This window comes from Triticum aestivum, chromosome 4D (assembly GCF_018294505.1).
Source record: "Triticum aestivum cultivar Chinese Spring chromosome 4D, IWGSC CS RefSeq v2.1, whole genome shotgun sequence".
Classification (NCBI taxonomy): Eukaryota; Viridiplantae; Streptophyta; class Magnoliopsida; order Poales; family Poaceae; genus Triticum; species Triticum aestivum.
The window spans coordinates 232,192,410-232,264,498 of record NC_057805.1 but is presented as its reverse complement, the minus strand read 5'-3'; positions in this window follow the sequence as shown (position 1 = coordinate 232,264,498).

The following is a 72,089-nucleotide window of genomic DNA, read 5'->3' as shown; positions in this document are numbered from 1 at the left end:
CTGTGCGGCCGTTTATAAAATTTGAGAGTTGGCGAGTCGTCGGCTTCTGCCCCCATGTAACTAGTACTGAGGTGTTCGGGATAAACCTGATCACTCTTTATCCCAGTTTTGGGTCCTTCGAAGGAGGTGTTCAGCACAACGAACCAGGCAATCGGACTATAAAGCTTTATCACTCTCACTTAGCCATAGAAGTCTACAATTTTAAATTTTGGTGAAGCCCCTAGTATTCGGAAGGCCAAGCTTGGGGCGCTATGTACGCCTAAATCGGACAAGGCCGACTCCTCGCCCGAAGCGGAAAAAATCTCTAAGGATTTGAGACCTCTCGAACAGCGACTAGCTCTCGCCTCATCATGACAGTCAGTTTTTGGCTTTCTCTACTGAGGTGTTCGTCCGGAAGAACCGGGACACAATCGCAGTAGTTCTCCCAGCACTACCTTAGCTGATATAGCGGAACATAAGGTACCAAAACATGGGAGCCGGGCAAACCCAACTATTGACCCAAGACATGATTCGGAGCTGATGCATATAATGCTATAAGTTCTTGGTGCCGCACTGTCGAAAGTGTTCGGACTTTTCTTGCCGTGTTATGGGGTACACTGAAGCCCTTGGAGCACTGGACGTATTAGAATGTACGGGTGCAATTTCTCGTAAATAAGCAGACAGGGAAAAAAGACAAAGGAGTGCAATAATGAGCTAATGTTGTACGTTTATTAAATGATATGTCAAAGCGTATGCATACATATATTGCAATAAGTAAAAAATAGGACTATTTGACATGTCCTATCCAAGGGCAAGCTGCGTGTGGGTATGCAAAACAGGTATATCGATCGTTATCAGAGACCACCTGTGGATTCCCTTGTACGTCAAAGCTTCTTGCTTCCTTGGTGTTTCCTTCACGTGACGGGTCCGATAATCAGACGATCGGAGAGGGCCTTCAGATAATAGGGGCCTGAAAGGAAGAAAAAGTTAAAGGTATACGGGCCCTGAGGCGGTTGAGCCGCATTGTGGGCCGTGCCATGGACGTGCCTCCGCTTATGCCCATGGTATCTTGAGTGTGTAAGTATGTACGCGCGGCGCAAATTTTGCCACTTGACTGGGACTAGGACGGAGGCCGGATTGCTAGGCGAGCTCCAAACGTGCCTGGCGATCCTCTTGCAGGGTACTCCGGACTCGCTTGAAGGTTTTCGGGGTCTTTTTCTCCGAATTGGCGGTTTGCCTAATAAGGCTGCTTTGCGCTTCTGCTGCGAGGGCCGCAGTGTGCCCCTCCGGGCGGAGCGAGCGCTCTGTGCTTCCATTAACTGTTATAACCCCGCGAGGTCCTAGCATTTTGAGCTTGAGGTATGCATAATGCGGTACCGCATTGAATCTGGCGAATGCGGTTCGCCCGAGCAGTCCGTGGTAGCCACTGCGTAAGGGGACGATATCGAAGATTAACTCCTCGCTTTGGAAGTTATCCGGAGATCCGAAGACCACTTCCAGTGTGATTGAGCCCGTGCAACAGGCCTCTACACCTGGGATGACACCTTTAAAGGTGGTTTTGGTGGTTTGACCCTCTAGGGGTCTATACCCATTTTGCGCACTGTATCCTGATAGAGCAGGTTCAGGCTGCTGCCACCGTCCATAAGGACTCAAGTGAGGTGAAATCCGTCAATAATGGGGTCAAGGACCAATGCGGCGGAACCGCCATGACGGATACTGGTAGGGTGGTCCCTACGATCGAAGGTGATCGGACAAGAAGACCATGGGTTGAACTTTGGGGGGACTAGCTCCATCACATAGACGTCCCTCAGTGCACGCTTCCGTTCCCGCTTGGGAATATGGGTTGCGTATATCATGTTTACCATTTTCACTTGGGGAGGAAATTTCTTCTGTCTTCCTGTGTTCGGCGGCCGGGGCTCCTCCTCATCATCGCTATGCAACCCCTTTTCCTCCAAATTCTCCCAACTGCATATGGCGAGTTTGCCGGCAGGCTATTGAGCCAATGCCGAGCAGGTCCCTTGAGTTTTAATGGGAGGTACTTGATGGCATGTAGATCATCACCGCGGGCCATGTGGATGTGGAGGAGGAAATCTTCAATCCATACCGCGGGGTCTGTTGTACCATCATATGATTCAATGTTCACGGTTTTAAAACCTTCTGGGAATTCGTGATCCATTACTTCATCAGTGAAGCATAGGGGGTGTGCGGCGCCTCTGTGTCGGGCTATATCACGACGCAGTTCATACGCGTCTTGTCTGCTGTGTTCGGCCCGGCCGGATTTTCTTTTAGTATATCCGGCGTGACGGTCGCCGTCACGCGGTGGGGCACGCCCGCGTGATCCGTAGGTCGACCTTGCATGTCCTGCTTTGTTTTCCAATACGTCTCGCAGGTCCTGCGTGTTACCCCGGGCCTTGGTATTTTTGTTTGACTGGCGACGGGGTGCGGGCTGAACTTCGGCCTGATATGCCGCTTTTTCTCGGCCACGAGGTGGCTGGTCAGCCGCATCATACGTTGGAGGCTTAGGACTTAATGCTTCCTCCTCGAGTTGGGGTAGCGACCTGCGCTTTGGGTAACTTTTGGTTGGGCGCTCGAGTTCGTATTCCTCGGCCGCTAGGACCTCAGTCCATCTATCCGCTAGCAGATCTTGGTCAGCTTGAAGCTGTTGTTGCTTTTTCTTCAGGCTTTTTGCTGCGGCTGTAAGCCGACGCTTGAAGTGCTCCTATTCGACGGGATCCTCAGGCACGATAAATTCTTCGTCGCTGAGGCTCACCTCGTCTTCGGAGAGAGGCATGTAGTTGTCGTCCTCTGATTCTCTGCCTGCTGCCTGTTCCTTAGGGCTAGCTTGCCCATCCTCCCGCTCGAGGCTTGGCTGGAGGGGATTGTCTTCGTCTTCGGCACTATCCGGAGCGTTATTGTCTCTTGTGCCGGTATCGCTGCTTTTGCTATGGCGGGGCTTAGAGCGGCGCCGATGACGCCGGTGCTTAGATTGCTTCACGAGGGGATTATCCTCCGTTGCCTTATTGCCATTGCTTTCTTTGGGGGTGTCTACCATGTATATATCGTATGATGAGGTGGCAGTCTAGCGCCCTGTGGGCGGTGGTTCTTGTTCTGCTCCTACATCGTCGTCCATACCGTTGATGTCTTCGGAGCCGAAATCAAGCACGTCGGTTAAGTCGTCGACAGTGGCTATTAAGTGGGTGGTGGGTGGGGAACGAATTTCTTCGTCGTCTGCTTCCCACACAAGCCGGACATAGTTCGGCCAAGGGCCTCCTGACAAGGAGAGAGACCTTAATCAATTTAGCACATCGCCCAGGGGCGAGTGCTGAAAGATATCCGCGGAGGAAAACTCCATGATCGGTGCCCAATCAGATTCGATAGGCACTGACGCAGGAGGTTCAGAGCCCGTGGCCGGGGACGAATCCAAGAGTCCAGCGACATAGGTCTCATAGGAGGTGAAGTCAGTATTTGGCTCTATCGCCACTGAGTGTGCGGCCTCCGAGGCGGGGTCCATCCACCCGTCCTCCGACAGCGCAATCGGCTCTGGATCGAGGGCCGGAGTAGCCACAGGTGTGATCTCCCGAACACCGTCCGATGGCAGAGCTAAGTCATGCTCGTCGTGACTGTGCGGCGCACCTGACATGGGCTCGAATCCATCAAAGATCAAGTCTCCGCGGATGTCGGCAGTATAATTTAAGCTTCCAAACCTGACCTAGCGGCCAGGGGCGTAGTTTTCGATCTGCTCCAGATGGCCAAGCGAGTTGGCCCGCAGTGCGAAGCCGCCGAATACGAACATCTGTCCGGGGGGGAAAAACCTCACCCTAGATCGCATCGTTGCCGATGATCGAAGGAGCCATCAAGCCTTGCGGTGACGGCATAGTGGAACTCTCAATGAAAGCACCAATGTCGGTGTCAAAACTGGCGGATCTCGGGTAGGGGGTCCCGAACTGTGCGTCTAAGGCGGATGGTAACAGGAGGCGGGGGACACAATGTTTACCCAGGTTCGGGCCCTCTCGATGGAGGTAATACCCTACTTCCTGCTTGATTGATCTTGATGATATGAGTATTACAAGAGTTGATCTACCACGAGATCGTAGAGGCTGAACCCTAGAAGCTAGCCTATGATTATGATTGTTCTTGTCCTACGGACTAAACCCTCCGGTTTATATAGACACCGGATGGGGCTAGGGTTACACAGAGTCGGCTACAAGGGAGGAGATCTACATATCCGAATTGCCAAGCTTGCCTTCCACGCAAAGGAGAGTCCCATCCGGACACGGGACGAAGTCTTCAATCTTGTATCCTCAAAGTCCAATAGTCCGGCCAAAGTATATAGTCCGGCAGTCCGAGGACCCCCTAATCCAGGACTCCCTCAGGGAGAGATTAGAATAGTGTGAGGTCTAGTGAGAAAGCACTACCCATATGCACATGAGACAAACACAATCATATCACACCAAAATCAATTCAAGCAAGGGCATACAATCGGTCTAGAACTATCGTTACAAAAGTGCTCAGACTACTACTATATACATGGGGAATACTACTAATCATATGGTGGTCTACTAGAAATTTTGATCGGTGGAAGTCTCCATGATATCCACTCCAGCTTCGTCTTCATAATCATCATCACTATTGTTGGGGTCAGAGTCGGTGTCATCGATGATGATGTAGTCCTCTGGACGATCGTCATCTCCTCCTGGCGCGGGGTCTCCCATGAATACTCCTAGCTACCTTGTCAGGTCGTCATTCTTCTCCACAAGTATTGCGATTTCCTCCTCATATCCGTCGCCTGTAGACCTGAGTTCCTCTTCTAGCTCCATGTTCCTGGTCATCGCCCTCTTCAAATATATCATGCTTGCGCACATCTGGTTCTCCTAGCGATGAATGTGCTGGTTTAACTCCTGGATGAAAGCTGCAATGGACCTGTCCCTCCTGGTGCTCATCATCTCCCATTGCTTGTCTCGGCGCCCACATATCTGGTAGATAGTGTCCTTAAGATCCTTGTGGTAAACTTCGCCAATGCGTCCCATGGCGATGTGGGCTGCCATGCTCTTACCTAGACTCCAGGTTGGTGCATCAAAGGAAAACTCTATGGGCTCAGTGACTGGCATGAACGTCCTTCCTGGAACTTGAACTCGAATCATCCAACGCTCCTCTTCTGGTAAAGTGGCGGTGTAGGTCCCGGTGAAGCTTGGTATTCCGATGTTCAGGTACCTAGTGACTTCCTTGAAGTGTCGTCCAAAGGGTGTGTCTTCATCCGGTTGTGCAAACTTGTTCCTTGAGTCTGCCATCCTAAAGAGTAGAAAATGGAGAGGAGTCAGAAATGAATAGAGAAGAGTGACCTATACCATCCGGTAGCGACCCGACCTCAGACGGTCAAGTCTCTGTGCTTCAGTGTCCCTGGATCGATAATGCTGACACACAAGTACTCGAATGGATTTATAACAGAGTAGCAATCACACACTTATTACATCGATAGTCTCAAGAGAGAACTTAATACAATAAATATGGCTTAAGGCCATCTAATTAAAATAACAGCGGAAGGCTTGGAAGATAAAGTGAGTCCATCAACTCCAACGGCATAGCTGAGTGCACGAAAACGACCTAGCACACCTTACTCTTCGTCTGAAAAGTCTGCAACATGATATGTTGCAGCCCGGAACAGGTCAGCACATGGAATATGCTGGCAATATAACACAGCAGAGCAACGAACAGAATAAATGCTATCACTACATGCATATATGGCTGGTGGAGGCTCTATGGTTATATTGTTTTGCAAAAAGCCAATTTTTCCCTACAAAAAAGGAATAAATTTTATTTAACTATCATGGTGGTTGAAACATTGAGAAGGTTCCTCCAACTCAATCCCAATTAACAGTAGTTAGCAATCCCAACAAATTAATTTAGAGTGATGAGATCAAATCAATAATCAGGTACCAGATACTCAAGATGTCCATAACCGGGGACACGGCTAATCATGATTAGTTTGTACACTCTGCAGAGGTTTGCGCACTTTTCCCCACAAGACTCGATCTCCTCCGTTGGATTTCTCGCACTACATGGTGTTTCAGAAATGGATGACCGAGACACAGTCTTTCAGAAACATTAACTCTTTACTATGGGTGGACAGTTACACCTACTTTCCCCTACATCTGCTAGCCCACCACTGAAAGAGGTCATGCAACATACTCCTATGCTAGAGCCCGTAATAGCTTGTGGCTGCACACGGAAGTTTCTAGCATGAATAATCTTATTACCCCTTTGAGCCTGGGTGGCGAACCATAGGATGATCACACGGGTACTCCGGGATATGCTAGGACAACACTGGATTCTCCAGGTGCCCTGACAACCAATCCACCCAGATGTGTATTTAAGTAGCCACCTTAAGTTAACCATTAATTATTCATCTCACATCTGTCATGGTGTACACTCAAACCCAATCCACGTCGACGAGCATAGCAAGGCAATATAAGCATAACGTATAAGTAACTCCCAAGGGTTTGATAATAAAAGGCAATAGGTGCTACCTCATCAACTACTTCCCAAACCCACATGTTAAGAGATCCTACTCATGCAATGTTTGAGGGGTGTAACTAATGCATGAAAACTGGGTATGAAAAGAGTATGATCAATGTGTTACTTCCCTTGCTGACGATCCGCAAATCCTAGAGACTCGTAGTAGCACGCTTCACACTCCGGGAATTCTATCGCAAACAAACAATAGCATACATAAGCACTCAAGCAATGATGCATGGGTAAAACTCAAATAAGAAGATCAAATCTGAAAGTTCAACTGAAGAGATTCAATCTGCAAAAAGAATCAATCGAATCGGAGCTACGGAACTGAAACTACGGTCAAAAGAACTTCGAAAAAAATCTGCTTGAAACCAAATTTTAAATTGTCAAAACCTTGTTCAAGTTAATTAAACAGAAAGAGGGGCTCGAGACGAATATATTGGTGTTGCTTTCAGTGGATTTGGACAAACAGTTTAGAAACGGCGAGGGTTTGAAGATCAGGGACTAATCTGCGAAAAAAATAATCGCGGATAGGTCCCTGGCCGAAAATAAAATAAAATAAAAGACTAACGCATGAAGGTTCGCTGTCTGAACCTAACCGACAAACAACATTCGTTAAAACGAATGATCGAACCAATGTCCGCTAAATAAATAAAACGACAAAAAACCGATCTAAGAAAATAAACCGGCAAACTAAAAAAACCGGGGTTAACCGAGAAAACCGACCGGTCAACGGGGTCAACGTCGACGGCTCCGGCGAGATCCGGCGCGGCGGCGGCAGGCTCGGTCGCGTCGGGCGGCGGCTGGTGTGCTGGGGGCGGCCTCGGGCCTCGCCTTATAAAGGCCTGGCCGGACGGAGTCTGGCTCGGGCACGGCCCTTAAGTCGGTTCGTTTTTTTCAACGGACGGAGTAAAATAAATAAAAGAAATACCAAACAAAGTCCAAAAATCCTGAAATAAATTTTCACGGTCCTCTAATAATATTTCGGAAAAAGTGAACATTTATTTGGGCTAAGAATGCAATTTCGAAAAATGCATATTTTTCCTAATTCAAATAAAATAGCAATAAAATCCAAATAAAAATATTTATTTGATTTTAACATTTTCCCCCAATATTTCATTTATTTTGGAGAAGTCATATTATCTCCTCTCATATATTTTAATTTGAAATATTTTTGGAGAGAAAAATAATTAAAATCAAAATGATCCCTGTTTCAATATTTGAGAAAATTCAAATATGAAAATAATAAAATCCCCAACTCTCTCCGTGGGTCCTTGAGTTGCTTAGGATTTTTTTAGGATCACACCCAAAATGCAAATAAAATATGATATGCATATGATTACCTATGTATAACATTCCAAATTGAAAATTTGGGATGTTACATAGCCACCTGTGTGCGAAGCACGGCGGTAGAACCAGTCTCATGAATACGGTCATGTAATGTCGGTCTGGGCCGCTTCATCCAACAATACCGCCGAATCAAAGTATGACATGCTGGTAAGCAGTATGACTATTATCTCCCACAACACTTTGTGTTCTACTCGTGCATATAACATCTACGCATAGACCTGGCTCGGATGCCACTGTTGGGGAACGTAGTATTTCAAAAAAATTTGCCTACGATCACGCAAGATCTATCTAGGAGAAGCATAGAAACAAGCGGGGAGAGTGTGTCCATGTACCCTCATAGACCGAAAGCGGAAGCGTTCAATCACCTGATTGATGTAGTCGAACGTCTTCGCTGTCCAACCGGTCAAGTACCGAACGCACGGCACCTCCGCGATCTGCACACGTTAAGCTCGGTGACATCCCTCGAACTCTATATCCAGCTGAGGCCGAGGGAGAGTTTCATCAGCATGACGGCGTGGTGACGGTGATGATTAAGTTACCGACGCAGGGCTTCACCTAAGCACTACGACAATATGACCGAGGTGGAAAACTATGAAGGGGGCACGGCACACGGCTAAGAGATTAACTTGTGTGTCTATGGGGTGCCCCCCTCCCCCCGTCTACAAAGCAGGGGAGGAGGGGGCCGGCCGGCCTCAAGGGGCGCACCCAAGGGGGGAATCCTACTCCTACTAGGAGTAGGTTCCCTCCTTTCCTAGTCCAACAAGGAGGGGAAGGAAGGAGGATGGGGAGAGAAAGAAGGAGGGGTGCGCCGCCCCCAAGCCTTGTCCAATTCGGACTAGGGGGCGCCACCTCCTAGCCGGCCCTCTCTCCTCTAAGGCCCATGGTGGCCCATTAGCTTCCCCGGGGGGTGGGGTTCTGGTAACCCTCCGGCAGTCCGCTTTTATCTAAAACTCTCCGGAACACTTCCGGTGTCCGAATGACATGGTCCAATATATCAATCTTTATGTCTCGACCATTTCGAGACTCCTCGTCATGTCCGTGATCTCATCCGGGACTCCGAACAACCTTCGGTACATCAAATCACATAAACTCGTAATACCAATCGTCATCGAACGTTAAGCATGCGGACCCTACGGGTTCGAGAACTATGTCGAGACACTTCTCCGGTCAATAACCAACAACGGAACCTGGATGCTCATATTGGTTCCTACATATTCTATGAAGATCTTTATCGGTCAAACCGCACAACAACATACGTTGTTCCCTTCGTCATCGGTATGTTACTTGCCTGAGATTCGATCCTAAGTATCATCATACCTAGTTCAATCTCGTTACCGGCAAGTCTCTTTACTCGTTCCGTAATGCATCATCCCGCAACTAACTCTTTAGTCACATTGCTTGCAAGGCTTATAGTGATGTGCATTACCGAGACGGCCCAGAGATACCTCTCCGTCAATCGGAGTGAAAAATCCTAATCTCGATCTATGCCAACTCAACGAACACCTTCGGGGACACCTATAAAGCATCTTTATAATCACCCAGTTATGTTGTGACGTTTGATAGCACACTAAGTGTTCCTCCGGTATTCGGGAGTTGCATAATCTCATAGTCATAGGAACATGTATAAGTCATGAAGAAAGCAATAGCAATAAATTAAACGATCATAGTGCTAAGCTAACGGATGGGTCATGTCAATCACATCATTCTCTAATGATGTGATCCCGTTCAACAAATGACAACTCACACTACAGGAAACAGCTACTTTGCCGTCTGCCACGGCGGACGGCAAAGGCTCGAAAGGCGGACGGCAAAGACCTTTGCCGTCAGCCGCGGACGGCAAAAGGCTCCGACAAAGAAGGCTACGGTAAACAGCTGCTTTGCCGTCTGCTTCCTAGAGGCGGACGGCAAAGGCTCTTTGCCATCTGCGGCGGACGGCAAAGAGGGCGGACGGCAATAATTGCGCTGTCAGTCCGTTAAGTGGCTAACGGCAGACCTTTGCCGTCCGCCGCAGACGGCAAAATTTCTCTGGTCTTTGCCGTCCGCCTTATGATGTCATCTACACGTCACTAGATGGCAGGTTCTTTGCCGTCCGCCTTATGATGTCATCTACACGTCACTAGATGGCAGGTTCTTTGCCGTCTGCCACTGGTCGGGGTGTCGTGTCGGGGTCAGGGGTTAGGGGGTCGGGTGTCGGGGTGGAAGTCGGGGTCGGGTGTCGGGGTGTGGTGTCGGGGTTGGGGGGTCAGGGGGTCAGGGGGTCTTCTCATTCTTCTACTACTTCTACTTCTTCTCATTCTTCTACTTCTTCTCATCCCCCGTCTTCTTCTTCTTCTTTCTCCTCCTCCTCCTCCTCCTCCTCCTCTTCTTCTTCTTCTTCTTCTTCTTCTTCTTCTTCTTCTTTCTCCTCCTCCTCCTCCTCCTCCTCTTCTTCTTCTTCTTCTTCTTCTTCTTCTTTCTCCTCCTCCTCCTCCTCCTCCTCCTCCTCTTCTTCTTCTTCTTCTTCTTCTTCTTCTTCTTCTTCTTCTTCTTCTTCTTCTTCTTCTTCTTCTTCTTCTTCTTCTTCTTCTTCTTCTTCTTCTTCTTTCTCCTCCTCCTCCTCCTCCTCCTCCTCCTCCTCCTCCTCTTCTTCTTCTTCTTCTTCTTCTTCTTCTTCTTCTTCTTCTTCTTCTTCTTCTTCTTCTTCTTCTTCTTCTTCTTCTTCCTCCTCCTCCTCCTCCTCCTCCTCCTCCTCTTCCTCTTCTTCTTCTTCTTCTTCTTCTTCTTCTTCTTCTTCTTCTTCTTCTTCTTCTTCTTCTTCTTCTTCTTCTTCTTCTTCTTCTTCTTCTTCTTTCCCCTTCTACTTAACCTAAACCTAAACTAAAAACCTAAACTAATTAAAACTAAACTATTTAAACTAATTAAACTAAATAACCTAAACTAATTAATTCTAAACTGAAAAAACATAAACTAAAAACCTTATCTAAACAGAAAAAAAACAAAAAAACAGAAAAAAAAAAATGGGAGGGGCTCACTGTGGGGGGCGCCGACGGGTCGGGGAGGGGCCGGCGACGGGGGGCCGGGGCGGGGCGGTGGAGGAGGCGGGGCGGCGGGGGCCCGGCCGGCGGGGGGGCCGAGGCGGCGGGGGGCCGGGGCGGGGCGGTGGAGGAGGCGGGGCGGCGGGGGGCCGGGGCGGGGCGGTGGAGGAGGCGGGGGGGGCGCGGGGTGGCGGGGGGCCGGGACGGCGGTGGGCCGGGGCGGCGGTGGGGCGCGGGGCGGCGGGGGGCCGGGGCGGGGGGGCGACGGGGCGGTGGGGCGGCGGGCCGACGGGGCGGCGGGGGCGACGGGGCGGCGGGCGGCGGCGGCGGCGGCGGGGTCGGAGGAGAAGGGCGCGCGAGGACGAAGTGAGTAACGGGCGGGGGGCACTTGCCGTTAGTCAAGTGCCCTCTTTGCCGTCCGCCAGCCTTTTCCGTCCGCCTTTTTGCCTCTTTGCCGTCTGCTAGCGGACGGCAAAGAGGTGGGCCGTTAACATTTTTTCAAATGAGCGGGGGGTGGGGGCCACCACACTCTTTGCCGTCAGCTGGCAGACGGCAAAGAGCTGGCAGATGGCAAAGAGCTTCTTTGCCGTCAGCCTTTTCTTTGCCGTCTGCTTATGCGTAGCTGATGGCAAAGAGCTGCTTTGCCGTCAGCTAGCAGACGGCAAAGAGCTGGCAGATGGCAAATTAGCTGATTCCAGTAGTGTCATGTCTATGGCTAGGAAACTTAACCATCTTTGATTAACGAGCTAGTCAAGTAGAGGCATACTAGTGGCACTCTGTTTGTCTATGTATCCACACATGTACTTAGTTTCCGGTTAATACAATTCTAGCATGAATAATAAACATTTATCATGATATAAGGAAATATAAATAACAACTTTATTATTGCCTCTAGGGCATATTTCGTTCAGTCTCCCACTTGCACTAGAGTCAATAATCTAGGTTACATTGTAATGATTCTAACACCCATGGAGTCTTGGTGTTGATCATGTTTTGCTCGTGAGAGAGGCTTAGTCAACGGGTCTGCAACATTCAGATCCGTATGTATCTTGCCAATCTCTATGTCTCCCTCCTTGACTTGATTGCGTATGGAATTGAAGTGTCTCTTGATGTGCTTGGTTCTCTTGTGAAATCTGGATTCCTTTGCCAAGGCAATTGCACCAGTATTGTTACAAAAGATTTTCATTAGACTCGATGCACTAGGTATGACACCTAGATCGGATATGAACTCCTCCATCCAGACTCCTTCATTTGCTGCTTCCGAAGCAGCTATGTACTCCGCACGTAGATCTCGCCACGAGGCTCTGCTTGGAACTGCACCAACTGACAGCTCCACCATTCAATACAAACACGAATCCGGTTTGTGACTTAGAGTCATCCGGATCAGTGTCAAAGCTTGCACCGACTTAACCATTTACGACGAGCTCTTTGTCACCTCCATAAATGAGAAACATATCCTTAGTCCTTTTCAGGTATTTCAGGATGTTCTTGACCGCTGTCCAGTGATCCACTCCTGGATTACTTTGGTATCTCCCTGCTAAACTAATAGCAAGGCACGCATCAGGTCCGGTACACAGCATTGCAGACATCATAGAACCTATGGCTGAAGCATAGGGAATGACTTTCATTTTCTCTCTAGCTTCTGAAGTGGTCGGGCATTGAGTCTGACTCAACTTCACACCTTGTAACACACACAAGAACCCTTTCTTTGCTTGATCCATTTTGAACTTCTTCAAAACTTTATCAAGGTATGTGCTTTTTGAAAGTCCAATTAAGCATCTTGATCTATCTCTATAGATCTTGATGCCCAATATATAAGCAGCTTCACCGAGGTCTTTCATTGAATTTTTTTTATTCAAGTATCCTTTTATGCTATCCAGAAATTCAGTATCATTTCCGATCAACAATATATCATCCACATATAATATCAGAAATGCTACAGAGCTCCCACTCACTTTCTTGTAAATACAGGCTTCTCCAAAAGTCTGTATAAAACCATATGCTTTGATCACATTATCAAAGCGTATATTCCAACTCCGAGATGCTTGCACCAGTCCATAAATGGATCGCTAGATCTTGCACACTTTGTTAGCACCTTTTGGATCGACAAAACCTTCTGGTTGCATCATATACAACTCTTCTTTAAGATATCCATTAAGGAATGCAGTTTTGACATCCATTTGCCAAATTTCATAATCATAAAATGCGGTAATTGCTAACATGATTTGGACGGACTTAAGCATCGCTATGGGTGAGAAGGTCTCATCGTAGTCAACTCCTTGAACTTGTCGAAAACCTTTCACAACAAGTCGAGCTATGTAGACAGTAACATTACCGTCAACATCGGTCTTATTCTTGAAGATCCATTTATTCTCTATGGCCTGCCGATCATCGGCAGGTCAACCAAAGTCCACACATTGTTCTCATACACTTTGTTCACTCAAGCGAGCAATCATATCAGAATTGTATTTCAATTGTTTCATAACATTTGCATTGAAGTGATCTTGTTTCCTAATGTAGTTTTCAAACTCATAAAGGCATTGACTAGGATGCATATTGTGAGGATTATCATTGAACTTCATAAGAGAATTTACCTCTACCACCTTAGGCAGTGGTGGTGTATTAAGCCCATTTATTTCTTCAATAGGAGGTAAATTTTTAACATCCTCAGCTTTAATACCTTTTTCCTTCATAGATTTCTTTGCCTCTTGCATATCTTCAGGACTGAGATATAATATACCGCTCTTCTTCGGAGTGGGTTTAGCCGGTGGTTCAGGAATAGTCCAATCATCATAATTTTTCAATATGTTATTCAATAATTCTTCAGCTTTTCCAACAGTTCGTTCCCTGAAAACACAACCAGCACAACTATCTAGGAAGTCCCTAGAAGCATCGGTTAGTCCATTATAGAAGATATCAAGTTTTAATTTTTCTTAAGAGGGTGATCAGGCAAAGCATTAAGTAATTGGCAAAGCCTCCCCCAAGCTTGTCAGAGATTCTCTTCTTTAGTTTGCACAAATTTAAATAATTCCTGTAAGGCAGCTTGTTTCTTATGTGCAGGAATTTTTTTCCAAAGAAGTAATAAATCATATCCTGGGGACTATTCACACAACCAGGAGCAAGAGTATTGTACCAAGCTTTAGCATCACCCTTTAATGAGAAAGAAAATAATGAGAATAAAGTAATAGCGAGTTTTCTCATCATGAGTAAAAAGGGTGGCTATATCATTCAACTTAGTAAGATGTGCCACAACAGTTTCAGTTTCATAACCATGGAAAGGATCAGATTCAACCAAATAAATTAACTCTGACAGAGAATTCATAATCCTTATCATCAATAAAGATAGGTGAAGTAGCAAACTTAGGATGACATTTCATTCTAGCATTCAGAGATTTTTCTTTATACTTGTGTAATAATTTCTCTAGATCATCTCTATAATTGCAAGCAAGAATATCTCTAGTTGTTTCTTCATTCATAACATAAACTTCAGGTGCCTTAGGCAATTCATATCTAGGAAGGCTAGTTCTACCAGGTTTTTCAGGAGTTTCAGTTTCAAGCTCATCATCGGATTCAACAACATCATGTTATATTACTCTAGCAATTTGTTTATCAAGAAATTCACCAAGTGGCACATCATCATTATCAAGCAAGGTACTAGCATCATCATAAGCATTATCCATAGCAGAAGTAGCATCATCAATAACTTGCGACATATCAAAATTAATAGCATGTGGTGGTGTTGCAAGTTTACTCATGACAGAAGGTGAATCTAAAGCAGAACTGGATGGCAGTTCCTTACCTCCCCTCGTCCTTGAGGGAAATATCTTAGTCTTAGGATCCTTCAGATTCTTCATAGAGATAATATGATAATAATCCCAAATGACTCAACAAATATAGCTATGCTCCCCGGCAATGGCACCAGAAAAAGGTCTTGATAACCCACTAGTATAGGGGATCACAACCGTTTTCGAGGGTAGAGTATTCAACCCAAATTTATAGATTCGACACAAGGGGAGCCAAAGAATATTTGAAGGTATTAGCAGCTGAGTTGTCAATTCAACCACACCTGGAGATTAATTATCTGCAGCAAAGTGATCAGTACCACAGTAATATGGTAGTTTTGATAGTAGTGACAGTAGTAACGGTAACGGTAACAGTGATAGCAGTAATTTTGATGATAGCAGTAGTAACTTAGCAAAGCAATATAGGATAAATTCGTAGGCATTGGATCGGTGACTTGTTGGATGATATTCATCATGTGACAGTTATAACCTAGGGCGATACGGCACTAGCACCAGTTCATCGATATAATGTAGGCATGTATTCCGTAAATAGTCATACGTGCTTTATTAAAAGAACTTGCATGACATATTTTGTCCTACCCTCTCGTGGCAGCGGGGTCCATATTGGAAACTAAGGGATATTAAGGCCTCCTTTTAATAGAGAACCGGATCAAAGCATTAACACATAGTGAATACATGAACTCCTCAAACTATGGTCATCAACGGGAGTGGGCCCGGTTGTTGTCACTCCGGGGTTGCAGGATCATAACACAAAGTAGGTGACTATAACTTGCAAGATCGGATCTAAAACATGGATATAATGATGATAACATAAACGGTTCAGATCTGAGTTCATGGCACCCGGGCCCAAAGTGACAAGCATTAAGCATGGCAAAGTCATAGCAACATCAATCTAAGAACATGGTGGATACTAGGGATCAGGCCCTAACAAAACTAACTCGATTACATGATGAATCTCATCCAACTCCTCACCGACCAGCGAGCCTACGCAGGAATTTCTCACTCCCGGTGGGGAGCATCATGGAATTGGAGATGGAGAAGGGTTGGTGATGACGAAGAACGTAGATCCCCCTCTCCGGAGCCCCAAACAGACTCCAGATCTGCCCTCCCGAGGAAGAACAGGGCTTGGTGGTGGCTCCATCTCGTGGATCGCGATAATTCTTTCTCTCTGTTTTTTTCTCCAAAAATAGGACTTTATAGTGTCGGTTTCAAGGTCAGCGGGGCCACCAGGTGGGGACAACCCACCCGGGAGCACCAGGAGAGGGGGGCGCGCCCTGGTGGGTTGTGCCCACCCAGGTGCCCCTCTCCGGCAGGTCCTGGCTCTAGAAATTCTTATTATTGATATAAAAATCCTCACAAAGTTTTGTTCCATTCCGAGAACCTTTATTTCTACACAAAAAGAACGCCATGGTAGTTCTGCTGAAAACAACGTTAGTCCGGGATTAGTTTCATTCAAATCATGCAAATTAGAGTCCAAAACAAGAGGAAAAGCGTTAGGAAAAGTAGATACGTTGGAGACTTATCAACTACCACCAGTGTTTTTCACATGCATTTTTAATTATTTTTCTCTTTCTCCCACTTACAGTGCAAAGAGGTTGCAACTTTCTATAGTCCACAAGTAAATCGTTCATTGATTATATGCTATCTTTGGTTTTAGAAAAAATAAAGCATAATGATATAAATACTTCTCAATATTCAGGATATAGAAATTTCAATATTAGAATTGATAGTGTGGCAATTACCTATCTATGCATAAAAAATTAACTTGCATTTTTACTTCAATGATTATGTGGAACAAATGGATGTATTTGGGACACCTCTTTGGTTACTCCATACTTATCCAGATGACTACAACAAGTATTTGTTTCACATTGCCTTTGGTTACTACATGCTTTATCCGGAGAACTATAGCAAGTGTTTTTTGGCGGGACTATAGCAAGCCCTTGTTTCAGGATGTTGCTTTGGTTACTACATGTTTATCCGGAGGACAATAGCGAGTCTTTCTTTTGTCGGACTATAGGAAGTCTTTATTTCATAGCATCCCGTTATTGCTTTCCTTCACTCTACAACAAGAAAGAAACGTTATTTCGCAAAAAAAGAGCAAGAAAAAAAGGTTTTTATGACGTCTTTGGCTCTTCCTACATGAAAACTTTTATGTAACTATCTGGGGGGAGCATCCAACAAAAACATAGTGTTGCAAACTACATGTGGAGTTCGTCCAACTAATCAGGTAAGTGTGCTTCAGTACCCATGGCTGTCAATATCTTTTCTTTTTTTGTTCTAATTGTTAATCTCCTGATTTTGTTTCTTTGTTGTGATAGATTGCCATACATGTGTTGTCTCTAGAGCTCTAGAAAACTGTCACGAGACATGTTGGTTGAACGGTCAACTCCATTGTTATTTCAATCTATTTTATCATTTCCATGACCACCGTTGTAATTTCAGTCTATTTTATCATTTCCATGAGTTATCTTGTCTTCATGTATTTACAAAAAATTATATATCTCTCTATCAAGAAAACTTCAAAAGAGATGGGCGCAACAACGCGCCCAACAATGATCTAGTATGGAGATATGATCGACAAAAGTTTGCCCACCGGTCAAAATTCTCGTCACTGGTGATGTCCACATTAATGGCTGAGAACTAGGCTTGGATCTTGAATCACTCACTATCAATTATGAGAGATATTGATTTGAGTGGGAGCACAATTATGTATTAATTAAGTTTAATAACTAGCACAAATTAATTATGAACAATGTCTATATGTAGTTTGCATTATAGTTGTAGAATTATGGCTCGCAGTTCCACCTTTGTTGTTGAAATTGATTGAATGCTATTTATTTGGTTGAAACTTTATGTTTCAGAGGATCGTCCTCCAAAAGTACCAAGAAGGATTTTTTTCCTACTGCGTGTTTACAATACTCTCTTGCTGATGCAATGGATGATGAGACTCACATCCTTCGATCCAAAAGCTAGAATTGCATTACGGTCTGCTTGCTTCCAAGAAACCCAAACTTCAAAATGTTTGGGGTAGTTATATGATATTGTTGGAACTAAAAATTGTTTTCACAAACAAACAAAGGTTAAAATAAATGCGATATTTAAAGAAGTGTTTTGTTTGCAAATTCTAGTGAAGTGTTCAACTATGTTTAAGACTGAAATGCGTAAGATCTAGAAGAAAGCCAGTCATGTGTTGATGGTGAAAACTTGTAGAAAAAGAACAAAACCAAAGGATGTAATGAGACTTATATGCCTAGGGAAGTTTAGGGCTCACGCCACTCTTAAAGTTGTTGTTTCTTCTGAGAGTAAGAGAAATATTGAAGTAAAACTATAAGAAGTAAAAGGCAGAAAGAAAAAAACACTGGAATGTCCAGCTCGGGTATGAATGTCATACAAGCTATGAGATGCAGGGGTGGTTGGTCAAGTAAAGTGCAGTTCTTGGGAAAATGATCAATTTGTTGATCACTGATTCTTCGGTATTGTGGTTAAAAGGTTAATCACAAGGATATCGACTCGATTGCATATTATTGCAAATCATTGCAAGAAACATCGAATGGCCTAAATGACCAACAAATAATGAGGTTAAAATATTTTGATGGATTATAAAAGGTTACAATACTTCTACCAGTATATTTCCTCTGTATTTATTATCATAATTCATTTTTTGTACACTCTAGCCCATTGCATAGAAGTTGCAAGGAGATTCTTCATGACATAACAATAGTTGTTCGATGTTGTGAAGGAGGTTGTCCATGACAGAATAATAGTTGTTCCATGTTATGAACAAAAGGGCATACTCTTATTGTGAATAAGATGTATGTTATGAATATTGATAATAAAATTGAACATCCATAACACTGACACAAAACGTTGCAAGACTAAAACAATACCACATATGTGTGGCACTGCATTTAGTCACATTGGAGAAACTAGCATGGATGAATTTCATAGTGATGAATTTTGAAGTCATCTGGTTGAGAATCATCTGACACTTGCAAATTCCATCCAATGAGTGAAGTAAACTAAAATACCGTTCACGGGCCATAGAGAACGAGCAACAAAATAATTGGCAATATGCATATCGATGTGTGTGGTCCAATAAGTGTTGTTCCAAGCAGTGGATTTATCCAACTTCAAGGATGACTCAAGTAGATATTCATATTTACTAACTAAGGCATAAATTCAGGATCTTTTGAGGTGTTTCAAAAGGTTTTTAGAATGAAGTAGAAATTATTGTAACAAGAAAATTATGTTTCTACAATTGGGTTACAGAAAAGAATATTTGAGTTACAAATTTAGCGAATGTCTGATGAGCTATAAAAGAATTTTATAGCTTGCACCTCCTAGAAACACTACTGAGAGTAGATTGTTTTAAGTACACGCAATCAAACTATGTATGGCATGGTGAGGTCAAAGATGACATTAATTATTTCGCCAATATACTTTCAAAGTGATGCTTTAGAGACTGTGGTTTTCACACTAAAAAAGGGAGCGCCATCAAATTTATTGAAATAAATGCTACTTTTTAGGTTATCCCAAATAATTGGGTATTCCTCTATCACTACGCCGAGGCAAAGTGTTGCCATAGAGTGTGGAAATTTTGAAGAAATTTTTTTCTACAAAAGAGTGAGTGGGAGGACAGTGCAACCCGATAAGATTGCGGAATCTTTGTAATCAGCTCAAAGGAAAGAAACACTGGTAGTAATTCTAGAATTTTTTACCACGACTGATACAAAAGCCTCTACATGAGATGTAGAGACTACGGTCGAACTTCCAGCTAAACTATATATAGGTTGGGAAAATTTGTGCAGACCTTTGTGGTATGCAGATGAAATATCATTGGGCAAACAATGAACCTATAAATTACAGAGAAGCGTTTATGGGCCCTGACTCCGGAAATTGGCTATATGCCAACATAATCCGAAATAGTATCCATTCACATAATTCAAGCTTAGACAATTATGAACCCTTCTAAGGACATAGAGTCTAAAGAATAGTGATGGATCTATAAACTGCCAAAGATAAAAAAATGTTCTGTAATGCTTGACTTGTTAAAAATAGTTTATGACAAGATCAAAGAATTGACTATGACGAGATTGTCTCATCATAGCAAATACTTAAAGTCAGTTCGGGTTAAACTAGCAATTATTTAATTTCAATTATGAGATAAAATAGATGGATGTCAAAATGATTCCATGAGATGGAAATAGAACCAAGGTTGTATGTTTGATACGATCCAAGGTAATTTTGTCTATCCAGAGGATGCTAGTAAGTATGCAAACTTCAAGAGATCCTATAATGATCTGAAGCAAGCATAGTGGAGTTGGAATCTTCGTACTGATAAAATGGTCAAATAAATTGATTTCATCGAGTAAAGCGAAGATGCTTGTATTTACAAGAAAGTAAGTGGGAGCATGATAATATTTCTAAACAATATATGTGCATGACATATTGTTGATTGGAAATTATGTAAATTTCTTGACACAGATTAAGACTGTATGGAAACTAGTTTTTCAGTAAAATACTTGGGCAATGAATATTCTTGGTATTAGACATAGTGAACTATGGAGATAATATTGTCTTATCGGACTTAGCCAAAATACTAAAGTAGTTTAGTGTGTAAAATGTAAAGAAGAGGTTCTTGTCAATGTCACATGGAAGAAGTCGGTGTCCTGGAATACTGATGAGCGAAATATGATTTCAATCACACTTGGACACTGATTCGAAATATGATTTCAACCACACTTGTATTCCATGGTATGTAAACGACCAAATATTTCCAATACTCCAAGTTTGTTGTAAGTAAATATTACTAGTATGGTCAAATTATTGAGCATAGGACAACAATGAAAAATGTCATTAAGAATTAACGACATGTTTATCACACACGGACAAAATGAAGAGATTGTTGTAAGGAGTTACATCAATGAAGGCTCATTGTAAGTAGTACATCGATAAAATCTTCATCTATGCTCCAAGTGATTTTTCGATTTCAAACTAAAAGTGATTTATGGTAGCATAGTAAGTTGGAATTGGTCCAAAAAGTTAATGTGGTGAATTCTATAACAGAAGGCTAAGTATACTATTGCTTTAGAAGCAAACATGAAGGGTGATGAACTGATAGTTCATTCATGAGCTTGGTATGGTTTCTAGATGATTGTATCATTGGAACACTATTCTTAATAGTGGTTCCATAACTCAGTCTAACGAATCAAAGGTTCTACCAGTGATTCAATATATATACAAAGACGGTTTCACACAAATTATGAATTCTTGTGAAATCATTAAGATGCATATATGTAACACCCACGATGCGGCTATATCTCCCACGTGTCGAGGCACGACTTAGAGGCATAACCGCATTGTGGTTTTGTCGCAAGAAGGGTCATCTTCACACAATCCCATGTAATGAACAAGAATGGGATAAAGAGTTGGCTTACAATCGCCACATCACACAATACATAAATAAATCATACATCAATCAGAGTACACACATAGGTCCGACTACGGAACCAAAATAAAAGAAGACAACCCCAAATGCTAGATCCCCGATCGTCCCAACTGGGCTCCACTACTGATCATCAGGAAACGAAACATAGTAACGACCAAGTTCTTCATCGAGCTCTCACTTGAGCTGGGTAGCATCGCCTGCACTGGTATCATCGGCACCTGCAACTGTTTGGAAGTATCTGGTGAGTCATGAGGACTCAGCAATCTCACACCCGCGAGATCAAGACTATTTAAGCTAATAGGAAGGATGGGGTAATGAGGTGGAGCTGCAGCAAGCACTAAGCATATATGGTGGCTAACATACGCAAATGAGAGCGAGAAGAGAAGCAACGGAACGGTCGTGAAGCTAGCAATGATCAAGAAGTGATTCTGAACTCCTACTTACGTCAAACATAACCCAAAAACCGTGTTCACTTCCCGGACTCCGCCGAAAAGAGACCATCATGGCTACACACGCGGTTGATGCATTTTAATTAAGTCAAGTGTCAAGTTCTCTACAACCGGATATTAACAAATTCCCATCTGCCACATAACCGCGGGCACGGCTTTCGAAAGATAATACCCTGCAGGGGTGTCCCAACTTAGCCCATTATAAGCTCTCACGGTCAACGAAGGATATTCCTTCTCCCGGGAAGACCTGATCAGTCTCGGAATCTCGGAAAAGAAGACATTTCGACAATGGTAAAACAAGACCAGCAAAGCCGCCCGATGTGTCGACAATCCCGATAGGAGTCGCACGTACCTCGTTCTCAGGACAAACCGGATGAACACTACGTACAACTAAAACCAGCCCTCAAGTTTCCCCGAGGTGGCGCTGCAAGTGGCTCTAGTTTGGACCAACACTCCGAGGAGCACTGGCCCGGGGGGGGTAAAATTAGATGACCCTTGAGTCTGCAGAACCCAAGGGAAAAAGGCTTAGGTAGGCAAATGGTAAAACCAAGGTTGGGCCTTGCTGGAGGAGTTTTATTCAAAGCGAACTGTCAAGGGGGTCCCATAAATCACCCAACCGCGTAAGGAATGCAAAATCAAGGAACATAACACCGGTATGACGGAAACTAGGGCGGCAAGAGTGGAACAAAACACCAGGCATAAGGCCGAGCCTTCCACCCTTTACCAAGTATATAGATGCATTAATTAAATAAGAGATATTGTGATATCCCAACATATCCATGTTCCAACATGGAACAAACTTCATCTTCACCTGCAACTAGCAATGTTATAAGAGGGGCTGAGCAAAAGCGATAACATAGCCAAACAACGGTTTGCTGGGAAAGGTGGGTTAGAGGCTTGACATGGCAATATGGGAGGCATGATATAGCAAGTGGTAGGTAGCGCGGCATAGCAATAGAGCGAACAACTAGCAAGCAAAGATAGAAGTGATTTCGAGGGTATGGTCATCTTGCGTGAAATCCCGCTAGGAAGAAGAACGAGTCCATGAAGAAGACAAGTGGACGTAGTCGAACGAATCCTCACAACTCCGGAACGAAACCGAAGCTAACAAGAGAAGCAACCCGGAAAGAAACAAACAACATAGTAAACAACCACCACATAAACATGGCATGATGCACAAACAAGTATGATGCATGTCCGGTTTAAAGAGGCATGGCGTGGCAAAGTGCACAAACAAAACTACAAGTTAAGTGGAGCTCAATATGCAACGAGTTGCATATTGACGAAAACACCACATTCAAGTTATTTAGTTCGCTCTTGTTTATGTACCCAACAATATTAAATGTTATTCAACATGGCAAGGGGTGAAGCATAAATAAACTATCTATTTAGGCAAGTTTAAATGAGGCCGGAACAACAAATAACAATTCCGGAAAATCCTCATATGCATATTTTGGAATTGGTACTGTTCTGCCCTAAACACAATTTTAATGTTTTTAAACAGCAAAATAAAGTGCACCATGTTAATCTATGCATTTTTCTACCCCATTTACATATAAAGTTTATTAAATTCCGAGTTACGGTTAATTAGTTATGAAATAAATCATTTTAACATGGCATTTAAGCAAGTTTAAACAAACAGTATTTTAAACATTTTAAACATGGATGAAAGTGGCATAATGTGAAACTAGATAAAATTCTAAGCATTTTACATGTTTAAAACATTTTAATCCGATGCACGGTTGTTGAGTTATTAAATGCATGAAGAACAGGGGTTTTTCTCTAAAACAGAAGTTCACTGGATAATTGCAAAATACGCGGCGTGTGAAAAAAATACATGGGCCGAAACAGCAGGCTGGCCAACAGGTCGAAAAACAAGAGGAGGGGCGCTGGGGTGTGGCCTCACCCAGTGGGCCTTGGCCCGGTCGATGGATGCGGCTGAGGCGCGCTGGGCCTGGTGCAAATCTGGCCCAAGCGGGCGAGGGCCATGGTCAACGGGGCGACCGGTTGCGCTTGCGGTCGAAGCAGAGGGCAGGGTCGTCCTTGCTCGAGCAAGTGCGAGGCAGGGGAGGTAGCCGGCGGCGGGGACGGCGCAAGACGGCTGGAATCGGGCGAGGCGGCTTGGACTTGGCGGATCCAGGTGGTGGAGGTCGTTCCCGGCGGCGGACTTGACGGATCGTCGCAGGAGAAGGCCCTTGGCAGCCATAGCGGAGCTTCCGTTGCTCCTGCACCTGACGAGAGAGAGAGAGACCGGGGCATGAGAGAGAGGTTAGGGAAGGGGGACGGGATGGAGAGTACAAGGAAGCAGGGGACGCAAAGCAGCGGTGACCTGGAACTCCGGCGGCTGGCCACGGGTGATGTTGGCGACGGGAGGTTCGGAACGGCGTGGATCCGGGCAGCGAGGCGGCTGCAAGTTCCAACCATGGCATGGTGCTGCTGTACAGAGAACAAAACAGAGTTGAGAGGCACGGGAGGAAGAGAGCCGAGAGGAAAAAAGGGAAGGGGAGGGGAAAGGAGCGGGGCAGTGGGGAGCTGCTGGTATTGCTCCGGCGAGGGGCAACGGGTGGTGATGGAGCTCCAACATGGAGCTGCTGCTACGCGGGTGGCCGGCAAGAGTTGTTGCAGGGCCGAAGGAAGGAGGAGAAGGGGCGACGCTCATCTGGTTGGCCGCTGGTGCTGCTCCGGCAGGGAGGTGGAGGCGCACGGGAGGCTCGGGGCTGCGGCCGGAGCTGTAGCTGCTACCGGTGGACGACGGGGACGGCACGAGGTGGGAGGCGGCAGGGAGCTCCTCTCCCTGGCTCGCGACGAGGGGAACGGGGAGGTCTGCGTTGGCTGTGGTGGTTGGATGGATCGGGAAGGAGGAGGCTTCGGCTTGTTGTGGTTGGGCGGTGGCGCAAAACGAGGCATGGGATGGATTTTTGGATCGGCTCTGGGGGGGTCCCGAGAGAGAGTGGCGGCGGCGCTAGGGTAGGATCCCTAGAAATTAGGTGGTTTGTCTAGATATATATAGTAGGTGGATTTAATTTAGGGGTATATCGTCCATCCGATCGTAATCGGACGGTCGAGAATAAATAGTTTAGGAGAGTCCAGCGAGAAATCATTGATGATTTAGGGATGTTAGGGGATGATCCGGACCCATCGGTAACAACAACCCGGGTCGGGTTCGGGACAATTTCGGACGCGCACACAAGGGGGTTTGTGCACTGTACAGAGAGACTCCGGTTTAGGAAAGTGGGCAAACGAATAACAAGGTTGGTCTCGGAACGGTCAACAAAAGCAAGGGGGACGCGGCCACAACGAGCAGATGCGAGTTTTAAAAACAATGACGACAACGAGTGCCGATGCAATGCGGATGATGCCATGATGAAATGCAAAAAACAAAATAAAACACACGACGGCAACAAAGAACATTGAAGGCTTTTGAAGCGTCGGTCTCGGGGCGTTACAATATAAATGCAAATGATACATGCGGATCTGAAGTTGTCAGATTCGATAGGACAAAGTCTATACAACAAGCAAATCATGGACTGGCACCAGATTGCCATTGGTGTAAAAGTTAAAAGTGCTAACCAGATTATTGACTCTAGTGCAAGTGGGAGACTATTGGAAATATGCCCGACAGGCAATAATATTGTATTATTATATTTCCATTATTCATCGTTAAGAGTTTATATTCCATGATATATCTTCTATGATCCTGGAATATGCGATTAAGTGGAAAACTCATCTACACATGTGGAGTGATAAACGGTAAACAATAGGTTCCTGGTATCACCTCTAAGACCGGCTCAAGTGTTGTTGGTGATCACGTTTTCTGGATCTTAGGATATCGTTAAGTGTAAGGATAGTCCCAAAACAACATTGAGGGTATGACATTAGAAGAACAATCATATTGAATCGACCCAATACTTATCTATTATACTATCTAATCATATCGTCTGAAATCATCTGTTATAACACGGACTATTAGCATGTGTTTTTGTTCCTCAGACCATGAGAGTGTCTTGGTCACTTCCTACCAGACTGTGGGCTTTGGGGTTGCTCAAACGTCATCTGTAGCAAGGTGATCATAATGACAACTTTCAGGCTCACCGGAAATTTTGACAAGTGACCGGACAACTCAAGAGTGGGATTTGCTCCTCCCATGATGGAGGGATATTCTTAGACCCCTCTCGGTGTGACGGCATCCATCAGCGTCTAGCCAGACACAGGTGACTATGTCATGGGGATGCCGGAACACTTCAACGAGAAAAAAGAACAAAACCGGTAATGCGAGCAATGGTATAGTGAGCATGGTGATGACTCTGGAGGATACTGATGCACATCATGTTTTGTAAAGTATCGTGAAGCAAAGGGAACATCACACGATAACCAAAGGTTCACTCAAATATCATTCGTGTAATCATAGAGACCGACATGGATGTCCACGGCTCCGCTATCGGTCATTGAACGAAGGGGTTTCATTCATGTCTAGGGTTATTGAACCTACGGGGTCACAAGCTTATGGTAATTGATATGTCTCCAACGTATCTATAATTTATGAAGTATTCATGCTGTTATATTATCATTTTTTGCAGACTAAGGCATAGCCTAGTGGTGGGAAGGGGCTGATGCCTTCCCACCCACCCAGGTTGAAGGCATGGTACTTGTAATTTGGGTTTGTTGCACCAATTATACTGTAGGGGGTTCCCTTACAGTCTTTCTATCAAAAAAAACTTTATATCATTTTTGGGGACTAACCTATTGACCCACTGCCCAGTTCCAGCTGCTGCTTTTTGCTTGTTTTTTACATCGTAGGAAATCAATATAAAATGGAGTCCAAACACTGCGAAACTTTTTGTGGATTTTTTATGGACCAGAAGACATCCAGTGGGCCAGAGAAGCACCTGGGGGGTGCCCCGAGGGGGCATAACCCACCAAGGCGTGCCTGGGGGCCCAGACGCGCCCATGTGGGTTCTGCCCACCTCGGTGGCCTCCCGCACCCCCTCTTCGCCCTATAAATTCTGAAATATTCCAAAAACCCTCGGGGTAACCCTAGATCGGAAGTTCCGACGCCGCAAGGCTTTGTAGCCATGAGAAACCAATCTAGACCCCGTTCCGGCACCCTGCCGGAGGGGGAATCTTCACCGGTGGCCATCTTCATCATCCCGGCGGCCACCACGATGAGGAGGGAGTAGTCCACCCTTGGGGCTGAGGGTTTGTACCAGTAGCTATGTGTTTAATATCTCTCTCTCTCTCTCTCGTGTTCTTGAGGTGTCACGATCTTGATGTATCGCGTGCTTTGTTAATAAATTCGGATCATATTGTGATGAATTGAGTTTTCCCTTTGAGATTTCGTTTTATCGGATTGAATACTTTTATGGATTTGAGAGCACCTGATATATGTCTTGCATATGAATACTCGTGGTGACAATGGGGTATCGTATTGATTCACTTGATATATGTTTTGGCACTCAACTCACGGATTCCCGAGGTGACATTGGGGTAATCTACGCATAGGGGTTGATGCACGTTCTTGTCTTTATTTCTCCGATAGAAATATTGGGGCACTCTTTGAGGTTCTTTGTGTTGGATTCAGTATTATGAATCCGAAATTATTTGGTATTATTTTAGTATGAACTCTTGGATAGATCGATCGGAAAGAGTAGCTTCGAGGTGGTTTCGTACCCTACAAATGATTTCTTCTTATGTTCTCCGCTATATAAGAACTTTCGAGTGATTCTTCGTTGCACATTGAGGGATGGTTATGTGATCCAATTATATTAGCATTGTTGAGAGATTGCACTAGCGAAAGTACGGAACGTAGGCCTCATTTTCAAGCATTGTAATACCGTTTGTGCTCGGTTTTATCAATTGCTACCTTGCTGTTTTCATTTATTCAGATTATAAAAATATATTTCTACCATCCATATTACACTTTTATTACCATCTCTTTGCCGAACTAGTGCACCTATACAATTTTCCATTGTATTGGGTGTGTTGGGGACACAAGAGATTTCTTGTATTTGGTTGCAGGGTTGTTTGAGAGAGACCATCTTCATCCTACACCTCTCACGGATTGATAAACCTTAGGTCATCCACTTGAGGGAAAATTGCTACTGTCCTACAAAACTCTGCGCTTGGAGGCCCAACACGTGTCTACAAGAATAATGTTGCGTAGTAGACATCAAGCTCTTTTCTGGCGCCGTTGCCGGGGAGGTGAGTGCTTGAAGGTATATCTTTAGATCTTGCAATCTAATCTTTTAGTTTCTTGTTTTATCACTAGTTTTATTTTATAAAAGAAAACTACAAAAAAATGGAATGGAGGTTGCATCATATTATTCATCTTTATAATGTCTTTCGTGAAAATGATGGAAAGGAAAATTGTGCCCAATTGATAGAAGAAGAATTTTATAAACTGTCTGATAAAAAATCTTTGAATGATGAGCATGATTGCAATGTTGTTAGTATGAATTCTTTGAATATTCATGATGCTAATGATATGCAAAACCATAAGCTTGGGGAAGCTATGTTTGATGAAGATGATACTTTTAGTCTGCCAAGATTTGATGTGCAAATTTGTTATAATGATTGCATGCCTCCTATTTATGATGATTATAATGATGAAAGTGGATTTGGAGAGGTCATAACTTTATTTAATGATGAATCCACTACTTTGGAAGAGGTTTCAATTGACTATGACAACAAAGTTGCTATCTATGATGATTATGGTGATGACATGTATGCTATGAGGAATAATAATAACCCTGAAACTTATCCTCATGATTTTAATTTTCAATCCCATGATAGTTATATTGTTGAGTTTGCTCCCACTACTATTCATGAGAATACATTTGCTTATGTGGAGAGTAATAAAATTTCTATGCTTATGGATCATGAAAAGAATGCTTTATGTGATAGTTATATTGTTGAATTCATTCATGATGCTACTAAAAATTATTATGAGAGAGGAACATATGCTTTTACATATTCCAATAATATCAAGTTTCCTCTCTATATGTTGAAAATCTTGAAGTTATGCTTGTTTTGCCTTCCTATGCTAGTTGATTATTGTTCCCATAAGTTGTTTTCTCACAAAATACTTAAATGTGCTAGTCACATACTTCATGATGCTCTCTTTGTGTTTCAATTCTTATCTTTTACGTGAGCATCATTGAAATCATCATGCCTAGCTAAAAGGCATTAAAGAAAAGCGCTTATTGGCAGACAACCCAACATTTATCCTACTGTTTTTTGTGTGTTCACATGATTAAGCTACTGTAGTGATCATGTTTTATAGCCTTTGTTTCAATAAAGTGCCAAGTAAATCCTTTGCGATAGTGTGGATGATAGGTGACTTGATTCTGTGCAAAAATAGAAACTTTTGCTTCTAGAAATAGAATTGTTTAAATTCACTGGAACGTGATAAAATTCTGAAATTTTTATAGATGATTTATATACAAATTGTCTACGTTGTCCTAATTTTTCAGAATTTTTGGAGCAGTAGAAGTATGGTAGTTGTCCAGATCATTACCGATTGTTCTGTTTTTGACAGATTCTATTTTCAATGCATAGTTTGCTTGTTTCCTAGTTTCTATGGCTTATATTGCTCAATATAAATTGTGGAAATGATATGCTACAGTAGGCATTGTGTGGAAACAACTATGAATCTTGTCTTTGACAGTACCAAAGTGAATGGTTTATCTTTATCATACTAACCTATCTCACGAAGTTCCGTTTAGTTTTGTGTGATTGAAGTTTTCAAGTTTTGGGTGAGATGTCGATATGAGGAGAATAAGGAGTGACAAGCCCCTAAGCTTGGGGATGCCCAAGGCACCCCAAGTTAATATTCAAGAAAGATCCAAGCAACTAAGCTTGGGGATGCCCCGGAAGGCATCCCCTCTTTCGTCTCCAACATTATCGGTAACCTCACTTGGAGCTATATTTTCATTCATCACATGATATGTGTTTTGCTTGGAGCGTAATTTTCTTTTGTTAGGATTTTCTTTCTGTTATTTAGAATAATGTTTTGCATATTTCTTTTCAATAAAAATGTCAAGGATAGCCCTTTACCATGCTTATTTTGCAAGTCTACATGTTGTTGTTTCAAAACAGAAAGTTTATCGATGTTGCAAAAATTCTCGAGAAAAGTAAGAATGTGATAAAATGTTGAAACTTTTTGCACAGTAAGCTCTGATAAATTTTCTGTAGTGTGGTAAATTTTCATAATTTCTGGAGTTAAAGAAGTATTGATACTCTTGCATTCTTTACAGACTGCGCTGTTTTGGCAGATTGCTGTTATGCTTGCATATGTTTGCTTGTTTAATGATTCTATTTGAGGATATGAGTATTAAATATGCAGCGGCATTTAGTATGCAATGTTGAATAATAATTTTAGTGATTTGCTACAGTAGATAATGATAAGGTTTTTGCATTGGTTTATACTAACTTATCTCACGAGTTCTTGTTGAGTTTTGTGTGGATGAAATTTTTAAGATTTAGGGAAACCGTAATATAAAAGGAATTAAGGAGACACAAAAGCTCAAGCTTGGGGATGCCCAAGGCATGCCAAGATAATATTTCAAGAAGTCTCAAGCATCTAAGCTTGGAGATGCCCCGGTAGGCATCCCACCTTTCTTCATCAACAATTACCGGTTAGTATCGGTTGATCCTAAGTTTTTGCTTCTTCACATGAGTTGTGCTATCCTTGAAATGTCATTTTATTTTCATTTTGCTTACTGTTTTAATAAAACACTTAGATCTGAAAGTTTTAAATAAGAGAGAGTCCTCACATAGATGTCTATTTACATAACTACTGGATTGATCTTCACTTTTATCTTTTTGGAGTAGCTTGTCATTTACTCTTGTGCTTCACTTATATCCTATGAGTAAATTGTTGAAAGAATTAAACATCATGAAGTTGAAATTACATCAGGCCAGTGGTAGCTTCACATTGGCTTTAGAAAGTGAAATCTTTTGAAGCTTTACAATCACAATTTTGGTCATACAAGCAATTCATGAATGATTACTATAAGGAAGAGAACTTTCACATGCAAATACACTATCTTGGAAATCTTTTGTGATTGTGAGCCCCCATCAAAATATTATATGCCAAAATTGTTGATGTTGGACAAGGAAGACAACGTAATGATTTATGTTTGTTCCCCATCTTTGCTAGCCAAAAATTTCACACCAAGTAGAGATACTACTTGTGCATCCAAAAACCCTTAAACCCAAATCTTATTTTCATGAGTCCACCATACCTACCTAAGGATTGAATAAGATCCTTCAAGTAAGTTTTCATCGCTACAATAAGGCAATAAAAATTGCTTCTAAAAGTGTTAGATCATTTAGTGTAAGAGAAAATTGAGCGTTGTACGAACTTGTGATGGAAAAGAATAAAAGCGACAGACTGCATAATAAAGGTTGATATCATAAGGGGCAATATAACGTGATGTTCTCTTGCACTAAGGGATTGAGCATACAAACAAAAAGCGCATGGCAACCTCTGCTTCTCTCTGCAAAGGGCCTACCTTTACTTTCATGTATTTACTTTGATGCAAGAGTCAATGTATTTCTCTCTATTCCTTTTTAATTTTCTCTTTCGGCAAGTATCATGTGGTGAGGAAAGATCTAGGTACATATATCCAGTTGGATATGGGTAGCATGATTTATTATTGTTGACATCACCCTTGAGGTGAATACGTTGGGAGGCGAAATTATAAGTCCCTATCTTTCCATGTGTCCGGTTCAAGTTGAATTATTTTGAGGTGAACACTCAGTGCATACATTGGGGGGCCAGGCATGCCCAGGTGGGTTGTGCCCACCTCGGTGGCCTCCCACACCCCCTCTTCGCCCTATAAATTCCCAAATATTCCAAAAACCCTCGGGGTAACCCTAGATCAGAAGTTCCGCCACCGCAAGGCTCTGTAGCCATGAGAAACCAATCTAGACCCCGATCTGGCACCCTGCCGGAGGGGGGAATCATCACCGGTGGCCATCTTCATCATCCCGGCGGCCACCACGATGAGGAGGGAGTAGTCCACCCTTAGGGCTGAGGATTTGTACCAGTAGCTATGTGTTTAATCTCTCTCTCTCTCGTGTTCTTGAGATGTCATGATCTTGATGTATCGTGGGCTTTGTAAATATAGTCGAATCATATGGTGTTTTCCCCTGTCTATCTTGTTGTGATTAATTGAGTTTTCCCTTTGAGATTTCGTTTTATCGGATTGAATACTTTTATGGATTTGAGAGCACTTGATATATGTCTTGCATATGAATACTCGTGGTGACAATGGGGTATCATATTGATTCACTTGATATATGTTTTGGCCACTCAACTCGCGGATTCCCGAGGTGACATTGGGGTAATCTACGCATAGGGGTTGATGCACGTTCTTGTCTTTGTTTCTCCGGTAGATATCTTGGGGCACTCTTTGAGGTTCTTTGTATTGGATTGAGTATTATGAATCTGAATTATTTTGTGTTATTTTAGTACAAACTATTTGATAGATCGATCAAAAAGAATAGCTTCGAGGTGGTTTCGTACCCTACAAATGATTTCTTCTTATGTTCTCTGCTAGATAAGAACTTTGGAGTGATTATTCATTGCACGTTGAGGGATGGTTATGTGATCCAATTATATTAGCATTGTTAAGAGATTGCACTAGAGAAAGTATGGACCCTAGGCCTCATTTTCAAGCACTGCAATACCGTTTGTGCTCGGTTTTATCAATTTCTACCTTGCTGTTTTTAGTTATTCAGATTATAAAAATATATTTCTACCATCCATATTGCACTTTTATTACCATCTTTTCGCCGAACTAGTGCACCTATACAATTTGCCATTGTATTGGGTGTGTTGGGGACACAAAAGATTTCTTATATTTGGTTGCAGGGTTGTTTGAGAGAGACGATCTTCATCCTATGCCTCTCACGGATTGATAAACCTTAGGTCATCCACTTGAGGAAAAATTGCTATTGTCCTATAAAACTCTGCGCTTGGAGGCCCAACACGTGTCTACAAGAATAAAGTTGCGTAGTAGACATCAGTACTCACGATCTGCTGAGTGTTAGTAGGAAAGGAGTGATGAGAATATATTTTTGGAATTGTTTCATTAATATACGGAATAGTTCCAACAAGTTCTGGGAGCGTTTCGTGCCGGAAGGGTTTCAGTGGATATTGGGTAATACCGGGTATTACCGATTAATATATATATATAGGTGGAAAATGTTTTTGGGGATGTTAATTAATATATATAATGCTCTGAAAATGTTTAGAACAAATATATATATATTTAATTTAATGTTAATGGGCCTAATAAGGCCAAGTGGTGGAAGACCACTTGGGCCATAAAGGCCCAATAGGGGTGGAGCCCCCTTCTCCCCATGGAAAGGGGAGAGGGAGGCCGAATTGGAGGGGGATTCCCACCCCTTGGCGGACCACAAGGGGGGGGGGACGGTCCCCCTTTGTGTGGCGCCCCCTCCTCCCCTCCCAACCTATATATACTAGAGGATTTCCACCCTTTTGCAACACAAGTTTTGGAGCCTCCTCTAGTTGATCTAGTGCACGTTCAAGTTGGTCCTAGTTGAATAATTGGAGCGAGCCCTAGCCACCTCTAATCCTCATAATTAGAAGCCCTGTGTGGTTCTAATCTCCTCCCTCTAATTCTTCGGCGATGATTAGCTCTGGATGGCAAAGCGCTGCCAGATCGTGAAGACCGTACGCTTGCAACCAAGTAGAGAGGTCGTGCTTTCGGTCTTCCGTTCGAGGGATTGTTCGTGGGCGGTTCGCGGGATCGTCATCAACGTTCGAGGGACTTCAAGTATGATCTAGACCGACTCATCTACTTCCGCTGCACTCCTGGAGTCGGTAACTATGTTGATCACAACCTGTTGTGCATCTTCATATTGTTCATGGGTGTTCGTAGGGTGATTTTTGTTTTGTTTTCTACTATGTTTCCCAACAATTGTCACCCACCGCGCCAGGGTAGCGCGTGCACATAACCTTCCCTACTTGGAGGCAATGGCTAGAGGCATGACAATAGGCCAAATTAGGGCCTACCCATCTAGGAAAATGTGGTTGCACTGATGAACTCAATTCGGTGGTGCTATGACTGGGCCAATAGATTTGTTCAAGTTCGATTAATGTCAGGTTAAACTTGAATGGTGATGAGTTGAGTCATAATCAAATAGCATGATGAAATGACAATGCATATGAGCATGAGATCAACATGAGCATGGATGGGAAGCATAACCATTTAAATATGAATCTTACATCAATAAGTGATTATTCTACTCATCTAATTGAGCATGGCAAAGTGATGATCAGCAATATCACAAGTTTTTTCATAACCAACGATAGCATTTCATCCAAGCATATCATTGTCACTAGCATACGAAAGTGACTACAGTAATGAAACATGAAAAATAATAACATTAACATCTAATCATTTAACTAAATAGATGCAAATGATCATGGCAAAAGAATGAGCACGGATGCACAAGCATAGTCAAGGCATTCAAAGTAATTAAATGAGCAAACAATTATTTAAATATTCAAGAGAAAACCATGGCTACTAAAAGGCCATCATGCAAGTGGCTATTGTGGCTTTCCTAGAGATGAAGGATTCATCATGAAGGAGTACAATGAACTCGCAGGAAGACTTGCCAGAAAAGTTTCTCTCCCAGCGAAGCTGATTAAAGGGCACGGGCGAAATGGTCATTTTTAGAGCGTGTCAACCTCATGAAAATGGTACCAACAGAACGGGCTCGATGAATACAGAACGTGGGCTTTTGAGTCACCTGATTCGGAGTTACCATTCCGGAGATACGACTGTTTGTTCATTAGGTAGAAAACAATTAAAAATGTATCCATTTCTGCGCTTAACTGACAAACGCTCGCAATCTAACCGGTTCGGCCGGCGGCTGAAAAGAGAAAGCACCTTTTAGAGAATATGTCTCTGGAGCAGTGAAAACGTATTTTCGTCTGAAGAAGCAAGAAAGTATGGTTTCAAATTTGGAAAATGTATTTCACAGAATACGTTTCCACTTATGCTGACTGGCGGGTCCCACGCCATCTCTCTCTCCTGCTGGCCTCTTTCTGGTGGTCGTCTTCTCGCGGCAAGGCAGAGGCAAGGCTGGGCATGGCTGGCGCTCATCCCGGCGCCACCGGCCACCTCCGGCGACGCCCCGGGCACTAGCGAGATTAAGCACCGCATCCGTCCCGGCTCGACGCGGACACTGAGGAGGGCCGATGCGGTGGTGGCTTGAAGAGCTGGCCGATGTGGCCCTTGGCCAAACTCAGAGCCAAGACCACGGGCGTCTAGGCGAAGAATAGAGGGGAAAGGGAGATTTGCCAGGCTCTGGGAGGTCCTCTGGTGGAGAAAGGAGGCGGGGAGGAGCCGGGCATTGCACGAATTTTTGTGGGTAGAGGGGGCGGCCATGGTAGCCATTGGAGGGAAGGGGAGGCTCTCGAGCTTAGGGGAGTGGTTGGGGCGGTAGCTAGGACGGTGGAGAGGAGGCTGTCTGATCAGAGAGGCTCGGGGAGGGTTGAAATAGTCGGTGCGAAGCCGTGGCCGTGGCTATGCATGTGTCGCACGCCGGAGCTTGTAGACACACGTAGGAGAGAGGGGAGGGGCATCAGAGAGCTTAGGCAACATGTAGGAGCTTAGGGACACGCGGAGGCCACTCGAGGTCGGCGTGGACGTCAAGCCATGGAAGTGGGGGCGGCGGCAGAGCACGGACATGGCTGCCGGGGAGTAGGGAGGAAGAAAGAGGAGGGGGCAAGGGCTGGGGAGTGAGCGTGTGTCCACGACGAAGCTCCTGGACATGCTCCGGTGGCGAGAGCGCGGCGAATGCACTATGGACGAGGGCCCCAACTCCAGAGCGTGAGTATAGGCATGCCGGCCGCGTGGTCAGGGTGGGAACATGGCCTTGCCACGCGTTCTGGGCGGCCCAAGTGTTTCTGGTAGGGTGGCAACTCCTCCAATAGAAGCTAGGAGCAAAGAAACAAGAACAGGGGACCAAGGAGTGGCTAGACTAGGCTCATACACTAATCCATAGGAAGGTGTTTGATCAGTGGTGTGGGCAATGCACAAGTCCAATGGACCTGATATTTGGGTGAGGATAATCATCCACTAAGGTGACTACCTTGTTAAAGTTTCAGCTCAATTGCATTAAGATGGCTAGCACTTGCTTCACAATGTGCCCTACTGGGCAGAGATAGAAAAGTTGAAGTTGTGATCAAATGGGTGAATGGATTGAGCTGAAATTTGGTAGGGCATGATAATTTGGGCATACGAAGGCATTGTAAAAAAATCATACCATTTGGACACATCAAAATGGTACTTCCTTCACAGTGATCCTCTCTGGACAAAAACTTAGGAAAATTCTAGAGAATTATTGAAAAGGTGAAATAAGCCCAAATATGGTGGAGGGAGGTTATATAGGTAGGAGAAGGTCCTGGTAAATTTTCAGCAATTATGGCACAACATAAAATATACTTGCTTCACAAACTGAAAATATTACTAGAAGCAAAGATTGGATGGTGTGCCCACCATGAGCATGGAATCTTGAATATTTTTACATATCCAAGGTCCATATGGTCCAAAGGAATTTTGAGAATTTTATGGGAATTTTGGTAATGACAAAAATATAGGTTGCTTCACAACCTAGTGCAAGCTGGGTTATTCCTTTAATAGAAAAAGGAATATTCCCAAGAAATAAATATTGGGGTTGGGCTAAGATGCAATTACATGATCTTGGGATAGATTTGAGAGTGAGAAGCCACTTGGGAGAGGAAGAAGGGATAATCTTCCCATATGTCGGGACCACAGAGCCACCAAAAAGCAATTTTAAATAAAAATTCAAATAAATCCAAAAGAAAAGGAAAGGGTGTCACAAACCTTCCCCCCTTACAAAAATCTCATCCTGGAGATTTGATTTCTCAAGGAACTAGTACGAACATTCTGACTTAAGGGAGCGGTTTACAACTCGGGTACCCTTTTTCCTTATTATGATGTTCCCACTGAATTCCATATGACTGACTGCCTTGCTCTGGGGTGGTTTACTTCATTGTATCCAACATTCTGACAAATCTTTCTTCAAATGTTCATCCTTAGGTTAGCTCCAGTTCTTTTATGTCTGCTGGCTTGGCTGATATATTATCATGACTAGCATATGTCATCTTTCCATAAGTCTAGGAGGGATATTCTTCTATCCAACACTGATAGTATTCCATGGAGCTGTGAACAAATTTCCTCGATCAACACGGAACCTTTTAATCCTTTCATCGGGTCACCCAAATAGATGCATGTCCTCTGGGTTCAAAACAATGCTGGGAATCATAACCATTCTCTTGGCGGAATCTGACTACTTGTAGGGAGTTCTGATTCATCTGACTGGCTCCACTATTTTGAGTAAAATTCGTTCCAAAGATTCGACTGTCGCCCATCGTGACCAATATAAAGGAGTATGACCTTATAGCATCTCGAGCCTTCGCGGACGGTGGTTCTAGCGGACAAATCTCGTTCATGATAGGTTATCCTTTTACTGGTTTCCATATGTGAGGACACATGACCTGAGCTTGTTGTTCAACACTCTGATTACTCATTCAGTTGGTATATCCATAGGTCATGTGATGCTTTAACACGGTCGCTGAAGTCAAGCTGCTGAGCTGGCTAAGGAACCCTGGGATCTGACATGACAGACTTGGATATTCGATACTATTAATTCTGGGCATGTGCATTTGGACTAGCGGGTTAGCTTGATATGAGATCCTTTCAAAACAGGGTAGGCCTCTTGGGTGTATATTCTTGAGGAGAGATACAGACTCAGACTATCTTGGTTATCCATACTATGTTGTTCATGCAACAATTATTACACCCACATTGTTGGTCCTGCTTCTTCATCATGGTTCTCTTTTTCCGAATCTTTTGCAGAAAGAACTTGGCCATACAAATTCTTCGTGTGACCATAGGTACTGTCACGTGCAACTTTTCGGTAATCATACCTTATCCTTGTTCATGTCTCGTGTCATAACAAATATGCCAGGTTCACATGTACTTGTATAGAGCTCATTGTTGTCGGCAATCATAGCAGCTCGTGAAAAGGGTTAATGATATCGACTTTTCAGGCGTCAGGAAGCCGGCCTTGATAACTACTGCCAAGATTGTTATCCCATTGTTGTCTTACTTCAGCTTGTCGGTCCTTGCATCTCACTACGGTGTATAACTGACTTCCTTCCTCTTGCATAACTCATATATTTGTTGGATTTTCACCTTACTTGGTAGATCCACGTGAGCATACTTGCATCCTCACACAAGTGACTTGCATGACCTGATCGGCATACTCACAATATACCTGAGCGGCATACTCACAATATATATGAAAGTATGTGTCGGGGATATACCAAGTGGTATAACCCGTCCTGATGTATGACCCAACCAGACTGGGCGACTTACTGGTAACCCGACCAAACTGGGTGACTCACTGGTGACCCGGCTGGACTGGGCGACTCACTGGTGACCTGACCAGACTTGGCGACTCACTGGTGACCCGACAGGCGGGTCAGATGAACAACAAGACCCAACAGCCCAGAAGGTGGCTCATGTGAAGGCCGACTCATGTTATGGTGGGTATGCTTAGAGGAAAAGGCATAAGGAATATTTCCTTTACAAGGGAAGCAATACTAGGATTCCACTTGTAATAGAATAGTCCTAATCCTACTAGGACTCGCATGTAACCCGCCCCTTCAACTTATATAAGGAGGGGCAGGGCACCCCAAGAGGGACAGGTTGAGACAGACAGACAAGTCTTAGACAAGATCAAAGTAGATGCTCTCGAGATAGAGGTAGCGAGACACCACCCTTGTAACCGAGATCATCATCATCATCAATATCAATCAAGCAGGATGTAGGATTTTACCTCCACCGCGAGGGGCCGAACTTGGTAAAGCCTCGCGTCTCTCTATTTCGACCAACCCTGTTCAAGCCACTACCTAGTTTCGATGGCCTCACACTTAAGTCCTTTCACGAGGACATCTGCCGTGACAAAACCACGACACTTGGTACCCACCATGGGGCCCGCGCACGGTGGTGTTGTGTTCTTGGAGGGAGATCTTCAGGGATCGAGAAACTCGCGATTGACCGGATGAAGAAGAGTTAGCTCTGAAAGATTTACATCGACTTCGAGTTCATCAGATGAGATTAAAAACAATAAGTTGCAGCATGTTAGCAACCCAACGATAATCCTCTTGATCTACTATTCTTCTCACGAATTCGTGGAGCAACTTAGGGATTACAATCACGGGATATAAGAATTGGGGAAGGAGGAGGAAGGGGAAGAAGATAGCCGCCGCCTGGTACGTTGATCCACTGGATTCCCTCTTCTTCTGTGCGCCTGGTATAAGTAGCTAGAGCGCTGGGTCTCAGACCGGTGAGGCCCCCTAGCTTGCCCAAGGGGGCGACCCATGTGCGTGATGGGAGGATGGCTCCTAACATCTCCCTCCTTGAAAATCGGCTTGACCCCAAGCCGATGCCACCAAGAACCTACTGGATCCCATTGCACTTGATGGTCCTTGACTAGCTCAGAGTCGTGGTGGTAGCCGAGGTTGGGGTTGACTTGAACATCGTGGTAGTAGTATTCATGGAAGATGGCGACCGAGTCAAAGGAGATGTTGAGGAAGTAGTAGCTATTGGAGCCGTCGAACGAAGCCCTGCATGAAGGAGCCAGCTATAGTGATACCACACCTCACTCCTTGAACAATTTTGCAAGATGAAATCCAATAGTCTACCATGCCGAGGTCACCAGAGTCCCACAGAGCTTGCAGCTCGCAGGCTTCGCCGCATTCAACAAGTTGAATATATGTGTTGATTGGATCATCTTCAGAAGTGATTGCCACGAGGTTTCTCCTGATATAAGTGCCAAAAATCGAGCAGCACCGAGCTTCATGTGCATAAACATCTCTGGATAGTAACTTCACTGGCCCAAATTGGAAACCTGATTGTTGTTCACCGAGCACAGACCCGTGCGTTTGTGGATGTAGTCACCATAGTTGAAGCAACACATAATACAATTGACGGAAGTGCTCTTCCCTGGAGACCCGCTCACAATCCGGTATCTCTACATTCTCTGAAACAAGAACTGCACACCACGTCTGATACACTGAAGGTTGGCCCCATACAACCATCAGGGGAGTGCCTCCGCATCTCAACAATCAAGGCAGGTTGTCCACTGAGCATGCTAACAATGCCAAGGAGAGTGGCAATAGCAGTACGATGATAGGTCGGCATATGAACCATGTCAAGACCAAGCCATGGTTGCCTCACACAGGAAGACCATGCATCAATTCCACCTTTATTACCACAATTTCCTGCATCTCTTCAGACTTAAAGATCCCATCACTGACATTTTGCACAAAAGATTTGAACATTACATCTACAGGTTAGTACTACACCAGCTCGCCTGATTGTGCTTTGTACTTGAATAACTTGTAGCCCATACTATATTCTCCATTGACACTTTAGCTGATTGCTAACATCTAGAAGTTGTCCATGCAAAATATAGGTGTAGAACGACACAAAAACAATTGCATCAGTGAGTCTATGACCCAGACTTGCAAAGCATTCTTCTATGATACTTTGCTCAGCCAAAAAAGAAGACTGAATCATCAGAGATTTTGTTGTGTTGCATATAGTGAGAATAACATCATGAAACCAATCGTTCGGCTGCAACTCCGAGAGTTCAAGCTGAATACCATTACTTGTTGGACTGTAACTGGAACTACACATACTAGAGCATCTTGTTACTATGGCTGGACCAACAGGTTCAGCTGAAAGAACTCATGCCACTTCCAGCTTCGGGAAGTGCTCTGCCGAAACATGTGAACAACAGAAACAACTGCAGCATGTGTCGGTGTTCTGGGAAAGGGGGTCCCCAGACTTGCCTGCCTGCGGTCCACGGCGTGGCTAAGTTAGCGGGCTGTACGGCCCATCTTCATCAACAAGGCATCCAAGACCCTCGCGAGGGGCCAAGCCTCGCGAGGCGGATGACGCAAGACCTCCTCAGGAGTGGCCTAGCCAGGCAGCCTCACGAGGAGCGGAGATATCAAAGCGGGGCAAACCTCGCGAGGCTCTCATGACGTGAGCCATGACGATCGAGACTAGGCGGTCGCCAGCGCGTGCAGCGTCCTTGTTTCCTCTTTGGTGCTAAGGAGGCAAGCGCATGCGAGGAGTACCGAGGCATCAGGCAAAGGTTGCCATATCGGTGCAACGAGACCAAGACCAGAAGGACGTCAGGACGGAGGTCATCGTGGAGCCCAAGACGGCGTCACCAGCAGAGCCTTTTGCAGGTGAAGACCACTTTTGTCAGGATAGCTTGTACTACCTGTCCCCTTTCAAATTCGCCCGCCATTGTTGGCTCCCTTCCCGCTCAATATTTGGGAAGAGGACCAGGGCCTATATAAGTAGAATTAGCCACCACAGTAGGGGCATCTCAACTCAGCCTGAGGCAGCTCGGCCTGATCTGATCTGATCGAGAGCCTACCCTAGACACAAGAACACCTCAACCTCAGGAGGCTGTTCTTCCCCTTGTACTGGTCATCATCAGCCCAAGAGACAATACACCACCACACACTGGAGTAGGGTATTACACCACAATGGTGGCCCGAACCAGTATAAATCTTGTGTCTTTCTGTGTTGCGAGTTCGTCGAGTTCATCCGTGAGATCTTAGTGAGCTAGGGCGTGGATCAGTAGGAGAGAAAGACTTCACACGCACCCCAGAGTTCGAACCTTAAGGGTTTGCCGGAACCCCACATCTGACATTTGGCGCGCCAGGTAGGGGTGCGCCGTAGCTTCCCCTCCGTCGATTCGTCGCTCCGTCGTCTCCATGGCGGATGCTCGCCGCGCTCGAGCTTAGCGCCGGGCTGCCCTCACCGCCCGCGTTGTTCAGACGGCTCCCGTCGGCGGGCCACCTCGTCGTTCTCCGTCTCCCGCCGCCAACACTGCCACCGGCCCAGCAGGGAACGAGCAACAGGCGTCCTCGCTGCATCCGTCGGTGCGGCAGGACGGCCGCACCGCCACTTCGTCGCTGACCCCGGCCGGTTCTTCGTCTCATGCACGCCGCACTCTCATGGAGGCGTGGGTCGCGCTCCTCGCGGCGAACGAGCTCCTGCGCTACCGCCCAGTCGACGACCTCTACGAGGAGTGGCTCGACCGTGTCGCCGAGCTCGTCCGTGCCGCAGGGGGCTCCCCGGCGCCGTCCCTCTCTCTGCCTCACCCTCCGCCAGCCACAGGCGACGTGGCTCATGGCGCGCATCCACCACCTTTGCCCCAAGACTGCGCCTTGGCGCCAAGGCGCGCGGCCCCACGGCGAGATCCGCCATGCCCCGTGCCCGCGCGCGAAGAGAGAAATTGCCAAGAAATCCCTCGGCCACGAGAAACTGCACCTGCGCTCCCCGCGCCGCCTCGTCAAGACCGCGCGCCACCTGCGGTGGCGCCGCGCGGGCCTCATCAAGACCAAGCTCCACCGCTGAGGCGGGCCCCGGCAACCACGGCCGGCTGTCACGCCTTCACCCCCGAACTACGTAGCGTCACCTGGCCAGGCAAGTTCAAGCCAGATCTGCCCCCCCCCCCCGCTATGAGGGCACCTCCGACCCCGCGGAGTTCCTGCAGCTCTACGAGTTGAGAATCGAAGCGGCCAATGGCGACGAGAAAGTCATGGCGAACTGGTTCCCTATGGCTCTCAAGGATGGTGCCCGCTCCTAGCTCCTGAACCTGCAGCACGGCTCGATCTCCTCCTGGAATGAGATGCGCGACCGCTTCGTCGCCAACTTCCAGGGCACCCGCGACCGTCCGCCGGCCGCGGGTGACCTGTGCCGCATTAAGCAACAGCCAGGGGAGACCCTCCAGAAGTACATCCAGCGCTTCAACAACACTCGCCTCAAGATCCCCAAGGTCACGGACGAGGCCATCATCTCCGCGTTCTCAGACGGCGTTCGTGACGTCAAGATGAAGGAAGAGCTCGCTATCCATGAGGAGTTGTGCACATCTCAGGAGCTGTTCAACCTGGCGACCAAGTGCGCAAGATCTGAGGAGGGGCGCCTCTCCCTCCTCGAGCTGCCAGCCGCGGGCACAGAGGAGAAGAAAGCCAAGGCCAAGGACGTGAAGCGCAAGGAGGCAGCTGTGCTCATAGCAGAACCAGACAACAAGCGGGGCAGGGATCAGCCCGAATCGTCCAAGGGCGGCCGACCGTTTTGCGCATTCCACAATCTGAACACCCACAACACCAGTGACTGTCAAGAGCTCAGAGCCATTCGCGAAGGACGTTTCGGTCGACGCCCCGAGCGTAGCGACCGGGGCTACGGCCATGGAGGCGGACGTGGAGGTGGACGCTGGGACGGCCGTGGCCCGCGCCAGGAGTGGTGCGACAGTCCTCGTGAGGACCGCTGGCAGGACCATCCTCGCGAGGGCCCCTGGAGGGACCAGCCTCGTCAGGATCGCCCCCAGGGCAACGCCGGTCTTCCTCCGCTGCTGCCACCAAGAAGGAACGATGATCACCATCAGGATGACGGGGTTGGGGGCTTCCAGGAGCCGCGTGCAATCGCCTGCATCTTGGGAGGCGCGCAGGCCCCAGCCTCTCAACGCATCTTCAAACAGTTCGCTCGTGAAGTGAACGCGGTGCTCCCCAAGCTCGAGGCCACGCGCCCACTCAGGTGGTCCCAATGCGCCATCACTTTCAACTCGGCAGATCAGCTCAAGTGCGCAGCAACCGCTGGCGCCCTCCCGATGCTGTGGTCCCCAGTCATCAGCAATGTGCAGGTTACCAAGACCCTCATCGACGGCGGCGCAAGGCTCTACGTCCTGTCCGTCGACACGTTCGACAACCTCCAAGTGCCATATGAGCAGCTTCAGCCTACCAAGCCTTTCTCAGGAGTGACCGACGGTTCCACCACACTGATAGGGCAGGTCCGTCAGCCTGTCACCTTCAGAGAGCGCAAGAACTACCGCACCAAGCTCATCGACTTCGACGTCGCGCACATCCGCCTGACGTACAACGCCATCCTCGGGTATCCGGCCCTGGCCAAGTTCATGGCAGTCACCCATCACAGCTACAACGTCCTCAAGATGCCGGGAAGTGGCAGAATCATCACGGTCCCATGTGAAGAGAGAGATGTGGTGTGCTCCCTCGAGCGCGCCTTCCAAGCTGCAGCAATCAACGACCCCAACAGTAGAAGTGAGGGCCCTCCGGAGGCCATCCCCAAGAAGAAGCAGATGCGCCGTGCCGGGCCTCAGGAGGGTGGCATCGCAGCTGGAGCCTCGTCAGGATCAGCGCCCGCTCCAGGGGCGCCTCCCTCCATCGCATAGGAAGGCGCGCCCAGCGCCCTCCTCGGGCAGGGCTCGGGGGCTCTCTTCTAGAGGGCCTCAGACCTTGCCAACCTCACAAGGGAGGCGCTTGGGTGCCACTTGGAGGCGTGCTTCGAGGCACGTTTCCCTCAGGAGAACACAGGGCAAGGGGCGCCCACTACGCAGGAGTTCATCACCAAGACCACTCAGGAACTGCAAGACGCAAGAGCCATGCGCGGCGACAGCCGCTCGCGAGGCGCAGCTCCCCATCCAGGCGAGGATGCTGGGCTGCATGTCTGCATCGACGTCCCAGGGCTCAACAGGGCCGCATCTCAGGAGCGTTTCTGGCCTTCGCGTGTGGGCCGTTGCGAGGGCCCGCCACACAGCTACGTTCGCATGCCCTTCGGCTTGCCGAGCGTGGCGTCAGCCTATCAGCGCAACATGCGGCGCGTCCTGGCGGCTCAGGAGGCCAGGTACCACGCCATCCTGGAAGAAATGGAGACGGTCTTCAAGGAACCTCCCGAGCCCCCAGAGCCTCCCGAGGCTCAGGGCCCCGGTGGCTCGTGAAGAGTCATTCCTTCGACGCACGCCTTCAGCTGCACCAACTCTACTTCATCTACAGAACCAGGTGACATTTTCCAAGCTCGTTTAGCTGGGAGCGCCCCTCGGGCTGCATTATTCCCAGGCCGCATGGGTCCGTCCCTGTGGCATGTATCCCTTTTGCTTATGTCTTTAGCTTACCTTGCTGGGGGCGCCCCTCGGGCTGCATCATCCCCAAGCCGCTCGGGCCGGACCCAGTGGCATGTATCTTCCTGCATTTACCCAAGCTGATTTGCCTTCCATGCTTAACCTGCCTACGGTTATCACCTGCTCGATCGCCACCCGCCACGGGTCCATTCATCCCATGCAATTCGCTTGCGCGTTAAAAGGGGGGCTCCTGAGCATCGCGACTCAGGAGCTCTTACTGGCTCTCCAGCCCTCACCCCCTGGCCTTGACCACGGCATCGCGACCTGGCATACCAGTGGCGGCTGAGCTCGCTCGAGGGCCGGGACCTGAGGACGTAGAGTGCTTGCACCTAACCGTCTCGCAGGAACACACAGCCATCGAAGACTCAAGACCAGGCGCAACCCGCCTTGAGGTAGGGCCTCGTGAGTCCCGCGCTGGCTCACGAGTGCCCAGATACACCTCGCAGCCCTGCCGTGCAAGCCACGAGTCAGGGCGGGGCTGTACACACCCCGGGGGCTCCTCCCGGAGGGGGCCCCCCTCCCACGCACAAGTGGAAGCACCATGCTCCGCGCTGGCCGTCGACACTGCCGAGGAGCAGCTATGCCCGTGCACAAGTGGAAGCACTATGCTCCGCGCTGGTGATAAACAACTGAGGGCGGCCCCACGGTCGTACCAACCTCAGGGAGCCCCAGAGCTCAGCGTCCTGCCTCACCGCAACGCCTCCCCTCGGGAGAGCCGCGCGAGGGGGCTAGACACGGGGGCTGCGCTCGGGTCACACCCAAGCGTACGCCACCCAACCAGGTCTCCCGGGGCTGGGGGCTGCTCTCGGGTCACGCCCAAGCGCACGCCGCCCAAACAGGTCTCCCGGACCTGGTCATCGCACGCCCCTCCCAAGGCCTCGGTGAGGGAAGGTATGGAGATTGTTTGCGCGTCAAGGGGGACTCCTGAGCATCGTGACTCAGGAGCCTAACTGGTCACGTAGCCCCTCACTCCTTGGTCCGTCCTGGTCTCCGGTCGGCCCAACGGCGGTTGAGGTATGCGCGGGGCCGGGCTCTGCCAACGTAGAACATTAATCTATCCTCGCGTACTCTCCCTATAAGCTATTTGCGCATCAAGGGGGACTCCTGAGCATCGCGACTCATGAGCCTAACTGGTCACGTAGGCCCTCACTCCTTGGTCCGTCCTGGTCTCCGGTCGGTCCAATGGCGGTTGAGGTATGTGCGGGGCCGGGCTCTGCCGACGCAGAACATATTGTCCTCACAATATCAAATGAAAAGTCTAAACGCCTCCACGAGGCCTGACGCATGTTGCAGGAACAAAACAGGAAACTAGTCGCAGGTCACCCCTGGACACCGCCGTCGCCTGCAGAAGGTGCTCCATCCCAGGTAGCGACGCCTTCACCTGCACCACCAGCCGCAGGGTCGGCGGCATTGCCAGACAAGGGTGAGGAGGCAAAGCCGTGGAACCTCTCCAGCAGGGCCTCCACCTAACCTTGCACAGCTGCGGTGGCGGCTTCGCAGTGATCCTCGGCCATAGGCTCCAGCAGCTCATCAAGGCAAGCGTTGGGGTCGCGAAGGTGCAGGTGGCTGAAAACGCGGGTCAATGCAGCTGAAGATAGGACGCGAGCTTCTGCCTCCGCCATGGGACCGACACCATCAACGACTTCCTCGAGCGCCTTCACCAAGAGAGGAAGCAACTAGGTGGGGTCGTCCACATCGGTGGCCAGCGACTTCTCCAGGCCATGCTCATAGAGCGTCTTCAGTGCCTTGCGAGATCTCTTCTTGAGATCGGCAAAGGCCACGCGGTCTTCGGCCAGGACTTGCGCCTTGGCGTCAAGATCGGCCTCCCACGCCTCCACCTTCCGCTCCAGCTCTTCCAACCGGTTGCGCTCGGCGGCCTGCGTCTTCCCCAACTCCTCCAGCTCAGCATCACAGTTCTTGACGGCGTCCTCCTGGGCCTTCATCTCCTCCTCCTTCGCTTGGCGACAGCGTGCTTCTTTGGCGTGCTTGACGCGCAGGCTCTTCAGCTCGCCCTCCAGCCCTCGGCAGCGGTCGCGGGCGGCCTTGGCGACCTTCAGTGCCGCCTCACGATCGGCTGCAGCAGTGGCGGCGCTCTGCTTCTCCTTTTTGGAGGACGCCGCGGCCTGACTCAGCGTCGCGCGAACCGCCAAGTCAGAGTGAAGCCAGCCAAAGGCCAGCTCCAGGCGCCCGGCCACCAGGCGCAGGTCCGCGCTCAGGAGATCTGCCTGCAACTGGGTCATCTCCAAAAGAGCACGCTCCAGGACAGCAGCAGAGGTAGAAGAACCTGGGAGTGAAGGTGCGGCTGTAGGAGGAGGCGACGTCGTCGCCAGGGCCTGGGAGATTGCGGGTTCCGGAGCAGCTGGGACCTCATCAACCGCGCCATACGCCGGCACTTCCGGAGCCAGCGGGGCCATGGGGGCTGATTCCACACGGCGATGTTCCTCTTGGCCTCGCGAGGACGACCGGGTTGGGGAGGTGCGGGCGCTGCTGCCTCCTTTCTCTGCGGAGGAAGGCACGGCCGCCATATCCTCCCTCCTCTTCTTCGCTGAAGGCGCTGGCCTAATCGACCGAGGGTGAACGTCAGGAAATAACAAGTACAAACAGGGACAAGGCGAAGCTTAAGACACTTACCGGTCCACCGCGACATACTTCCGCTTGGGGAGCTTAAAGCCTGACAGCGTCGGGACCTGAGGAGTGGGCACGCGGGCCCCGGCGGCAGAAGGGCCGGAGCCGGCCTCAGGAGGCGTCGAGACAGGAGCGGCATCTCGAGGAACCAACGACAACCTGCCGCTTGTCGGGATGAGGGGCTGCTCCCTCTCCTCCTGGCGGGCGTCGGCCTCGGCGTCCTCGGGCAGGGCGCAGAGGATCTCGGCCTTGTTTAGAGGAGAAGTCTCCCCCACCTCTTCAAGAGTATTCTCCGAGTCCACCTCCTCCTCCTCCCCTCCACGGGACTGGTCGGAGGACACCTCCACCGACTTCGGTGCTGTAGGAGCTCCTGCGAGCGCCGGCGGCACCAGGCCACGCGCGTCAAAGGTCGGCCTGGAGGCGACAAGTTCCTCCCAGTCCTTGCGGAGGAACAAAGGAACGAAGGCACTAGGCGGGTACTCCTGGTTGTCCCCAACTATGAGGCGCAGGACAGCATCCAGTTCGTCGCCGGGAAGGGCCCAGGCCTCAGACGGGTCTTGTTCCCCTCTTCTTCAAGCTCCCACAAGGGGTGCGAGCGTGCCTGGAGAGGGGCAACTCGCAGCATCAAGAACTCCCTCAGGAGCATTGCCCCCGTCACCTTTGCTGCCTTCGCGTTGCCCGGCTTCAAGTCAGTCGTCATCTGCCCCAACACAGACAATGCCCGCTCATCGGCAAGCTCCGCCTTGGACCACCCCTTGTCGAGCTTGGGCGCCTCCGTCGGTAACACCAGGCGCGGACGGGCGCACTTGGCGTCCATCATGACCCATTTGGATCGGATATTGTCGGCCCTCTTCCCGGTGCTCGAGATCGAGTTGGCCTTGCCAGACGCGACGAAGTTGGCGCATCCGGAGAGTGGCCCATCGGTGACGCGAAGGAAGAAGAAGTGGCGCAGAAGCGCCACGGATGGCAGCACGCCCAGGTACGCCTCGCAATAGTAGGCGAAGATGGACAAGAGGAGGACAGAGTTGGGATGGAGGTGCAACGCCAGCAGCCCGTAGTGGTCGAGAACCTCATAAAAGAAGTCAGAGAAAGGAGGGACCAACCCGACGGCGACGCTGCTCGAGAAGAAGGGGAAGAAGGTGCTTCTCAGGCTCCGGCACATCGGAGGTGAGCCGGAGCTCCGTCTTCCCCCACTCATTGCTCTTCCCCGCCGTCAGCAGGCGCAAGGAGGCGAGGCTCTTCTCTGTGACGGTGGGCGCTTCAAGAGCCGGCTCATACCAAGCCGGCGCTGAGGAAGTCCTGACCTTGCGCGGCGCCATGGGTCGCCGATGCGGAGCGGGATTGGAGCAGATCTGGAGGTAGCAGTGGTGAGGAGCGAGAAAGGGGATCTGGAGCAAGGCGAGGGAGAAACAATGAAGGCAAGCACTGTCCGCGCCAGCCTTTTGTCCAATCGAGCAGTTGTCAAGGCAGCGTGGGAAGCGGAGACGCCCACGTCCAATCAACCGCCACGCGTCGACCGAGGCCACAGGCTTTTGGGGCCCGCGGCGCTCCGTACTTGACCCTTGGCTTCGCCGCGAAGCCAAGCCCGAGCGCACCTTGGGCCCGGGGGCTACTGTCGGCGTTCTGGGAATGGCGGTCCCCAGACTTGCCTGCCTGCGGCCCACGGCGTGGCTAAGTTAGCGGGCCGTATGGCCCATCTTCATCAACAAGGCATCCAAGACCCTCGCGAGGGGCCAAGCCTCGCGAGGCGGGCGACGCAAGACCTCCTCCAGAGTGGCCTCGCCAGGCAGGCTCACGAGGAGCGGAGATTCAAGGCGGGGCAAACCTCGCGAGGCTCTCATGACGTGAGCCATGACGATCAAGACCAGGCGGGCGCGAGCGCGTGCAGCGTCCTTGTTTCCACTTTGGTGCTAAGGAGGCAAGCGCAGGCGAGGAGTACCGAGGCATCAGGCAAAGGTTGCCATATCGATGCAACGAGACCAAGACCAGAAGGACGGCAGGACGGAGGTCATTGTGGAACCCAAGACGGCGTCACCACCAGAGCCTTTCGCAGGCGAAGACCACTTTTGTCAGGATAGCTTGTACTAGATGTCCCCCTTCAAATTCGCCCGCCGTTGTTGGCTCCCTTCCCGCTCAATATTTGGGAAGAGGACCAGGGCCTATATAAGTAGAACTAGCCACCATAGTAGGGGCATCTCAACTCAGCCTGAGGCAGCTCGGCCTGATCTGATCTGATCGAGAGCCTACCCTAGACACAAGAACACCTCAACCTCAGGAGGCTGTTCTTCCCCTTGTACTGTTCATCATCAGCCCAAGAGGCAATCCACCACCACACACTGGAGTAGGGTATTACACCACAACGGTGGCCCGAACCAGTATAAATCTCGTGTCTTTCTGTGTTGAGAGTTCGTCGAGTTCGTCCTTGAGATCTTAGTGAGCTAGGGCGTGGATCGGTAGGAGAGAAAGACTTCGCGCGCACCCTAGAGTTTGAACCTTAAGGGTTTGCCAGAACCCCACATCCGACAGCGTGCACTTGCAAATATGTTGAGACAGAGCAAAACCCCAAGAAATTAAACAATAGGTAATAAGGCTCAAAGAGTATAAGATGGCTTGGAGTTGATCTGGCCCTTAGAAGTAAGGCACCATTGCTGCTCTTTTGGGACAAAAAATTCACATCCTTACTCAAACTGGCTGGAGCCCAGAGAAGCCAGTTTCTTATGTCCAAAGCGAAGAACCATACTAGCAAATAAACTGGAATATGAATCCTAAGGATCTGATGTATTTTGTACGGTTTGAACAGCAAACAGTCTTAGCAATCTTTTGTAATATCTTCCCTTTTTGTGTCTTGGTCACTTTCAGTTTCCACTAAATTAGTGCCATTTAGTCCTTCTGCTCTCATTTCACGCCTACACTGATTGCCATAGGCCCTTACACTTCCAGAGATACGCAATATTAAGTGACAAACCAAATCATGTAGGTGTATAGTGGAAGTACATAGACTAGTTGTATTGGAGTCCACTATTCCCAAATACACAAGAGGGGGCGCTGGTTCAAATGGAGCTGCAACACCCAGATTAGAGAAGTTCTCTGCTGAAACATGGAAATCACCAAAGCACACACCCCATTAGTGTGCACTCGGCTCTTGTGAACAGTGTCAACTTGCTCTTGAATGGAATGTGTCAACCACTGTATCCCCAACATGCACTTGTTATCAAGAGAACAAGCGTGTAAATGTACGTGTTGATGAGCCTACCGAGGTAAGTACACATATATCACAGGAAAAAGATGGCCCTGGTAGCTTCAGCTGAATATTCTTTTAACTGGACACAAACTTCTGTTCCTATTGAGCACCAAATGCATAAGAGGCCCTCTCAGAGGGAGACAGTTTCAACTGAACACTTGATAGATACCGCACTGACATGCTCAGGACCTGTACTGCTCGGCAATTGCATGAAAGTGATGGCCATGGTGGCTTCAGTTGGGTCGTCGCTTGACTGAACTTGAACAGTGGACGTGCCTTTCGTTGGAGCTCATGGTCTGCACCCGGTATGTCATAACCTTGTAGCTTAGTTGAAATAGATAACCTCCATTCCGTAGAACTCAAATTCATATTCTCCATTGACTGCACTATCTGCTGACTGCAGGATGTTCTCATACTTGAACTGCTAACAATTTTCCAGTGCACTGTGATGCCAGCTGGGCTAGAAGATTCAAATTCCCTTAACTGAAGACCAAGACTGCCGGATAATTCTGTGCTCAGAACACCCATTTTCTTCAAGCAAAAGAACATTTTTTTAGAAAAGGAGGATGACCCCCGGCCTCTGCATCTGGGCGATGCATACGACCACTTTATTAATTATTCTCACAAGACCTTACAAAGTAATACCACAGTAAGACTAAAGCCGCCGTCTAAGCAACAAACTGTCGCTACACCTTTCCAGTTGATGAAGGGGCGCAGATAGCCTGGGCCTAATACCAAACAGACATCGCAGCCAAACCTAACATCTAAGACCTGAGGACCCATCCAGGACACCTGCCGGGCATGGGTCTCCCCGGTCTGGCGTGCTCTCAGAGGCCGCTGCCGCCAACTGCCACCGCTCCATCTTTAGAACTGTACTGATGCATCAGCCTTGCTCGGTCTAGCTATCGTCGACGCCACCATGGCGCCCAACGGCACCTCCTCCCTGCGCGCAAACAGCTGAGCACGTCGCGGTCGCCACTGATACACCTCAGCACCATGCTGCCAAGTACCACCAGCCGACAGAGCTTGAAGTCTTTGGAGAATCTATCGTGCGTAGCACCTGCCGACCAGGCATGACAAAGCGTAGCACCTATCGGTCAGGCATGACTTTACATCTCAACCGAAGCTCCGTGCAAGACGAAGCCACTCCACCTCCTGCCTCTGACTTCCAGCGCTGCTCCACAAACGATGCTCCCAAGAGAGAAACGACACCGCAGTGTCGCCATCGTCCAATCTGGAACACCAGATCCTACACTACAAAAAAAAGACACATCCGTGACATTTTGGGTCGAACGAATTTTTTTGTCATACATATGATACTTCTATGACGATAATTGTGACAAAACCCGGTATCATCATAGATGTGGTGGGCTCCTACTTCTATGACAAAAAATCATGACAAAAATGGGCTTTTCGTCCTGGGCGGGCCCGAGATGCAGCTGCATGACATTCTTTGGGCCGTCCATGACGGAAAAAACCGTGGTAGAAGCGAGGGCGAGGAAAATTTCGGGGAGTTCCTGGTTACGGTGGGAGGTCGGGGGCCGAGCGATGCGCGTTTCTCTCGTACACGTACGCGCGTGTGTACGAGGCGTTGGCTCTAACTGAACCCGAGCAAGGCGTTGGGCACTAACTGAACCCGAGCGATTGCACTGCAGGCTACGCGTTACTGAACCCGAGCGATCGATCGATGGCTGTTAACTGAACCCGATCGAGCGATTCCTTCGCTACTGCTGCTAACTGAAGCCGATCGATGCTGCCTCTGGGATGAACAGTGAGAGTTGCGGGGGGGTTTGGATGAACAGTGAGCGGTAGCGTTGCCTCTGGATGAACAGGACCCCGTGGTGTGGTGGAGGGCTGGATGAATAGTAGATGGTGGAGGGGTGCCCGTGGAGGGGTGGTTGAACAGGACCCCGTGGTGTGGAGGGCTGGATGAACAGTAGATGGTGGAGGGGTGCCCGTGGAGGGGTGGTTGAACAGTAGCCGGTGGAGTAGCGCGCGGTGGAGGCTGGATGAACAGGAGCCCGTGGAGGCTGGAGGAGGTCGACGGTAGCCCGTGGAGGCTGGAGGAGGTCGACGGTGGAGATGAACAGTATCCCGTGGAGTCCCGTTTTGCGGTACGCCACACCCCTCCCGATGAACAGGACCCCCGTTTCGACCGTAGGAGGTCCGTTTCGTCTGTTTTGCGGTACGCCACACCCCTCCCGATCAACAGGACCCCCGTTTCAACCGTAGGAGGTCCGTTTCGTCTATTTTGCGGTACGCCACACCCCTCCCGATCAACAGGACCCCTGTTTCGACCGTAGGAGGTCCATTTCCTCCATTTTGCGGTACGCCACACCCCTCCCGATCAACAGGACCCCGTTCCGAATGTAGGAGGTCCGTTTCCTCCATTGTGCGGTACGCCAGGCCTCGTTTCCATCGCCTGTTCCGTCCAAGCCCTCCCGATGAACACGACCACGCATTCCGTTCCGACCCAGCCGGTTGGCTCCTACGCGTTCCCTTGCCTCCCGATGAACACGACGCATTCCGTTGCCTCCCCATGAACATGACGCATTCCGTTGCCTCCCCATGAACACGACGACGACGCTGTTTCTCCGTTCCGACCCAGCCATGTCAACGAGCCCTCGCCGTATGTATGCGCGAGTAGGCGTTTGAGACCCCGCCCGTATGTACACATACGTGGCCGTATTTTCTTTCTTGCACCCTGGCCGCTGTACGTACGTGTACATGCTACGAGCGCGCCTCTACTACGACACGTGCGCGCCTCTACATCCACCAGTATATATGTACGTACACGTTCGCGACCAGAATGACAACGCTACGTACGCTTCGACCAGGTGGGTCCCGACTGTCAGACACTTCCTTGCATGCGAAGATGTAGCTGGTGGGTCCCAGCAGTCAGGGGGGCGAATTGTTTTGTTTTTTTTGCCCGGACGCACTTCCTTGCGTGCGAAGGTGCAGCTGGTGGGTCCCAGCAGTCAGGGGGGAAACATTTTTTTCGCGAAATACAGTGGCCCGTCCGGTGGGTCCCCGCTGTCAGGTGGAGGAATAATTATTTTGCACGTAATAAGGAGGCACTTCCTTGCTGCGGCCGTGGACCCAGCTGTCAGCGTCTCCACGCACAGTACTCTTCCGATGGAAGTCGGTCGTTGACCACATTGACCACGCCGCGCCGAGAGCACCACGGCGGTGGACGACGGCGAGGCCTAGGAAGGGGACGACACGGAGGCAGGGAAGACTCGGCAGTTGTTTCCCACGCGGAGGGGAGTACGACTGTACGAGGGTTTACTGGTTCTTCTGCCGTCGCCGGAGAATAGCAGCAGGTGTGGGTGAGTAGAGGGATGGCTAGGCCAGCGATGGGAGTACGGTGGGGCGGTGAGGCCTGCCCGGCAGCACAGCCGGCCGCGGGGAGGAGGGAGCAGGCAGTCCCGCCGGTGCTTGTTTGAGCGGCTGGAGCAGGAAGAGCAGAGATTGAAGAAGCACGACGGCCGTTGGATGGACATCCAACAGTCAGTGCTTGTGCGTCAACCTTTTTTTAAGGAAAGCCTCAAATCTGTGGAAAATAGCATACAACCCATCTGCCATTATTTCTAATAATTTACAGCCCATTTGCTAATTCTTAAGGTTTTTTTGGAGCCCATATTCTTTTTGTTAGCATTACAGCCCATATTGTGGCCACGGTTAAAAAATTATACGAAAATTTTGCATATTTCGGTGCGGACCGAACTGTTTTTAATCCCGAAATTTCGACTCACATTCAAACTGATTTTAAAAATAAATGTATATCAATATAAAATCCAACAAATTCTCCACGCATAAAAATTAATGTAATTTAAAATCTTGAAATGAAAAAAAAAAGATATTTGAAACTAATTGCCGGTTTGATGTGTTTAGAAAATGTACAACCCATTTCTCATTACTGATGGGCCGTTTTCTCGGCCAGCCGAATGAAAGCTCTCCTCGTCTTGAAAGATTTGCAGCCCAACAGGCCTGACAAAGCGACTTACTTGGCAAATCACAAAAAATGGGACGTGGCCGTGGACCCAGCTGTCAGCCTCTCCACGTACAGTACTCTTCCGATGGAAGTCGTTCCTTGACCACGTTGACCACGCTGCGCGGAGAGCACCACGACGGTGGATGACGGCGAGGCCTAGGAACGGGACGACGCGGAGCCGGGGAAGACGCGGTAGTTGAAGCCCGCGCGGAGAGGAGTACGAGGGTTCACTAGTTCGGCTGCGGTGTGAGGCTGCCGTCGCCTTAGGGCCTGGCCAGCGGTGGGAATAGTAGGGGGCGGTGAGGCCTCTGCGGCAGCAGAGCCGGCCACGGGAGGCAGGAGCATGCGGCACGACCGACGCTGCTTTGGGCTGCTGGAGCAAGAAGACCAGAGGTTGAAGAAGCACTACGGCCGTTGGATGGACATCGTATAGTCACTAGAGCTAGAATCGTTCATATTGACTAAGTTGACAAAGCCCTTCGTCCCCGTCAACTTAGTAGGCCCACAAGTCAGCATCCCACCAAGGTGGGTCCCAGCTAGCCGGGGGAGTATTCATTTTTTTGTGCGTAATAAGGAGGCACTTCCGGTGGGTCCGAGCTGACAGCGGGGGGAACGTTTTTTTCGCGAAATACGGTGGCCCGTCCGGTGGGTCCCAGCAGTCAGGGGAACCGATTTTTTTTGCAAAATACTGGTGGCCCGTCCGGTGGGTCCCCGCTGTCAGGTGGAGGAATAATTATTTTCCGCGTAATAAGGAGGCACTTCCTTGCGGCTGCCGTGGACCCAGCTGTCAGCCTCTCCACGTACAGTACTCTTCCGGTGGAAGTCGGTCGTTGACCACATTGACCACGCCACGCCGAGAGCACCACGGCGGTGGACGACGGCGAGGCCTAGGAAGGGTACGACGCGGAGCCGGGCAAGACGCGGCAGTGGATGCCCACGCAGAGAGGAGTACGAGCGTTCACTGGTTCGGCTGCGGTGTGAGGCTGCCGTCGCCGCAGAATAATAGGGGGTGTGGGTGAGTGGAGGGATGGCCTGGCCAGCGGTGGGAGTAGTAGGGGGCGGTGAGGCCTCCGCGGCAGCACAGCCGGCCACGGGGGGCGGGAGCACGCGGCACGACCGGCGCTGCTTTGGGCGGCTGGAGCAAGAAGACCGGAGGTTGAAGAAGCACGACGGCCGTTGGATGGACATTGTACGGTCACTGCAGCTAGAATCGTTTATATTGACTAAGTTGACAAAGCCCTTGGTACGTCAACTTTTTTTTGAATGCATGCAGATCAGCTTAGTAGGCCCACAGGTCAGCTTCCGAAACGGTGCGCCCCAGATGTCAGGGGGAGGAATGATTTTTTGGGCGGGTGAAGCTAGAATATCCGAGATTGAAGAAGAAGCACGGCATCCGTTGGATGGACATCCAACGGCCACTGCTGCTAGAACCGTGTGTTGACTATAAGTTGACAAAGCCTTGCATACGCGTCAACTCTGTTTTTTTAGGGGACGCGTCAACTTAGTAAGGCCAGAAGTGTGTGGCAGAGAACTTATAGCCCATTTGAGATTTGTAAGAATGTGTAGCCCATTTTTGAATTCTAATGGAATTTACTACGGCCCATTTACAGTTAGTTAAAAGTACAGCCCACTTCAACCAACCGTTCAAAACAGAATTCAATAAAATTTCCCACATTTTGATGGGATCAGAAATATTTTTATCCCGAAATTTCTAGTCAGATTAAATACAATTTCAATATAAATTTATATTACGTAAAAATCCAACAAAACATTGCGCTCGCAACAATTAATGAAACTAAAATTTTCAATATCCAAAAATAATATTTTATAAAGTAATCACGTGTTTGGTGCATTTTTTTATAGTTACTGCCCAGTTTTTATAATTACATCCCATTTATTATTTCTTAAAGCCCATTTTCTTGTTAAGCCTAATGCATCCATTCTAGGAAAGATTTGCAGCCCAGCGGGGCGGAGAATAACAACTTGACCTTGCCTGGGTATTCCTAAAAAAAAGTATAGCTGGGCTAGCCATTTTCAGCTTGAAAAAAATTAATATCTAGGCTGGATATCTGGCCTGGGCTAGACGGGCCACAGCCCGCCCAGTTAATACCTGCAGTGATGTTTTCGTTGTTGTTCAGAGGAGAAAATTAATATCTGGGCTAAACATCAAAAAACTCTGCAGTGCTCACACCTCAAAAACACATATACTGCTCGAGCTGCTTGGTCCCAGCTGTCGACCGCTTCTTGTGCAATTCTCTCGTTTATTGACTACTACATAGGTTGACAATGGTGTTGGACCGTGATGTCAGGAAACCAGGAGGAAGCAAAATAAATTATAATTTTATATATATATATATATATATATATATTTATATATATAATAAGGAGGCACTTGCGTACGTGAGGCTATGGACCTGGTGGGTCCCCATTGTCATCCTCTCCAAGTAAAGTCATCTCCTCGCCCGCGCGCTCTTTCCGCCCGAAACAGTCAGCGCCGCCCGCCCCGCTTCCTGGTGCAGGCGATTGCTCCGCCTTCAAACGACACAAGTGTCATCCGTCCATCCATCTGCCGCCCACATTAATGATATGCGGTTGCCGAGGCGGCTACTCCGGCACCACACGTCCGTCCCTCCGCCCGCCCACCTTTGCTATATAAACTGCTGTGCCGGCCATAGCCACAGTCATCCACATCCGTTCCCTTTCTCCTGTCCACACCACTACTGCCCACCATGGCTTCCTCACGCTCCAGCGCTCTTCAGGACGGGCGGACGACGGACCACAAGGAGATGGCAGCCATTGCTGCCGACCGGCTGGCCAGCAGGCAGCCGGAGGACGACGACTTCCCAATGGAGAACATGGTAGTCGACGATCCGACGCCAACCCCCTCCTCCGCGCCATCCTCGCCGGTGCATTGCACCATGACCACCGGCGAGGCCCGTGCCCAATATATGGACAGGGTGAGGCAAATACGTGAGGAGCAGTTCCGGGAGGCGCAGGCCGACGCCGCCTACAACCACCATCTCCTCCAGGAGCACCTGCAGGCAGAGGAGCAGATCGCCGCGGAGCGGGTGGAGCAGGAGGCGCTGCTCGATTCGTACCGCTCCGCCCGCAAGGGCCGCCTCGAGTGCTGGCGGTACCGCATGCGGGTGGCGGAGGCTACGGCCGCCTACAAAGAGGCTAGCAAAGAGGGCGATGAAGCGGGTGAGGCGCTATTTGGCGAGACCGAGGACGAGGCAGAGGACAATGCCGACTCCGACGAGTCCCCGCTCCGCTGGCATCGACGAGGCCCTGCTCTGCCGAGGCCCCGCAGCGCCAACAACGAGGCAGAGGACACCGCCGGCTCCGCCGAGGCCCCGCCCCGCCAACAACGAGGCAGAGGACATCGCCGGCTCAGCCGAGGCCCCACCCTGTCGGCAACGTGGGGGAGGATTTCCACCGCTCCGCTGAGGCGCCGCCCGCCGGCAACGAGACAGAGGACATCAACGGCTCCGCCGAGGTCCCGCCCCGCTGCCAACGAGGCCGCGCCACACAGAAAACGACGAAGAGTAGAACACGGTAGGTCGCCGCCGCTCGGGTCCAAGTAAGGCCACCGCTGCTACCCTCCGATTGAAGCCAAGCTAGGCGGGTTGACCATTGACGGTCGGTTAGCTTCTTGGCGGCGACGTGGAGTCGGAGAGCTGTGCTGGAGAAGAACGCCGCTTCTACTTAACTGCTGGTGCAGTTGGCTGACTGACACGTGGGCCCAACAGGCCACATGTCAGTTATGCAACTGCACCTGCAGTTAAGTCACTGAAGCTTCTGCTCGGCTCAGCAGGACATAGGTGGGTAGCTTCGGTTAATTAATTATACCTCCAGCGCACCCCTTTTTAGTTGAAGAATGTATGAAATGTAATGAAATCCAGCATGTTTATATGAAATCCGACCGTGTATAAATGAATTTATTTCGATTAGTTCGAATTCCTGCATCACTGGCATTGGATGAACATGCAAAACAATACGTACTAGCATTATTCCCAGGGTGATCACCTCGTTTGCAGCAGTTTCACATGTACTCCCTCCGGTCCTTTCTAGTCTGCATACAAGTTTTGTCTGCAGTCAAAGTATCTCTACTTTGACCAATCTTATACAAAAAAGTATGCACTTTCACAATGTGCAAAGTAAAAAGGAACAGAAGGAGTACAAAGAGTTTGAGCAGCTTTTTAGCGTTTCTGTACATTGCAATCAAACACACAGGCCTGGCAATTCATAGAGAACATTCAAAACAATCGATGATTATGCATCTCAGCTACTCAAATGTCAGAGGCAATATTTACTTCACAACTAAAGAATAAAAAAATTGATCGACGCTGCTGACAGCAAAGGGCGTCCCATTCGAAAATATCAAACGCATGTCTTCCTAAAATCAATGAGCAAAATTTGACAAGGTTGTCCCATTCCAAAATATCAAATGCCTACGATTGTGGAATGGGCAGGGTTTGCCATCAGTTTGGACATTGACATGGCACCTCGTGCTAAATAAACCAGCTATTCTTTTTGTGCAGTTCCACCAAAATCAACCAAATTCGCGCGTAGCTTGTATGATTTCGCCCTTATATGTTGCAACGCCTTGAACTTATCGGCACCTCCTTTCTTGTGGTGGAAATGAATGATTCGATGTATTCATGAACATTTTGTGCAGTTCCCATTGAAATCAAACTGAGCACCCCTGTTTGCACAAATACAAAAAAGTGATTAGTATAGAGCAAACTATACTATGAATTGACAGTTTCAACAGGCACATACATGGTCCATGTAGAGCACACTTTTAGAAAAATGGAACTCACCAGAAAGAATCCTAGAACAACATTGTACTCGCGCATCACACCAAAAAAATGGAGATTTGTCAGTCCTTCTGAGCTGAAGTTAGTTTGGTCTTGTGGGGAGTAATGTAACCATCCTTCAACTGCTCCTTGTGAAATATCCTTATCTTACCTCAATGGGATATTACGGTGCACATACAGATTGGAAGTCTTGTCTCCATTTGTGCAGTTCACTAAAATCAAGCAACATTATCGTACAAGTAGCACAACATATGAAAGCACACTGCAAAATCATGTGAAAGAAGGCTAGTACTGACCTCTCATGATGCGGAATTCAAACAACTCACAAGAAGAAGATCTAAACCAAATTCGCCTTAACGGATAGGAAGTAAGATCTCCTCTTGTGCAGTTCCACTAAGATCAAGCAATCAAGCAACGTTGTCGGTGTGACATTTTGGTTGAACTGCACAAAACACTCTTAAAACAAAAGTGTTTTGTGCAGTGCAACAAAAGGTCACAATGGCAATGAGGTGAAGTAGATAACCCTGTTTACACAGAGGTGCAAAGGAAACAATTAGTGGTCAATAACGGTGGATGACACCGAAGCCAACAAAAAGGAGCATCTACCTTATCTAAATGGGAAAGAAAGCAAGACAGTAGCATTTCTCAAACGGTGGCATTGATTAATATTAACAAAGAGATTATATTAACAATAAAATTCGTTAAACATGTAATTTGCTTTTAACTGTGGCATTGCATCAATTTTCCAGCGGCATTATTAGAGGGTGTTTGTTTACAGGGACATTTTGGTGTAGGGACTAAAAACACTCCGTGTCAGTCCCATCTAAACCAAACAGGAGGGACTTTTAGAGACTAAAAGTGGGCATTTGGGACTAAAGAAAGAAGACCCCGAGGGAGTCTTTTTGGGACTTTTTCCAACAGTTGCCCCTGCCACGCATTGCACCTTGTCTCTATTAGTTCATTACTAGGGGTAACATGTTCTTTTAGCATGTCATTTAATAACCTCTAGTCCATGTTTAGTCCCTGGAACCAAGCGGGTAGGGACTAGGGAGTTTTTAACCAAACAGGGCCTTAGATTAACAACAGCTAATGAGTTGCACGGGACAGTGGACGCACCAGCACCATGTGCATGTACCGATGTATTGTGGTCATGCACAGTCTGTTGCAACAAAGAACAAACAACCAAGGAGCATATTTGTGTTGGTCCCAGTTTTGTTATCTTTAGACACCTTTCCCTATGTGAGCGCAGCAAATCTATTCCTGCTCAAACTCTACAGCCTTGTCCCTTCCTTTCCTTTTAAAACTAGTACTTTCGCCCCTTCCTTTCCTCTTTGAACCACATCCTAGATTTATGCGATACAACTTTCCCCACTACTTTCCCCCATTCCTTTCCTCTTTGAACCACGTCCTAGATTCATGCTATACAACTTTCCCCCTTCATTTCCTCTTTGAACCACGTCCTAGATTCATGCTATATACAACTTTTCCCACTACTTTCCCCCACTCCTTTCCTCTTTGAACCACGTCCTAGATTCATGGTATACATGCAGCTAGAGCAATGCATGTGGAGTAAGTAAATTATACCTTAAGGTTCTTGGGGCGTGGTTCGGTGGGCGACGGGACGGCGGCGAAGAAGAAGGGGTCAGAGGCCCTCCCGCGCCACCGCTGGGTGGAAAGTGAACAGCTGCGTCGGTAGTCCCTCGCTGACGGCGACAACGTTAAGCCTCCTTCCCTTCCTGACGGACGGATCATGTCGGCTCTTTGAGCAGCAGTGAGGGGAGAGAGAGGCCAACGAAGTCTTGTTTAGATCTGGAGAGGGCGAGAGAGTGTGAAGAGAGCAACTACAAGCACTGAGGCTCCAGCGGGAGAGGGCTAGAGAGTGTGAAGAGAGCAACTACAAGCGCTGAGGCTCCAGCGTGTATATATATACTGGAGAGAGAGTGTGTGAAGCGTGCAAACCCTAGAAAACATTTTGACCAGTCAAAGAATCCTCCTGGCACAAATTATGCTCAAGTGTAGTTATCGAACCCGAGACCTCAAGTTTGATGAGCGAACAGGCTAACCAGCTACACAACCCTCCCGTTATATTCAACGAGAGGGAAATAACCTTTTATACATTCCTGCATTCGTGTGTAACGCCCACGATGCGGCTATATCTCCCACGTGTCGAGGCACGACTTAGAGGCATAACCGCATTGTGGTTTTGTCGCAAGAAGGGTCATCTTCACACAATCCCATGTATTGAACAAGAATGGGATAACGAGAGTTGGCTTACAATCGCCACTTCATACAATACATAAATTAATTCATACATCATCCAAAATCCACACATAGACCGACTACGGACAAATCCAAATGAAAATAGGATAACCCCAAATGCTAGATCCCCGATCGTCCCAACTGGGCTCCACTACTGATCATCAGGAAAAGAAACATAGTAACGACCACGTTCCTCGTCGAACTCCCACCTGAGCTCGGTTGCATCATCTGCACTGGTATCGTCGGCACCTGCAACTGTTTTGGTAGAATATGTGAGTCACGAGGACTCAGCAATCTCACACCCGCGAGATCAAGACTATTTAAGATTATAGGAAAGGATGGTGTAATGAGGTGGAGCTGCAGCAAGCACTAAGCATATATGGTGGCTAACATACGCAAAAGAGAGCGAGAAGAGAAGCAACGCAACGGTCGTGAAGCTAGAAATGATCAAGAAGTGATCCTGAAACTACTTACGTTCATGCATAACTCAAACCGTGTTCACTTCCCGGAATCCGCCGAGAAGAGACCATCACGGCTACACACACGGTTGATGTATTTTAATTAAGTCAAGTGTCAAGTTCTCTACAACCGGACATTAACAAATTCCCATCTGCCTCATAACCGCGGGCACGGCTTTTGAAAGATAATACCCTGCAGGGGTGTCCCAACTTAGCCCATTATAAGCTCTCACGGTCAACGAAGGATAAACCTTCTCCCGGAAAGACCCGATCAGTCTCGGAATCCCGGTTTACCAGACATTTTGACAATGGTAAAACAAGACCAGCAAAGCCGCCCGATGTGCCGACAAATCCCGATGGGAGCTGCACATATCTCATTCTCAGGGAACAACGGATGAGACATCCTACGAGTAAAACCAGGCCTCAAGTTTCCTCGAGGTGGCCCCACAGTCTACTCGGTTCGGACCAACACTCGAAGGAGCACTGGCCCGGGGGGTTAAAATAAAGATGACCCTCGGGCTCGCGAAAACCCAAGGGAAAAAGGCTTAGGTGGCAAATGGTAAAACCAAGGTTGGGCCTTGCTGGAGGAGTTTTATTCGAGGCGAACTGTCAAGGGGGTCCCATAAATCACCCAACCGCGTAAGGAACGCAAACTCAAGGAACATAATACCGGTATGACGGAAACTAGGGCGGCAAGAGTGCAACAAAACACCAGGCATAAGGCCGAGCCTTCCACCCTTTACCAAATATATAGATGCATTAATTAAATAAGAGATACTGTGATATTCCAAAAATATCCATGTTCCAACATGGAACCAACTTCAACTTCACCTGCAACTAGCAACGCTATAAGAAGGGCTGAGCAAAAGCGGTAACTTAGCCAAACAACGGTTTGCTCGGAAAGGATGGTTAGAGGCTTGACATGGCAATATGGGAGGCATGATATAGCAAGTGGTAGGTAGCGCAGCATAGCAACAGAACGAACAACTAGCAAAGCAAAGATAGAAGTGATATCAAGGGTATGGTCATCTTGCCTGCAAGGTTCTCAGAGTTGTCGAAAGCTTGATCCTCGTAAGCGTACTCAACAGGTTCCTCGTTCAAGAACTCGTCTCCCGGCTCTACCCACAGCAAGAACACATGCAATGGAACCACAATCAATCACGGGAAATGCACAAGCAACATGATGCAATACATGCATGATATGCGAGATATGATATGCGATGCGTATGCGTGCTCCGGAAGAAAAAGGATGAACAAGGCAGTAAATTGACAAACCAAGTATGCCACTGGAAAGATGAGATGATTTTGGTCGAAATCGATATAAAGATCACCGGAAATGGATACACGGTTTGCAAATGGCAAGCAAAACAAGAATGACACGAATCTGCGATTAACAGCATGATAGCACTTAGAATACATCAAGTAACTATGCTATAGCACCCCAACATCGTAACAAAGAATATGGCAGTAATATATAGGATATGGTTGACAAAAGATGAACACTGAGCTACGGCTAGATCACACCATAACAGGTTCAAACAAGCATGGCAAAAGTGCAAAAGATAACAGGTTCACAGACTTGGCGAAATTACTGGACATGGCATAAACAGCATCAGGTAGCAATGCTCAGAGCAAGAAAAACACGTGCTACAGGAACTTAAGATAGCAAAACAAGGCATGGCATGAATCTACTAAATGCATAGAACAAAAGTCCCTTACTGAGTATGAGCCAAAATGGACGAGAAGATATGATGGCACCCATGTAAACATAGCAAGTTTCGATAACAGGTTTCAGACTTGGCAGAAAACAGAGCATGGCAGTAAACAGAATTATGAAGGCATCTTGGTGAGCTTGATGCACTCATCACAAAGCAATGCATGACAAAACAAGCATACCTACAGCAAGATGGCATGTTTAGGAAGCTAACCATGGCAAGAGCAAGTTCATAGCATGTATTGATCATCTACAACAACCTTGGCAAAATTGAATATCATGTTGACAATCTGCCAGGAATATTTTATAGCAAATGTAGAGCAAGATTAAGACATGCTAGGGCACTCCATAATTGCAAACAGGGGCATGGATGGATAGAGCACAATTATATCTACAAAACATCCTTACTGAACATGCCCAAAAGAAGCATGGATCTCTCTGTAGACACATGGATACATGGCAACAAAATAACAGCAGTAACAGGCTTAGCAAAATCCTAAGTCCCTGAAAACAGAAACATCACGAAGCCTAGTTTGCATGCTTGTGCTAGTCACCACATAGATCACAAAAATACATGGCATACTCACAGAAATAAGTGGACATATTCACCAATCACAAGAGTCTCAAGTACATCTTCACTCAGCCCAACCTTAACCTCAGGCAAACTCGATGGGTCGAAATGATTCAAGAGTACAATGCGAGTATTGAATATACTCCAGGCAAGGCCAACGTCATTGCAGATGCTTTGAGCAGGAAGGCTTATTGCAACAGCCTAATTCTCAAGCCATTTCAACCGGATCTTTGTGAAGCTTTCCGCAAGCTGAATCTCCAAGTTGTTCCTCAAGGCTTTCTTGCCAACCTCATAGTCTCTCCTACTTTGGAAGATCAAATTCGTGAGGCACAACTCCTGGATGCCATGGTGAAGAAGGTGAAACGTGGTATCGACAAGGGTCTTTCCAAATACAAGTGCTATCGCATTGATGACAGAGACACTTTATTCTTCGAGGACCGGATTGTGGTTCCTAAAGGTGATCTAAGGAAAGTCATTATGAACGAGGCACACAATTCTCTTCTTTCCATTCATCCTGGAAGTACGAAGATGTACCATGACCTCAAGCAGTTGTATTGGTGGACTCGAATGAAGCGAGTAATCGCTCAATTCGTGAACGAATGTGATGTCTGTCGAAGGGTGAAAGCAGAACACCAACGACCAGCTGGTCTCCTCCAACCTCTTGCTATCCCAGAATGGAAGTTTGATCATATCGAAATGGACTTCGTGACTGGATTTCCAAAGTCCAAGCGTGGAAATGATGCTATCTTCGTTGTCATTGGCAAGCTTACTAAAGTGGCTCATTTCCTTCCAATCAAAGAATCCATCTCAGCAGCTCAGTTGGCAGAGCTATACACCTCCAGGATTGTCTCCTTGCATGGCATTCCACAATTGATTTCTTCAGATCGTGGAAGCATCTTCACTTCTAAGTTCTGGGACTCCTTCCAGAAGGCCATGGGCACCAACATTCGCTTCAGCACAGCTTTCCATCCTCAAACTAGTGGCCAAGTCGAGCGAGTCAATCAAATCCTTGAAGATATGCTCAGGGCTTGTGTCATTTCCTTTGGCATGAAGTGGGAAGATTGTCTTCCATATGCCAAATTCTCCTACAACAACAGCTTCCAGGCGAGTTCGGGCAAGGCCCCATTCGAGATTCTCTATGGCAGAAAGTTCCGTACTCCTCTCAATTGGTCAGAGACTGGTGAACGCCAACTTCTTGGCAATGACTTAATCACAGAGGCTGAAGAAATGTGTAAAGTCATCCGTGAAAATCTCAAAGCCGCGCAATCGTGCCAGAAGAGTTACTATGATAGCAAGCACCGTGACTTGGCTTTAGAGATCGGAGACCATGTCTACCTCCGCGTCTCTCCAATGAAAGGCACTTGTCGCTTCTGTCGTGGAATTGTCACGGCAGATGTCCTCGAGCTAGGACTTAGTCGTGGAGCCATCGCAACTAGGAAGCTTGAAGGGGTTAAGTGGGACAAGGAACACGAGGGTTTATACTGGTTCGGCCCCTTACGGTGAAGGTAAAATCCTACGTCCAGTTTGAGGTGGTATTGATTAGGGTTTCGATGACCAGGGAGCTTAACTGCTATGCCCGGCTCTCGACGAGATCTTTCTTGTCCCTAAACCGCTATCGGGTCGTCCCTTTATATAGGGAGGCTGACGCCCAGCAGCTCTCAGAGTCCCGGCCGGCTCATAAGAGTGTCCGGCTCGGACTCTCAACTATTCTTGCCTTACACTACAAGTTCTACCATAATAATGATTGTAACTACGGGCCTTAAGCCATATCCGGGTCTTAAGCCCATCTCTGGCCCATCGTCTTCAAGCTTGGCTCCGGGCTTCTGGCAATGACCCTATGAGTAACCCGGCCCCTCCTGGCGGGTGACTCTAAGGTCTATATCCTCAACATTAGGCCCCAGATTGATTTGAGCCGGCTCATGTCAATCTTCAATTCTTTCGACAGAAAAACTCCGGCTTACCATTGTGTGAGAGCCATAACCCGGCGTGACGTCATCCTCTGGACTCCGGGTAATCCGCCGTGACGTCATCTTCCATTAAGCCCGTTTTTTACTCCACCAGATCCGCAACGGATCTTATCTTTACTGCCATCCCGAAAATCGAGGCATTTCATGGGGAGATAACCACGCCGTGGTCTCCTCGTTTCTCGCGCCCACTTTATGAGCTCGCCCTTATAAATAGGCCGGCCCGACGGGCCTTTCCGCCACCCTTCTTCCTCCTTGCGCCACTGTCCTCTGCTCGAGCTCGAACTCTGCCGCCGCTGCCGCGCCCCCGATCTTCGTCAACCTTGGCCGCTGCATCACCCTGACTCGGTCCAGACAAACGGCGGCAACCTCCGCTCCTCTTCAGCACCGGTGAGTCCTCGCTACTCCATAGGGCAGATCCGCACTAGGGCTTCATAGTTCTTCCTCGGTTCTTCGTAGTTCATCGCGGCCCTCAGTAGATTTGAATTTTACTGCCTCTTTTTGATCTTAGTATAGGGTAGAACTAGTGCAGCGGCTGTTTAGCACTCATTTCAAATCCAAGTAGGCCTCTTTTTACTGCATAAAGACCTCATTCGAGCTCAAGAACCTCCCTCGCATCTGTTTCTAGGTCTAGAAACTTTTTCTTTTGCCCGACCATTTTGATCTAAAATACTTTCCGCAATGTGTGAAACCTGTTTTCACCACACTTAGTAAAGAACTGCCCTCATTGAATCATGGCGGTTTACATTTCCGGCTTAAAGAAAACACGCGCCGTAGAACCTTCCGACTTAAGAGAAGCCACGCACCGTAAAACTTTCCGGCTCACTCACAACAAGGCTGTAGACAATTTGAATTACCCTCAAGCACACCAGCGGCTTAGATAACCTGATGTACTTAGACATATATCATTAGTCCCCTCCATAAGCCGCCACCTTAAACCTTAACTTGTAAGTCTCCGCCGGCTTATTGTTGAACCGGATATTTTTCCCTGTGTCATAGGCTTCCAACAGTCACCATGCCTCCCAAAGCTCCTAAAGCCTCCATCACTTGCAACTGGATGAGGTCCAATGTCACCAATGAGACCCTAGCAGATTTTGTCAAGTCTGGATATCTGCCCAAGAAGGACGTCATGTCCTACCGTGCCCCTGACCCGTCAGAAGAGAGACCACAGCCAAAGGACGGGGAGGTAGTGATTTTTGCGGATCATATGAGCCGGGGCTTCGCACCGCCCGGCTCAAAGTTTTTCAGAGATGTTCTGAATTTCTTTGATCTGCGGCCTCAGGACATAGGACCCAACTCAATGTCCAATATCTGCAACTTCCAAGTGTTCTGTGAGGTTTACCTTGGAGAAGAACCCAGTCTGCTGCTCTTCAGAGAGCTTTTCTATTTAAACCGTCAGAATGAGTGCGCCTATGGGCCAAGTCTGGAGCTAGGTGGCATCTCCATTCAGCGGCGGAGGGACTGCCTTTTCCCTTATGCAGAGCCGCCCAGCCACCCCAAGGACTGGAATCTGACGTGGTTTTACTGCCAAGACACGTCGCCGGCTGATGAGAGTCCGTTGCCCGGCTTTTGCCCCTCGCGTCTGGAGCCGACTCACCCACTGTCAGACAAGCTGACTCAAGCGGAGCGCCAACCTCTGCTCCCCACCATCAACAGGATCAAGGCTCTCCTGGGCAATGGTCTGAACGGAATCGATCTGGTCCGGGTCTGGATCTCGTGGCGGGTGATCCCATTGAGCCGCCGCCCCGGCTTAATGTGTGAGTACACGGGCCGAAAGGATGACCCCCAGAGACACAGCCGCAACGATCTTCCTGAAGATGTTGCAGAGGAGATGACCAAGGCTCTCTTGAACGAGAGCCTGGCAGACTGCGGAAGGACCGGGTTAGCCCCCTTCTGCAAGACCAACCCAGCCCCAGCGGTAAGCCGCTGATCTAAACCTCTTATCTGTATATAACTGTCATCTGAATCGTTTTAAGAAATCATCATTGTATTTTTCAGGCTGATGATAAGTTCTGGCGGGTCAAATATGACCATGAGGCGGCCAAGAAGGCCAGAAAGGCGAAGAAAGCCGCCAAGAAAGCCGCCCCTCGCAGGAAAGGAAACAGGCCTTCTGCTTCAGAGCTGATGCAACTAAGCGACAGCTCCGAGTCAGAGGTAACCCCTGAGCCTGTAAGTCCTTGTTGTACTTTGTTGTTTATTTCTGTCCGCCTTATCAATACTTGTTCATCAATAGGACGACACCGGAGCAAGTAACCCGGTGGTTGAAGAGGTAATGACATTTTCCTCCGACTCGGAGCCCTTGCCCAGGCTGAAAATCCGAAGGGTAACCCGGAAAGTAAGATTTTCACATCCTTTAGCTTATCAAGACCCTCAATTTATTTTGAAGCGACAGGTGCATGAGAGCCGGCGGCACACCCGAACCGACAAAAGCACCGACCTCTCCTCCGGGTTACCTGACGCATCGAGGAAACGCTAGACCGAGGTGATCTCAAAATTGTACCCTTTTCATCCTTTGGCAGGTGCTATACGTCAACCGCTCAACTCTTCTGACTCAAATTATCAGGAAACTTCCCCCTCTTCCGGCGACTCTATGCAGTCAAGCCTGTCGGCTTTCAAGACCGTGCCCGGGTAATGATAACCATCTCATGTTGTACTTTTGTCTTCACTTACCCCATTGTGCTTAATCTTTTTGTCCTTTTAGTGCCCAGGCCAGATCACCAAGAGGGCGAAGAAGTCCAAGCCGGTCGATGAGCCGGACTTGCCTGAGCCAGAGGCAGCCGCTCAAGAGCCGCTAGCTGCCTCTGCACCTGAGGCCGCTGCCCCAACCACCAAGGAAACTACAGAAGCTTCTGTTAACCCGGAGGCCTCCAGCTCGGCTCCCCCAGCTGATGACCCGGACGTGGTAATCACCCGGACGGAGTTCGTTGAGCCGGGGAGACCTACCGTGCTGGCCAAGTGCTCCGCCAAAGGGGAGCTGCTAGAGTCGCGCCGGGTTAACCTGGACCTCACCGACTACTCCAACTTGAACATTGGAGAGATCGTCTCCGGCTTCGTCAGCCAAGTGCACAAGAGCCGGGACGCAGAGATTGCTATGGTGACCCAGATCCAGCAGAAATCTGAGGTAATATTCTTCTGTCCTCTTACTTACTGCTTAGTTACCTGTACCATGCTAGCCCCCAAGTCGACGACTTATGATTGAGTATGTTGTAGACTTAGGTTCCGGCTTACTCCATTGAACCGGCAATGTGTAGATAGAAACGTTCAATATGCATTAGCCCCCAAGTGCCAAGTGTCTTTGCTTGGAAAACGCTTGGGACTTTAAATTTGTATAGTAATTGTTCATGCCATAACCGGGACATTTATACAGGCTGCTGGCAAGAAGCTTGAGGCTGACCTTGCTGATCTCAAGAACCGGCTGAAGATGCAAGAGATGGAGACCCGGAAGGCAAACGCCAAGTTTGTGTCCAGCATCGCCGCGCAAGAGAAGCTGAAGACGGAGTTCGACGCTGAGCGGAAGGCGTGGGCCGAAGAAAAGGCCGCATTGGTGAACCGGGCTGAACAGGCGGAGAAGGCTCTCTCCGAGAAGACCGCCGAGCTCTCCGGCCTAAAGCGCCAAGTGTCCCAGATGGTGGCCGCAATCTTCGGTAAGTCGTCTCACCGGCTTTCATCAAGTTTAGAATTTGTATTTCTCATAATTCATCCTTGTCGGCGGCTTATCTGACTCTGTTAAACAGGTCCCAGAAGTGCCAACCTGAATCAGAGTGTGGTGACTAAGCTGAAAGCCGTATACACCCTGGTGGAGCAACTCTACACCGGGTAACAACGTGCCTTGGCTGTGGTGGCCCTCTCCAACGAGGTGCCGACTCACCTGGCGGAAGTCCTTCGCCGGCTCGCCGTTCTGCCTCAACGGATCCAAGAGCTGCGACGGGCCTCTGCAAGAGCCAGAGCGATCGCTGCGCTGAGCCGGGCCAAGGCGTTCTTGCCAGAGTTAGACCCGGCGGACATCGCCCTCGGCTATCCAAGTCTGAAGGAAGACGGCACCGCCTTTGATCAGAAGGACTTCGCAGCTTGCGTGAAGGTTGTACGCCCGGTGGCCACCCTTATTGGCAACAACACAGATCTGACCAAATATCAGCCGGGCTACGACGCAGAAAATCAGAGGATCCCTACTCCGCGCTATGAAGCCCTCAACTTGATCCCGCCGGCTCGTCAGCACACTTTCGCCCCGGAGATTGACCCGGCTGGGTTAATTGACGAGGAAGCCCAATTTGAAGCTCTCAGCGGCATCGACTGGAAGTCATCAACCTTCCAGGTCTTGGGATCAGCCGGAGGAGAAGAGAGGAACGAGCCGGAGACTTCAACTCAGCAAGCGTTGTAACTCAGCTGGCGGCTTATCAATCAATGCCTCACCCTTTTGGACTCAATGAGTCTTTGTAATAGAGTAGGACCAATACTTTATCTTTGCCGTGCCATTGTGCACGCCTTGAATGTTAAAGTCTGATGAAGTTGTCTCCTTTATGTTTCTCCGGGTCATAATCAATCATTTGTTTTCCTTAATCTCAAAATAGTTGCCTTTAACTATCCTGCAGAGAAGGACAAATCACAAGTCTTGAGGCGGCTTACCGCCCTGAGAATCATAAGTTTTAGATATATAACCTGGAATATGAATCAAAAAAGGACTGGTCTTCAATTATATCCTTAATACAGCCGTAATAACATACTTAGCGGCCTGCAAGCATACTTCTGGCTCAAATAACCCGGGTGGTAAGGTTGGTACCTCAAGTCCGGTTTACCTGTCTTAATAACACCCATTGTGTCCAACTAACATTGGAAATCAAAGTTTAAACCGGCCAAGTGAGACCCGGCCGTACACACTTTGAAATGATCAGAAGAACCCTATAATGAAGCAGAAGAACTTAGGGGCTTCCGGTTCGAATACGACCAGAGACCCGGCCCAAAGGGGTTAAGCTAAGATTCGGATACGATCATATAGCCCCCAGTGGGTGTGGCGATGCCAATCAAGAGGGTACCGACAGCTATGTTCTCTTTGGTTCGAATACGACCCATGTTTGAACAGGAAGCCCCCAAGTGATTTTAAGAATTGTTTAACGACGCTGATTCGAATACGATCCACGTCGGTTCCCAAAGGGGTTAAACTATGATTCAAATATGATCAAAGAAAACTCCCAATGAGCTCGGCACTTTGCCAATCAAATGGGTATCGACAGCTATGTTCTCTTTGGTTCGAATACGACCCATGTTTGAACAGGAAGCCCCCAAGTGACCTTATTACCTTGCGGCTAGATTCGAATACGATCATAAGCCGGATCCTCCTTCAAGTTATCATGTTAATCTTGCAATGAAAACAACACGTGCACATTTGGAGGAGAAAAAGGACAGAGGTCCTGCTTTATTGCTTATCATAATATATACATGGCTGAGAGAAATATGTACATTATGAGAGCCGGTGGCTCAAGTGTAGTAAGGCCGAAGCTGAGCTATGTTCCACGGCCGACGGGTCTCTTCTTCCGACTTACGTGAATCTTTGTGCTCCCGAATGTCAATGAGGTAATATGACCCGTTGTGCAAGTTCTTGCTGACCACAAAGGGTCCTTCCCAAGGCGGGGATAGCTTGTGCACATCTGTTTGATCTTGGATGAGCCGGAGCACGAGATCACCTTCCTGGAAGACCCGGGTTTTAACCCGGCGACTATGATAACGGCGCAGGTCTTGTTGGTAAATCGTTGAGCGAGCTGCTGCCACATCACGCTGTTCGTCCAACAAGTCAAGAGCATCTTGGCGCGCCTGTTCATT